The sequence below is a fragment of the Ambystoma mexicanum genome, chromosome 2p, assembly GCF_040938575.1.
Source record: "Ambystoma mexicanum isolate Mex_15411 chromosome 2p, UKY_AmexF1_1, whole genome shotgun sequence".
In the NCBI taxonomy this organism is placed as follows: Eukaryota; Metazoa; Chordata; class Amphibia; order Caudata; family Ambystomatidae; genus Ambystoma; species Ambystoma mexicanum.
In genome coordinates this window covers 1,318,263,572-1,318,335,660 of record NC_090923.1, presented here as the reverse complement: position 1 = coordinate 1,318,335,660, position 72,089 = coordinate 1,318,263,572, and the positions used below count along the sequence as shown (strand labels likewise).

Below are 72,089 nucleotides of genomic sequence, written 5' to 3'. Positions count from 1 at the left end.
TCAAAGCTGTTCTTGCCTGGAGTTATTCACAGTGTGATAATGTTGGAATTTGTAAAAGAAGTATGCAAGCTCCTTGTCTATTTACAAGCAGTGGTCAAAGTGAGCAGAACGGTCGGAAGCGGTGTTCCAGTACTTTTTATTTTTGTACTGTTAACAGTGCCACTACTTTTTTCACACTTCTTCACTTTAACGCCCAAAGCAGCTCCAGTTAGAATTAGATCTGTTTCAACTCAATTGGCTGTCAACTAGCACGGTTGCAACCCTTGAAAAATGTGTTGCACGCTGCTCTCGTCCTGCCTACCCTGTCCCCTGGGTACGACGTCCTTTCATCGCCTGCAATTTCATCCCCTGCCATTTCAACGTGAACATTATAATGAAAACGCTCATCTCATTTTTTCGGGGGGGTGGGAAAGGATAAATAAGGGGTTTTTAGGGTAACCCGCCCACACCCTCCAAAAAAGAGGAAAAAAAACAAGGAACGTTTTCATTAGAATGTTCACATTGAAATGGCTGGGGATGCAATTGCAGGTGATGAAAGAACATGGAACCGTCCCCTACCAGGGCAGAGCTCCACTTCTTTTTTTGATGCGATTTTACCACTGGTTACAAGCAGCTATTTTCAGCTGTCAAAACAAAACCCTTTGGGCACATCAGTGGCATAAATTCAAGCTGCCTGTATCTGTGTGCCTTCTGCGGATATTGTACATTCTCTTCCTATTCAGTATTGCTGCAAATGGAACTTGCTGGTTATACACACACGACACACATGCAGCGATGAAATGAGTAATGCTCTGCAACAGTACAGCGATAAATACAGGGGTGGCCTGGGAATCATTTTCAAAGTGGCCCCATGTTCTACATTTTGAGCAAGCCCAACCTCTTTCCCATAATAACATGTGGAAATGAAGGACTATGATGCAGAGGCCCACTGAGAAATCTCCTGAGTTCCCTGTAAGCCAGTCCTTGGATGAGTAATGGCTAAAGCGCCTACTCAGCCCCATACTATAATTAACACAGCAGTGATCCCGATCATAAAGGAGAAACAGGCACCCTGATGGGCATACTTCCTGTGTCCCTTCTGAAACATGGGGCAAGGGCAAGCTACACTCTTCAAGAGTAGTGTGAGTAGACACAGAAGCAAAACAACAACTGTAGTGTGGTACCAAATTGGAAGACTGACCAACACATTGTCTTTAAAAATAGGATCTTTAATTAGGCTAAGATAAATGTCAGAAGCTAAAAAGTCACTTAGTCCCTCTAAGAGAAAACACAGGCAAAGTAGATCTTAACCTAAAGGGGCACTTCAGGTTGATATGCATGGTGCTTAGTTGTGCACATGCAAATATTTTTAGCAGCAAATGTCAATGTTCAAGGATATGTCTTTCAAAAGGTAAAGTGGGGGGCTTAAAAGTCAAAGGGTCCTTAATGGCAGGAAACCTGGACTCGGAGGGTCTCATATGCGGAGATTGTGGAGCTGCAGTGTCAGCAGCAAGCGGAATTTGGAAATATGGAGGTAGTCAAGCATCAATGTCAGGGTGACTCCGGTGGTTCCCTTGCAGCAACTTGGATGGCGTCAAAGGTGCTGTTAGTCTGAAAAAAAGAAATCCCTAACCATTGCCTTGCCCCCCCCCCCCCCACGGGCAAGCATGCTCCGGTCTCAGACAATCTTTGACAATCCCCTAGGGGGTTATGGATCACTATACCCCCCCTTGCTGCATTTGTATCTCAGGCCCTATGTGCATTGTGTTACTCCTAGATTACTTCTAAAAACAGAATAACATAAGACACAACACAAAGATAACACATGAATCGATTCAATTATAACAACGAAATACATTTATTTATGATCACACAGAATGCAAAGCATAACAATGCAGGCAATCCTAATGCTGTGTCTAATTTGCACCTTTTATGCTTCTGGTGCAAAGCAAATCTACCATGCAATATTTATAAACCTTACAGGTTTCTAATGCAAGCCTGTGCTGCAAGTTGTGGTTCTAATGCAGTCTAATGCAAGCGCTCCTTCATGCAAAATCAATCCATACCAATCCACACCAATCCTTCCCACTCTCACTCTACACAATCCCTGTCTGGTTTCCCCTTCTCCCCTTATGTGAGTGTCTGTTCTAATCAATCAGTCAGTCCATACAAAACCATACTTCCCATTTGCATGTGTTTCTAGCTCTGTCTTGCCAGCACGACTCTGCAATCAGCCAGTCAGTGGCAGGCCTCAATTCTGGTAACTGCCAACTGCCAAGCTTTCTCTCTGCCAGATCGATCTCATCAAGGCCTACGGATTTTGCTGCACCAAGTCATATCTCTCTCATTGCATCTCGTACTCCATCTTACACCATCTCCAGCCAAATCTCTGCAACTCTCCCGAACTCCTTCAGCAACCAACTCCAACCAGAAAACACCAAGAACTCTGACGGGCTCTCCTCTCCTCCCTGGTTATAGTCTCCAATGACGCACAGATCTCTATGGTTACATACATTCTATAAGCTTAAGAATGTCTCTCTGTCAGCGTTTAGCAAAATGCCTGCCAGTCTGTATTTGCGTGTTCCTGTCTCGTGCGTGTGCTTTCACGGCATGTCCTGTGTCAAAGAGTGAAAAGTGACATTGAACATCATATCTCTCTGCCATGGCCATCTGTGTCTGCAGTGCAAAATACCATCTATTTCCCCATTCATTGCCACTGTTGGCTCTCTCTGCATTACAAAATGCTCTTTTAGGCCCCCTTTTCAAAGCAACTCCTCTGTGTGAAAAGGCTTCCCTCTCTCCTCTCTTTACCCACTCTATGTCGCGCTCCCCATGGCCCCAACCCTCGTGTTGTCTCCGTGAAGCTCAGAGCTCAAGCTGATTAGGCTCCTTCTCGGACAAGGGTTCATGTTATCTCTGTCTGCCAAGCAAATGTTTACAAATTCCTGGTACACTGTTCCATAACATCTTCGCGCTGAGCCCAGTGCGAACAATCTTCTGTGTGTCTCCATCAGCAAATGGCTCAGGCCTCGTGCTAAATGCTTCCTAGCGTTTACGATTTCTCTTGCAATGCAAACACTACATAATGCAAACTCATTCTAAGTGCATACTCAACATACATACATACATACATGACAATCTCTAAATGTGTCTCTACAAAGCCTACATGTGTACTAAATGGCTCTTCATGTCATTTCAAATATGCCTGTGTGTGTCATTTCCAGGCCTAATTCATTTGTTCTGCTCTCCTGCAAACAAAACGTTTCTCTCTTAGCCTAAGCGCTATTTCTAATGCAAACATAGATGCATAGCAAATCATGATGCAAATATACTGTGGGCCTCATTTCACGGATGGCGGAGAACCATGGCGCTATTAGCGCCATGGTTCATGCCGGTAAAATACCGGCACCGCCTTGGCGGAAAGGGGAATTACCGCCCCATTCCAAGGTTGGCGGGGCGGTAATTCCCCCTTCCACCATTGCCCTTCCCCATTCCCATTTTTGCCCCATAGGGCTCAATGGGAATGGGGAAGGCGCTAATTACGGTACCGCAAATTGCGGTACCGTAATTAGCTCCCTGGGTTCCTTTGCGGGTTGGTTTTTAACGCCTGCAAAAAGCAGGCGTTAAATCCCCCAACCCGCAAAGGGACCTCGTAGTAAAACGGTAAGGATTTAATGGTACCAGTATTTTACCGGTACTGGTAAATCCTTACCGCCATCCGTGTAATGAGGCCCTGTGTCTCTAAAGCACAATCATGGCACTTCAAAATATGGTGCAAGTGTCATTCTATTTCAAATGGCAAAGTGTCTAGCATGTTTCTCTCCTAATGGCAAGCACTATATGCAAACATATCATTCTATAAGCAAATTGCAAATGCATACAAAGGTGGCAGTCTAATAATGTGGATAGTGTCTACTTCAGCAATGTACCTATCAGATCTAGACAGAATGCAATTATGGAATGATTCCATAGCAATGAGTAATGATTGGGTAATGGTGATTCTAATGATTCTCTAACATAGAGTCTAATAATGGGTAATGGTTCTCTACAGAGAGTACTGATTCTAATAATGGGTCTTATGATTCTTCTAATGATAACAATCCAGGCTCCTCATTTACACTAATTCCACAGTGCACACACTGGTGTTGATGCAGTTTAGAGATGAAATGTGAGCCAGGGGTCACTTTCTTTATTTTGTGATTGCTGAAAGGCACAGTGCAGGGTCTCAAGGTCACGTTGAGGGATTTTGTATGCCCTTCCCACCCAGGAGGATTTGTAGAGGGCACTTGCAGGGGTTCTGTCACATCCAGTGGCAGGGTCCTCGGTACTACTGCCTCTCGGTTGCAGTGGGCCTTGATAACAAATCAGTTTCACCCCAAATGTGCCCTTGGGATGGGTACGAGGAAGGGCTTTCCTCTTCAATCAAGCTTTCTGTTCTCACCTCTAAGGCAGGGGACTTTGGAATAGACTGTCTTCCCAATAGACCTTTAGGTGAATCCTTCATGTCTTGAAGCCCAAAGAAGAATCAACCAAGGGGATGTTTTTCCCCACTTTTAAAGGCAAAATGCTACATTGTATTGGTACACAGCAGTCCTGTTTTTAAAATTCCAGTTCAGGTTGGTGTAACAAAGGTCCTTTGCCAGCTGATGTCCTACCAAGAATGCCTTGCCTGCATAAAGTGGGGAGGGGTAGGAAGTTGGGGAGCAATAGCAGAATCCAACTCTATAATAAACCTCCCTCTGGAGTACTCAAACTCTGCCTCTTCCGTTGTCTGCCTACTTCAAAAGGACTCCATTAATCAGCACCGCAGTGTGAGAACGCCTTTGTCAGGTCCTGAATGTACTGAAAGCACTGGTTCCCAGTAGACCAGCGAATAAGTGTCCCTGTTACCTGGATGAAGGTATTAACCTACCTAAGGGGGATGATAGGAGAAGCATCCTGAGCCAGACCCTCAGGCCTATTGTGGCTACACTCAGGCCCATGCTGAATCCGTAACAGCACCAAGCTGACAATTATATGACATTCAAATGCATGTGGCTGTGTATTTGTGTAACTTCTGTATCCACTATGTCATATCTAGACATGGCTTACATTTCAAGTATAACAGGCCACTGGGCTACACAATTAGTAGGTTTTTGAACCAGAGGTTCTGACCAGTAAAAAGCCAATGTCCTTTGGCGCTTTGTGTTCCAGGAGCTGTTCAGGAATGCACATGTGTCCTTTGAACCTGGCATTAGGGGGCAGGCAATGGCAATTTTAGGAGACATTCACAAACATGGTGCATTATGAAAGGGGAGTCGATTTGTAGACCTCCATTTCAGTAATGGAATTAACTACATTGTATTGTTTCTAAAAATAAAACAAGTTGATACCTCGTAAATAGCATTCAATCACACACACACACCTAGGCTTAGCTGAAGGCACTAAAACCTGCAGATTGCAGACAGATATTGAGCCTCATTACGAGGCTGCCGACCCTGTAACACTGGATCCATTACAAATCCCGGTGGAGCGGGAAGTCAGGCGGCAGGTTTTGTAAGTCCCCATTCCAATAGAGTCGTATAGGACTCCATGGGAATGGGCACTCTGAAGCACAGGCCCCGTTGCTAATGGTGCAGGTGCTTCCATGGCCACTGTACCCGGCCGGGTCAGACCTGCAGCGGCCCCGGCAGACAGACTCATAGTGTGGCGGTCCAGAAACACGGGTGGCGGTAAGCTTATTGGCACCCTTGTTTCCGGACAGCCAGACTCGTAATGAGGCCCATTGTCCTCTGTAAATGATTCTGCCCTGGCCTTACCGAACTTGTACTTGTACTTGTCAGGAAGTTAAGAACTGTACTGACATAAAGTCCCTTTAAAGGCAATTAGAGCTGGATTGCTATCCTCCGCAGCAGGAATGGTTGAGTTGAGAACACCCCTCCCATTACTGACCACTGTACTATAATAATCGTCCTTCGGTTTTTATTCGCCTCATGCATGTTTAGATGCCCTTTGTTTTGTAGTCTTGGTCCGCTTCATGGAGCAACATTCCTGGAGTGGCAGTTGGTTTTCCACTGAAGCTTGCTGGCGGCTGCTGTGCCGGGGTCCAGAATAAAGATATTACTTCACCACTGCCTTACGTGGATTATATCACTTTGCTGATTTCACATTTCTCCCAGGGGATGCCTGTGTCCCTTCCCACTGCCCCATGAGCTACCTATTGCCCCTTTTTTAATTACTAGAAGATGACCCTTGCCCTTTTCATATTGCCCCCAGGATATAGCCCAAATGCCTTCATTTCCACCAGACGATGGCTCTTGACCCTTTCCCATTGTCATCAGAAGCCCCATGCCCTTTTTACCACCCCCAAAAGTTGCTCCAGGACATAATGACCTCTTCAAACTGTCCTGTGTCACTCCATTGCTTCCAGAGGTGACCCCACAGAGACTAATACATAACCACATATAGCAAGACTCGTGAGAATAGCTCAGGGGCAATGCGTTTGCCATGGAAGCAAGACCATGCGGACCAACACAGGTTCGATCCCCGGGTCTTCGCTTTGAAACCTCTGGGTATTAAGCACATTATAAATAACCAATTAAAAAACAAAAAAAGATATGGAGATACTGTTTTAATTTCTTTCCTGTGTTTTTACTTCTTGTTTCCATTACTAACAACTTTCCCCTGAAACCTCCCATGCAGAAACAATGGAGAGGTGCCAATCACTCCTCTTCCTGCTTTCTTCTGTGCCCACTTACCTTACTGCTGTTGACTGTGTTCATTCCATGCTTCACCTCTAGTTAAATGCTGGAATTTCCAATGCCTTCTAGAGCCTGGCCAGGTGCCCACACCTATGAAGAGAAACATGATGCTGCACAGGTTGAATGTCTAAGTGAAAGAATTGCACAGAATCAAATGAGTCTGCAGGGCATATGCATACATATAACACCACTGCCCAACCAAACATGTGCATGCCCAGCACAGAATGAGCAGGGGTGGTAGCACGTCCCTCCACCTCACGCAATGTTACTGCTGGAGGTCAGTGACCTACTTTCATTTTCATGGCTCCCCTGTAATGAGTGGTGGGGCACCAGCCATCTGGGATGAGGTGGTTATGATCAGACCAATCCCAACAAGTAAGATTGGGTAACTTCTACTCTCCCACCTCTCATCTCCATTGTGGCGCTGAGGACCTATCGTTCTCCCTTGTGTCTTCAGTCTGTACTTGGGAGCACGGGCTGCTGTGCTCATAAAGTCATTACAATAATACAGGCGATAACCAGCTGTCTGGTCATAGCAGAGTAGAGCCTGCTGCTCTCTCGCATGAGGATGACTCCATGTGCGACTGCTTGATGGGCATTCATGATTGGATGAGATCATACCAGTTAGCTCTAAGCAAAGCTAAGACCAAGGCATTGATTTTAGTTTGTTTAAAAGCCCCATCCCCACCACCTTACATTTTGCCTCACCTGGATATCAAGAAGAAATACCAAGAATAGTGAAAACAAGTTTTCAATCTGTGTATCCTTTTTGATAACATTGTTTTATTTGCATCTCTGGAAAATGATAGCACAGACCAATGCCTTATTATTCCAGCTTATCAACAACAACAAAAAACAAGTTACCATATCAAGACAGTTCTTGAGGGTGCATAGTCCTTTGTTTCCAGATCTCGTTAGTGCATTTTTTGTGCCATCATTAGGGAAACACCATTAGAATGAGGACTTCCATAGGATTGAAAAGCGAGGCAGTCAGGGCCATTGTTCAGTCAAACCCAAGATGGGTACCCTCATACAGTCTTCAAGCGCATAGACCTGTTATGTGGTAAACTATCTTGTCAAGTTCAAACTCTTCTTCATGGCACATGTAACCTGTTGTGGACAGAGCCCCATACACTGACAGCATAGATTCAGAGGATAATACTTCCTTATGCCTGCAAGCATAAACAGGATGATCATCCTAAATGTCAGAGAGAGCACTCTTCTCTGTGTGATATCCCGCTGAACGTTAAGGTAGCATCGCCATTGGGCAACCCATGAGCTATAAGAGCTGGCATTGCCTGGAATTCCTTGTGTTGCATGCAAGTTCACCGATGGCTGCACTTCCTCAATGGTGTGCCTGTGCATGTCTGCCACATGCACAGAGCATAGGGTTTCTTGTAATTGTGTGAGCACCACTGTGTGCACTGCTGCAAGCCCCTCTCCAGCCTTCACCCAGGCCACTGCTCCAGGTACGGGCCCAGATTTTAGTCTGTATCAGTTCCTCACCACTCCCAAAGTTCAGCCCAGGTAGTTGCTAATAGATGCGATCTGGGGCGTTGACTCCGCCCCCGCTGCTGCTATAATCCTTTATTGGGTCCCACCTGCAACACATTGCCTAGGGTTTACAGTGCAGCAGATCACACTTCTTCAACACCCGGCTTCTTTCCCTCATGTAGATGACTTCTTGCCACACACTGATGATGTTCAGTGTAGCCCACCTCATTTATAGCTATGATATAGGGTGCAGCTCTCCATTAACACAGCAAATTCACTTCAACCACCCAGGCAGATTCCCCTTCCGCGGGCCTATGCATACTGTTGTTATACAATAGCTTTATGAATGCCACCCCTGTGGCATACCTTAAGTTATGGGCCCATATACCTCGTTGAATACCATTTCTGCACTCCTTTATTTAAGTCAGTCATCAGGGCTGTAGGGAAGGCACAGCATCAACGTAAGACAGACACAAATGATCACAGATCAAGTGTGTTTATTAAACTGTAAAATGGGTGAGATAAACGCCTAATCTAAACTTAAATCTAAGATGGGAGCAAGCTACGACCATCAAATAATAACAACACAGTCCTAGTGGAGTCTAGTCAAATAAAAAGGGCCTATACCAAAACACCTTGTTAGGATAAACTCCCAGGTAGGTAGGAGGGATACAAGGAGTTTGTGGACCCCGAAGTCATGGAAGGCCTAACTCCTTCCCGTTCCCAAAAGGAACGCAGGCCCAGATAGACAGCAAGTTCAAACTGTGGTTTATTACAGCCAAAAACCAACAGGGATCAGAACAAGGAAAAGGCTCCTGGATCGTCTCAGCAAATGCTGGCTTGCAGGCCAGTTTTTAGGCAAATCCACGTCACAATGATGTCATAACCTGGGCCTCTCTCCAAACCTAGCGAGCGAATGGATTGGGTGTTGAGTGGTAGTCCACCTATGGTGGACCCTATAGCTGTTACTTTATTGGCTCTCCCGTGTCAGATGGCTGGCCTGGTTCATCGCCGAAAAATGCTACTTCTACAATGTTGCAGTGTGGGTGTTTGATCATTGGTTCCTGCCCCTTGCTACCTGCCCCTAGGGTCGTGTGCTGTGATTGGTTAGGGCTGTCACCCCCAGGCCTGGGACCCAAATCGGTTCCCAGCTCGATCTGTACCTTTTCAAGGTAATAAGAGCAACTATGTGTCTGCATTGTAACATATGTGCACCACCTCAGACTATGAGAGTGCTAGTTCTCAACATGCAACACTCTGCTTCTTCTGTAACAACTTTGTTGCAAGCCATTGTCTGACTTCGTGAGTCTGCTCTGTTTTCCCAGCTGCTAGTTTCGGGTTCATCATCAGCTCAGTAGGTCATGTGTCTACAGACTGTGTTTTGGGCTCCTGGAGCTCTGAATTTCTCTGATTTATTTACATTTATTGTGCTGGTGTTACTGAAGTTCAGGGAATAGAATGTCACTTGTATCTTGATGGCCTTGGCATCAGGCCCTGTCCCACACAGTTCTCTTATTCACGCTGAATTAAGCTCAGCTCACCCTTTACTGAGACGATTGTGGCCTACTGTAATTTTACTAAGCCATGACATGGCTTCTAATTTGTTTGTGCTATTCTATAGTATTCATAGGCCAGTTTGTTATGGCTCTGTTGGGTCCCTCAGGTGCTCCTACAAATCCATGGGGTTATTTGCATATAGTATCAGCAAGCTTCTCTTGCTTCTTGCGGTTTTTGCATTGCTGTGGTCAAGCTAAAGCTAATGGTAAAATAATAAACGGGAAGACATTATGTGAGTGTGTATTTCTTCTACCTTATAGAACTGTACGCATGTGTTCTTCGTGTATTTGGGTGCGTGATTGTGTCCCGATGTGCGGATGGCACATGTGCTTCAAGTCTAACGCTGCTATGTCATGGTGTCTCTACCAACGTTATGCATGGCTTCCTGGTGCTTGAGTCGAGACTGTCAATGAAGGTGTCTTTGGTCGTGTCTTGGAGCTCCTCATCCACCTTGGGCAATGTTTGCACTGCTCCCTGGCTATACGGTTGACTGAGTGGGTATCTCTCCACGTACTTGTTTATTAAGGGAGCACTGGAAACCAGTCCGAAACCGTATGACCGATCATGATTCTTTTTGCTCTTCTTCCGGTTTGTGTGTATGGCAGGAAGGGAAGCAGGGGCAGACTTCTACCTACCCTCTTGAACCTATTGCCAATCCTTACTGCTCACTATGCTACAAAACAGTGTGGGATGATGTTCACAAGAAAAGAAAGAAGTGTTCACAAAATGATAAGTCAGAATGTTATGGCCGGGTCTCCCTTCCCCATGTTTTTAGCACGGCATAAGGCGATACTCTAGAGAACAGCACACTCCTGGGCTTCATCGGCATGAGCCTACAGTTCCTTTTCTCAATGATCAGGGCCTTCTATGCCCACGTCTCTTCTCATGCAAAGCCTCTTGCTTAAGAGGGCCTGATACCCCAAAAGAACAACAACAATAAAAGTTCCTTCTGTTAACCTTTCTGTCGGGCGATTACCCTTCACCCTTGGATCCCCCTTAGCCGGCTCTCATCCTTCACTCAGTCATCAGCCTCCCTCAGTCGGCTCAGACCAACTACTTACTGTGGATATCCCTCAGTCGGGTTCATACTTGTCATCACAATGTTGTTCACGTAACCTCTTCACAATTTTACTCCTGATGTCCCTCAGTCGGGTATACTATCGCCTATTAATCACCATCTCCTTTATAATATTCACAAGTCTCAATGGGGGTCATTCCAAGTTTGGAGGACCCGGTAATTAACCATGCCGAATACCATTCCCAATAGGGCTCAATGGGAATGGGGAAGGTGCTAATAATGGGCCTGCAAATTTGCTCCCTGGTCCCCTGGCCCCCTAACGGGACCCGCTAAGGACATCTGGTCTGATCAGACGTTTTCAGCGGGTCCCACTAGGGAACCTCAGAATAGGGCGGTAAGGGGTTACCGCCACCGGCATCCTTACCTGTGCCGGTAACCCCTTACCGCCCACTTCGGAATGACCCCTAATGTCTTTTTTAAATAACCCCCTCGGTTTTGTGAGCTCCCCCTCATCCAGGCTCAGACCTTCTGAAGCACTTGCCAATTTTAAACAGAGGCTTCCGAAGCCGATCTCATCTCGTTGGGTCATTGTTAACGTACAGCAAATGCAGGCTTCACACAATCACAGTTTGCATTGCGTTCCCCTCAGCTGGCCACAAACGCTTGTTTCACAATATCAAATAAAATCAATAAAATTCTATGTGTCAAGGACTTTCGATTGGACAAGGGATTTGACATGACCCCTGTATGACCACCTTAACACCTTATACCGGCCTTCCCTGTGGCCTCTTGGTACTTGTAGTTTCTTTACTCACAATGTTCAATGTAGTCTCTTAGTTCAGAAGAGGGGTGCCAGCCAGAGACCTTCGACTGAGTGCCCATGTGGCACTGGACCACTCTATCTTTGGTAGCAAGTTTTCTCACAAAGACCTGTTGTCTATTTTTCTTCTTTGTGTTGCTACTGCAATCTTGAGACTAACACAGTCCGGTTGACTATCAGGTTCTTTTCACTCACCGGCCATGCTGAACTCATTGGCGGTTCCTTTTCTGCTCGAGTCAAGGATGGTACCACAATGGCAACCACATCTCCCCTCTCTGGCTATCAGTGTGGGAGGGTGAAATGTACCGCTGAGATCTGCTACACCATTCGCCAGCTGTGATTCCCGGTCTTATGTTTCTTTCATCAGAGGCATCACGGGGTCTGGGTTGAAAAGGGCAAGTGCAACTCCCTCCTTGATGTACTTTCAGCTCTCGCCACCTTTCTCCTTCATTTTAACTGCTGTCCTGGAATGGCTGCTTCCTCGTGTGTTCGGTCTTGTTCGGAGTGTGCTCTTCTGCTCCGCCTTTTAACCCTATGTGGAAGGGAAAGGGTAGTCAGGCATGTGCAGTTGCCAGCAATTGCCTGACTCTGCCTGACCCTTGTGTTGGGACATGTCAGGTAAATGGCTTGGGTAATAGTCTGTTGTTCATGCTGTGAGAACGTTTTTGTGTTGGAAAAGGAAGGAGGGGTAGAGTTTTTAAGTATCCTACTGGGCTGGATGGGGAAATGGTGTCACAAGGAAGGAGATACCACGTCACAATCCTCAGTGTCCCACTTCCACTCCCTAAAGACCCCCGTTCAGGCGATCCTCCTGCACTGGTCCATCTCCAGGAACTGGATCCAGTAGCAATGGCTGTGTCCTGGCCACCTGAATGACAGATCCCCGGGGACTAGTAAGTGAGACAGATTCAAGTTTCGCACAGGGCCCTTCACTCCTGCTAACGCTCTCAGGCAGGGTCTTTAAAGCTTAATTAGATCATCCTACAAGAAGGTCCTTACAGATTCCTTAGCCACCATCAAAAATCTTTAACTTGAGGAAAAAGTAGTAAGCCTTTTTAGTTCAGATTGACATGGCATGGTACGTGTATTGCTCTTACCCTGCCTTCTCAGGGGACAATGTAAAACTAACAGGCACCTATGTTTTGAAGTATATTTCATTGGCAATAAGGTTGAAAATAAGGATCTGCATGAAATGACCGAATGCAAAAGTCTGTCTACCAAAAGTCCAACTATTCTTTTTCTTTTTTTACCCATTTGTTCACAAATATATATGTGGAGGGAGACCCTCCGCATACCTCCCACCTTAACCCTATACATTTTTATTAACTTTACCCCCCTATCTGTGAAGAAGTAGGGGTCAGATTTTAGGGCCTCTGACTTTTTGCCCCTGGTCATTTTGTCCTATTCTGAAAATAACATAACCCCATACAAAGAACATACCATAGTTGGCATCCCTCTCACTGATGCATAGCAGAAGGTCCATTTGAAGTCTTTGAAGGGTACCCCATTGTGATTCTGTTGATGAAGGAGGAACAGGAACGAAGCACATTTCCAGATATGCTCTGGACTTCTCTGGGCATTACATTAAGGTGGCACCAGAATACAGCAGTGATCGGAGGAGTTTGTGGGAGCAAGGGTACTTTGCAATAGTGTCCTTCACAATTGCACCATTGCTCACACTCCACCAAGCGAAGGGTGAGCTTTTCATCTGACATTATCTGACTTGGTTAGCTGCAGGACAACTCAGTTCTGAAAACCCTTTTTCCCCAGAGATATGGTCACATCCTAGACTGAGGCTGGTGAGCAGTAAAGGACAGTCCAGGTGAGAGATGGTCATGGTTTGGCCTCCTGAGAGTGGAGAATGGAGCACCAGTCCTGTCTCACTCGTGAAAGTAATTTGTCTTCCCATAGCCAGGGACAGCTTTGCCATGTTCATGGGGATCATGGCGTGAGCCCTGCTACTGGGGTCTTGTGTTCCCCCATCAATCACTGAATCCCTGTTGTGTCTAGAGGATAAGAGCTCACCTGAGAAAATACAAAGAAATACAATAGGCACTCAGGCTTGAGGAGATCTTTGCAAGGAAGTTATTATACAGCTCGTCACCAGCTAATGAGTTTGAGGTTCTCTCTTTTCGCTATTATAAGCCCATTTAAGGGCTGTGTTATGTCTGAAATGTGAGGATAGACCCTAAGAGATAAGGTCAAACCACCATAAAGTTCAAACTTTCAGATTCCATGTTTCCAACAACAGCTCCCTTCTGCTTTCTAGACTGCAACTGGTGACTTATAAATGCTACTGGTGTTCTGGATCCTTCACATTTAGTTGTGCCAGAATAACACGTGATACCCTTTTGGAGGGGTTTGACTGAACAATTAACGTTTTGCTGAAATCCAGTGCCTATAAGACTAGAGGTTCACAGATGGCTACTTTCGACCCTTAGAAAGCCTACCAACGCTCATCTTTCCATTGAACCACCTTAGGTTGTCTGGACCAGGTTTAGGTTACCGCCATTGGAGCAGTAATGAGAGAACTGCATGCCACAACTGTCCGCAGATCCTGGTGGTACTCTTAGATCCTACCTACTGGGGCTTAACTCTCACCCCTATTAGGTGTCCAAGGTCCACCATAAGCTTGGTGTTACCTGGCACCTAGAAGTCTTAATGGTCAGAGTAGCTCACTGAGTGACCTGCAATACCTATGAGAGAGTTGAAGAGCTCTTTGCACTTGGAACACAAGAATAGGAAGTTATCAAGACCGTCATCCAGTCCAGTGAGGGCACACTTTGCTACCCTCATACATATCTCAGATGCATTGCTGAAATGGAAGGCCATGGCATTGAATGGGAACATGTCCCCTAGTGTTGAAAATTGTGTTTCCTCCAATTTGGGTCCCAGTGAGTTGAAAGTATGCCATGACATGAACACAGATATAGAATGCTATTAAAGAGGGACCATGTCCACCGCTATCCATCCACTTTCATGTGCATCAAGGTGACCTGCAAGGTGTGCACAGGAACTGTACCTCCACTTTCCCTGTATTAACAGCTCATCATGAGGTGTGTGTTGGTCGGCAGAACCCTGTCTGTAGGGGACAGGGCAGCTCCGTGCTATCAATGACAGCACTGTAATACTTGGGTTATCTTGCATTGCCCGAAGGACCATCTCCGTTTCCATTGTTACAGTTTCCCTTTTTTGATCATGCATGAACAACAGACAGTTTGAATATCTCCTTCGTTGATACAAGCGGTGCAGAGCTCGCTAAACTGTCTGATTGTCTAGATGCAGTTTTACAAATGATGGTGGACAGAGGATGATATTGAGAATGTGGAAGTCAAGCAGCTCCTTTAACATTGACGAGTGGGTGGAAGAACTACTCACTATTTCCACTTACGAGAAGGCCTTTTACAAGAATCCAGGAGGCGTTCAGAAATTTTGGGACATTTGGGGAAGTTTCCTTGAGGTCTATGGTTGATGTATACCTATTAACTGGACTTTACGGTCTCTGGAATGTTAGTATATTGGCAACATGGTTCATTTTTTCAATTCTTTGATTTATTAGATGATGCTTTATCAACTGATAGAAATTGATAGTGATCTAGTTATGTTTCGGTTCTTTGATCTTTAATCTATTTTCATTTTCTTTCTCTTCTTCCTTTATTTCTTACTTTTTTTAATTATTATTAATGACCTTGGTCTTGATGTAGCTTAATATGTTTTTGTGCTTGTTAACATGTATTAGATGCTTTTAGGTTATTACTTGTTGATGTCATCTGTTCAACTGTTGATATATTTTGACTATGTGGAAAACAAAAATGTAAGAAACTAAAAAAAAAAATTTTTTTTTTAAATGGTGGTGGACAATCGTCCAGAAGTTAATACTGAAACGAGACATTGTGAGGTCCAGGAACTCATCTATGTCAACATGTCACTTACCTCATACTTCCTGTACAACTGCTTGTTGAATGCCAATATTTACACGCCAACTTGTCCTCCTTTGCCCACTTAATTCCTCCTCCAAACATGAACCCCAAATGCCTAGAACCAACCTTTTTCCTTTAGGTGTTACACCCCCAAACCTCACCTAGTATGCCCCAAACTCCCAGACGGCATCTCCATCCCACCACTCGTAGCACATAGCTGCCTTGCAGGCTTGCTTTCAGTCTCCTATGCAATACGCCAGCTGTGCACGCCCACGTGCAGCCCTCTATGCACTCGAGCGCAACTTTCACATCAGGCAGGGTTAATGTCCTTCGGAGGCAGCAAACATGTAGAGTAGAATTTCCTCAGGGAATTCTTTGAGGGGTGGTATTATCCATGTGATCTTTTTACGTGAAAGGCCGTGAACCACTTGAGGATGAGGTTCTCCTCCCATTTATTAGCGGGCCACGATTCTCTGGAATAATTTCAGACATGAGACTTATCCAGCTTCAGCCAAAGCTTGTAAGCTTGTACTCATTCTTTTCAGCTCAGGATCTAACATCTGGTGGTACAAACCTTCATATACCACGTCTTGACTACGGGAAAGCCCAAAAGCCAGAGTTTCCACTTAGATTAGCGGCTAAACTTTATCTAGTACTGAACATACCTCCTTCAGTGATGAGGCATGGCTCCTTCACCAGGCAAAAACCTTCAATCATTCCTAATCATGCTGCAGTTGGATGAGGATCTCAATTGATTTCAAAATCACCTCCCTGGTCAGTAAAGCGCAGCTGGGCAATACAAGTATTATCTATGGACCAACACGACTCTTCCATGGCGTTTGAATGAGGGAGGTAACACCTGCAGTGTAATCTATGACAAAGCCCTACCTTTCATAGCAGAAACAAAGGGAAGGAAAATTGCTCAAAAGTAAGTCAAATTTCACTTCCTGTGGAAATACCACAGGGATGCAGTGTGTGGTAGAATGTGAGTGAACACATCGAAGTATTTTCTTTTTTTCCCGCAGAAGTAAAACAAATCTGTCAATTTTTCAAGTTTGTGAAAGCCTACTTAAATGCCTGGGGAATGGTCTGACAGTGCTACGTGAGAATGCCCCCCACCCCCGTCATTTTCAATCAAATGAATCCAGCATCCTGGCTCAGTAGGTTGAGCACCTGCAGCGGTTAGCTGTGCTTATTTTTTCCATGACGTATTCAAATCTCGACAGGGCATCTGAATTTGCTTTTAACCCTTGCCTCTATGGAATCTTTTAAAAAATATGAAAAAGTTCTGCTATCGCCACTAAACAGCTCCCGTGTTTTAGTGACCGCGAAAGGAGGAATTTTGTGTGAGCTATGGACTGACCTATTACTCTGTGTATTTCTTTCCATGACAGTTTTTGGCATAATTTTGGTGCTCTGGAGGCGGCTTTACACCGATACTCTTGTTAATGCCTGGTCTATGGATATATACTTAGCCATGCAATCCACCCCAGCCTTGAAAGTTTTTTAAACATAAGCAAGTGTCCTTAACGTAAAAAAGAGCTACTGCAACAGGTGGTTTGAATGACAGGTTGCATAGTTTCTGCATTCATTTTCATTTTCCCCGCAGCAATGAGCCAAACACACTATGTAATACTTTCTTGAATGTATACTATAGTTTCAATGTTATATATAGGATTTTAGATTTTCACAATGCCAGGTGTGAAGAGGGCAAAAAACACAAATTACAGGAATGTGCAGGATAATATATGTAAACATTATTGGCAAGTACTGGTGTATAAGCTCGAGAGATGTAAAAAAAAAAAAGGAATTCCAAGATTTTCCTTTTCAAATTTTCACACATTTTTTAATGAAATGTTGTATCAGATTTAAAACAATCAGCCAACAGTTATGCCTCTGATGCATAAGTATGTCATGCATTTTAACGTCCTCATCACATCTAGGCAATGGATGTACATGTTCGGTGGAGTATGGCATGGTCTGCAAGAAGAAGATTTTTTGTTTCTTCCTGAAGAATTTCATGACCATTCCTTGTATACAATCATTTCAAACCATTCTACTAACAAACAAAATGGATACAGAGCATAAGGTAATAGAATCAGTATGTTGCTTCAATATTTACTTTATTATGTACATGTTGTATGTTACAAATAGTAGATACATGTTTCTAGTAACACTTTTTTTTCTCAGAGCTGGTGCTGTAGGTACTAAGTAAGCATACGGGACCTAAAGTATGCCAGTATCAAAAATATTCTTTTAACAAACACATTTTGATTCAGGATAGAGTTTACAATAAATCCAATTTTTTCTTAAAGGACACACTAAATGATCACGGCCCTAGGAGTGGTAAGATGACATTTGCAACCAAATAAAATGCCTAACTATTCAGTTCAAAAAGAGCATAGAAAATGGTTGTCCTTTGTATTTGATTTCAATACAAGAAGTTCACTCGAATAAGCGGATCCATACCATTTTTGCACGAAACTATTTTGTTTTGTCCTGACAAAAAATGTACTCTCCCACTAGAGTATATTAAACATTCATATAGCAATGGAATATTTATGAAAAATAAAATATGATATTGAAATTTTTACATTTTTTCATCATTTTTCCACAAAATAACGGAAACATTTCTTATGTTGGTACGGAATGTACCTGTCATTCGAGATCAAGAACCAACTATTGATATGGCCATAAAAACGGCAAGACGTGTTCACAAAATGCACTGAAAAAACAATTATATAAATGATTTAGAAATGTTCTAAACAATAAATAAGTATTGAAAAGAGCATTATTGTCAAAGTGTAAAAGATTTTTACAGCACATAAAATGTCTTGAATAGAGACTTTGTCATTGGCAAAAATATATATATAAAGAGAGATTTATTTCACAGCAAGCACAAACTAAACTTTGGCACTGGCTTCATGAAGCCTTTTCAAGCAAGAAACAAACTATACTGAAAATCACTCAAAAATATTTGTATGAAACATAAATCCGAAGGACAAAAGTATTCTGGGTGAGATCATTATAATTCAGGCAGGCATAAGCTTTTGCACCCCAGCTATATATGCAGGTAATAGAGGAGGACAATTACCAGTCACATTTACTTTCTCTGATATAAAGCGCACTTACAGTGTTTTTATCACACAAACAAGATATTTTGGCGATGATCAACAGGTCTTGTTCAGTAACTTAGAACGTTGTTAGGGAGCCTTTGTGGAGTGCTTGGACGCTGTCCAGAAATGATACTATTTAACGGTACTAAACTATCTGTTTATGTTTTTCTAGCAAAGGTTAAAAAACGATTACTTTTAAGTCAACTAGTATTGTGCTCACATCTGTATGAATGAGTGTTGTGCTGAAAAGAGAATGTATGGGTGATCACTGACGTAGAACAACATCTGGTTCCTAGGAAAGTGCAGGTCAACGCCACCTTGGAAAGTGGAGGAACCCTTACAGATGAGCCGGGTATTTGAAACACAAGGTTCATTGAAAACTAGGTGTTTGTTGGGTATAGCGTTCTTTCATCGACAGATGTAATTTCGATGTTTTTTTTTCCCCCAAGTACATTTTACCAGAATAAAATTAATCGAAATATATAGGGGTGGGGTTGGAAAAGTATATAGAAGGGGCGGGGGGGTCGGAAATAGGTAAACAATAGGGGATAGAGGGATTGGGGGAGCCCCACCACAATAAAAGAAAATCAATTTCAATTAGTTTTTTTGGTAACAAATACGCTGGAAAACACCAATTGCAAATACGACCGTCGATAAAATGACAGAGGGTCTCATTACGAGTTTGGAGGCAGCCAAGCCCTTATTAAGGGCTTGGCTGTCTCCAAACTCGGGTCTGGGTCCGTGGTCCCTGAATGGGGAAATACCGGGCCATTCCAACCTCGGAGGTTCCAGTATTTCCCCATTCAGGGAACACATCCCCATTCCCATTTGAGCCCCCATAGGGCTCAATGGGGAGGGAGCAAACAACGGGCCCGTCAATAACGTACCCGTTGTTAGCTCCCTGGTGCCCTCGCGGGACCCGCAAAGGACGTCTGGTCTGACCAGATGTCCAGATCGGGTCACGCAAGGGAACCTCGTAGTAGGGCGGAATGGGTTTAACGGCACTGACACCTTTACTGGCGCTGTTAAACCCATTCCGCCTGGGTCGTAATGAGGCTCATAGAACTGTTTGTTGTACCTAGCAACCCAGAGAAATTGGCTTGGTCTGAGAGCACCAACAAGTCTATGTAATTTTTTCAAATACTGAAGAGCATATGTATTGAGTTTAAATGTGCATGACTATCCTCAGTTGTCTCACACCAAAGACAGAAATTGTTGTATATGCAGTCAGACTCACCAAATATGTGCTATAAACTTGCAGGCCCATATTTCATTTTGTGGGCTTTATCTACCACCCGTCGATAAGCATAGATGGCTCTGGCCGGCAATTCTCCCCCATCACACATATCCCGACAGTCTCAGCCTTTCAAGATCAGTCATTTTCCAGAGGGTGGGCTGGACCTGTGTTTGGGCATGCCAGAGATGAACCTGGACTCGCCATCTATCTCGGTCAGCTCCAAGTTCCACATTGATGTTATAGAGCTGTCATCGATAATTGACATGACGTACAGAGAAAGACTAACATTGTGCCAGCTATTTCTCCTCAATTTTATTCTGGCGCCCCAAAGACGTGCCATGTAGGGAACCCTCAAAACAGTGGGTGCGGGGGAGAGAAAATGAACCTCCTCCTCTGGGGGAGACCACATATCCCCCATCATCCCAGCTCAGACCCTCCTGTCGATGGGTGGGCATGTGGTGAGAGGCTACTGGGCAATTTCTTCCAACCCTTCATGCGGAGTGGGCTTTCCTTCTGTATTCTATACTGTGGGCCTTTAAGCCCATTGGAAATATGATATGCCCACCTTGATGGCCAGTCAATATTCTGCAATATGAGCCCTTGAATCATTAATTGAAGCATGTGAAACATGTTCTGTGCTTTTGGATCCATAGCAACACATGTGCTTTCCCACCTTATGTCGCATCCACTTTTGACTCTAGATTCCCTTTGGGTTTCTGTGGAATTTGGAACATGATGTCTGCATATGAATTGCTGGGGCTTTCCCAGGGCCAGTAGGCTTGCTAATATAGTGTATGTGCTTGCCCGCTGCATTAATGGCAATTATTCCAATCGTGTTATACCATCTAAACAGCACATGCGTGCTTTTCAGAGCAGCACAATAGTTACATAAAGTTTATTTGCCAAGTCGCTAAAACATTTTGAAATGCTTTGCAAAATTGCAATGGCCTTTAAGCAGTGCAGTAGTGCCCAGCATATAGTGTATTTACCATGCACCCAACTAAGGGCCCAATTCAAGGAAAAGTGTGCATTTGTTCTGCAATTGCCACGCGCCGAGAACAACACTGGCCAAGCCTTCATGCAGATAAAAAATGTGCGCCCCGCATATTCATGGAATCTTCAGCGCAAAGTAATCGTATTCACAAGTCACACCCGGAACACCCCTGACACGAACCCCCGCAAAGCATAAACAGGCAGAACAGCTACACCCTTCAAACAGTGCATGGGGTGCCCCAGAAGCAGGCCTGCATCTCGGGGACCCTTCGTAACTGTTGCCGGCACCCTGAGAACATGCGTATGACACTTCATAAATCAGGTAAAACTCAGAAATTCTGCGTGAGAACCCCCATAAACCGTCCCAGCACCCCACTATGCAGCATACGCACACCCCTAAGTCTGATTGAGACCCTGCCTGCACCCCTAAATTTGACATGCAAAATCACCACTGTGCTGCTAATACTATGCGCAACTTTCCTTACGCCTGTCTTTTGGTGGCACAGAGATTGAGGGATTTGAGTGGGCATTTTGCAAGCAAGAGGTTGTGCGGTCACATCCATGAATATGTGCACTTTTTCCCTTGTTCTTCCTCATTTTTTGAGTTCTGCATCCCACTCTGCCCTCTGCGCAGACCTCCCCCATGCTCTGCATGGTGACTCGCGCAAGGCACTTGGCCGCTCGCAGAGCCATACCGGGCATGAGAGAAATCCATGCAAAACCAAGGAATATCCCACGCATTTGATTCCATTAATCGATTAACGGGATTACGCACGAAGTTCGGCGTGCAAATACCCTATTTTCCAGCCAGTATTTCCATAAATCGGGCCCTAAGTGTCAGGCGCCACCAATGATGTTAGTAGCCTTTGTAAAGCACACGTGAACCCAAAGGCATCTTGGTGCTATCGCTCCTAACAAGTACACCTTATATCCTGGTCAGGTCAATTAGAATAACAACGTTTTTACGGAATGCCTGAACAGAAAATTCTCAGTGACCTTCAAAGAAAACGGTAACGCATTCCACAACTTGGCCGCGGCCACAGAGAATGCTCGACCACCAATCCTTAGGCAACTAAAACGCAAAATATTATTAAGACCGGCTTCCTGAGATCAAAGCATGCGTCCAGGAATATAAGGACGGAATTTAGATTGCAAATATTCCGCCCCTTGTCCACCAGTGCAAGGCACACATCCGTGCCCAACAGCGTGGGGCTTCACAGAGATCTAAACATCCCTTCAGGACCCTAGTAACACCAGCTGGTCCCCCACAAACCCCAGTGCAACTCACTGCTGGTTTACTAGCAGACCAGAGAATGCGGCAGTCACTACTGTGGCATTCAGACGCCCATCATGTGTGAGGTTGTACTCCCTCCAACACCACTAGCATGGAGGTCCCATATCATATTATTATGCAGTCATGGGAGTGCTGGCTGCTGGGGAATCTTACCAGGATTCCTGACTCTGCTTTGCATATGTGATGAGTCCATTAACCCAAATGTGCTCTAGGCTAATAGCCCCATCAATTTCCACCCTTTTTGGGGAAAATTTGTGAAATTCATAACTGACCCAAAAATAGAGGGTTGAACAAATGTTAGCATGATATGTAATAGACCCTTTGATTTTAAACAAAAAATGCAGGTATTAGACAGAAGAATAAAGTCAAAGCTACTTTAGAAAAGTAACGCAGGTGTCTCATTTCCTCAGTTGTTAGCAACAAAGCACAATGTACTTTTTTTTAGCAATCCTCAGATAAAGAAAACATGCGCTAGGGAAATAATGGCATCTATGGACATTGTGGCTCACAAGAGATTGTCTCGACAGAATGTGGCACTTGAGTGGAAGTCAATGGTAGTTATAAATTGAGCAACCGCTGTTCGCAGGATTCCCAAGGCCATTTTGTCGCTCCTCCGAACACATCAACATTGTTATCAACCCAGGGAATTATGTTGCCCGGCATGTTGGTAGAACAGTTCGCAATGTTCATGATCTCCTCAGCTTTCAAGATTCTGTCCCAAATGTTAAATTGGCTGATGTCTCCAACAAAGGCTTGGGTGGCATCAAATCGTCCACCAACGGTGTCCTTAAAAGAACACAAGAACAGGTCAACAAGACAGTTCTTACAGAAAGACACACGACATTGTCAAACCAAAGCTGAAACCTCACCAATGGCTTGGTCCCTCTGGAAGGACCACAGCAGCCTAGTTTATTAAAGCAGTAACTTCATGAATGTACACTTGTTATCAAAGCTAACGCCACAAAGATCAGTACTTCTAAAACATATTAATATTGTATTTGTCAAGAACACGTTTCAGGTTATGGGCAACATTTTGGACAATATTGGACATAAAGACATGGAAAGAACACATATGCTTGTTTATGTCAGCATTATCAATATCGGCCTCTATGTAATGCACGTTTTACAACAGGCCACCAGCCAACCCCACCCTCTCCTTTTTTTCACTGGAATTAAAGTTTTTCTGCTACTCTTTCAAGAAAAGGATAACTACATAACTTTGTTAAAAGTGCAGCCATCTTTGACTAGTAAATTATTCTGCTTTTTAAATTGCTCTCCCTAGTCGCCTTTGTGTGGCCAACAGGTAATGTGCACTTTCAAATGTCAATGTAATAACTTTAGCTGCATCATAATGGTACATGTATTACGTTTAGTTGCACAGTCTTACTATTTATTAGTGAGTATATTTCATATATTTCCCAGATACTCTAAAATATATCAATCATTTTTTCCAGCGACACCAGTATAAACAACTCAGTCAAGGTGACACAGCTCTACACGCTGTTGCATAATTATAATTAACAATATGTCCTCATGCAAATCAGTAGTTGTGTTGAATTATTCAGGACAGAGGTTGCAGCTCTTACGCTTTGCCAGTTTTCTGTCGTTGCATGTGCACAGACAATATTAATGAAGCTAAGTGACTGCCTCTGCTGTTTTATGAAGGATCCTGGGGGCCATCTTTGTGAGGTCAAAGTGGTGTTTTGCACCACCCATAGACAAATGATTGGTTGGGAAATACTGTTTCACTGAGAATGAAGAGCATGTAAAAATGGTGGTAGTGACCAGAGCTTGAGTCAGTTAATGCAATTCACAAATATTATGAACTATTCATTCTACAGAATTAGAATGCTCCCAATGTCTACCTTTGACAAATACTGGGGGTTAACACATTTGATTTCAGTCTCTGTTGAGACACGCATGCCTGGGATGTTTTGTGATAGTGCTGCAGTACTGCGTAGTTTACAAAAGTGTAACTCACTACCTCTCCATAAATATTGCGAGGATGTATAGGGAGCTGATCTATAAACACAATTAATAAGTGTTACTTCTTCTTTGGCCAACCTACCATTTTGAACAGAAAATATTTATTCCCTAAAAACATGATTTGAAGTAACAGAGGTGGAAATGGACCTTAAAAGAGAACGTGTACTTGAGATATTGCACAATGCATTCAAAACCTTTTGGAATTTTAATAGCAAACACTGTGCTGAATTAATATGTTTTTGCAGATAATAGTTGAAGAAAAAAGTAGATGAAAGTTCAGGAACCAATCGCTCCACCATAGCATGCCTCCAATTAATGGAGAGATGGAAGCTTATTGAATGGTAACCTACGTGGAAAATCTGAACTCGCTTAAATTGGATCGACAGTCAGTCAGTGAAGACGCCAATCAGTCAAAGGGGTCCAACCTAGACACGTAGATGACGCACCTGGCAATTCAAATCAATAATTGATTATTTGATTTGCCACGAATCCCCTTGACTATGCCTAGAAGCAAATCACCTAGGGCGGAGGTGTAGTCTAATGGCTCAATTTTCAGCCCCTGGATTGAAGAAAACCTTGCTTCATATCTCAGTTTCTATACTTGGACATATAATCCTAGGAAATAACTGTATTTGTTTGCGTGACGTTTCCATAGTTTGGGACCTCCTGGGTGCTGTATAAACAGAGGACCAGCTATGGTAGCTTTGCAGAGGGATCATTACAAGACATCAGTGCTCAGTACAATAAGATGGATACCTTAGACGTCACCTCTGAAAACCACAGTGATGTGTAAAGAAAGCACATTCATAAAAAGCTATCTTGAGAGAAAAAACGGTTGGGCATAAAGCTATCTTGAGAGAAAAAACGGTTGGGCATCCGCTCACCTGCTCCTGACCCAGGATGATGATTCCACCCGGCTTGATTGGGTGCCACGGTGCGAGGTTGTCTCCAGTGCCAAGCTTTTCTCCATCTTGGAATGCCTCCCACATTCCATCCCTGGTTGTCCACGTGATACAAATGTGATGCCACTTCCCATCACCGATGAACAGAGGGAGTTGGGCCACCTGTATAACAAAAGAGCAAGATCAACCTTTTAAAAATGACATATAGATTGGTTTCAGACGAATTCAAACAAAAATTCTCTGGAATGTGTTTTTTTTAAATACTTTCACGTGCAATGTGCACACACAAACAACAATGTGCAATATCTGTATGAACTGTTCAGAAAGGGGAGTTGTAATTGTGTAACGTCATTACCCAAATGCAAAACTTGCATACTGGGACAGGTATGTGGAAGGTGACGGGTGATGGCATGTTTGTGATTGGAACTGTGGTCACACAGTCCTGCCCGAATCAGTGCTGAAGGCACCCAGCATACTACTCAAGTACTTCTGTGGCGGGCTGGCTCACGGGCACACTGGCCAGCCCGGGGGTTGCTGGGGGCACCCAGCAGACACGTCCAGTTGTCGTGATCACATGGCGTTGGCCTGCTGGCCCAATAATGAGATACAGAGACAGAAGTGCCTATCATGGAGTCTGCCTTCGTTCTGGCCCACGTGCGGGCTGAGGCTCCTTTTAGTGACAGGCAGTCATGACGAAGTCCTGACACACATTCTTAATGGGGCAACACCACACTCATCTTTGAATCTGAGGGATGACAGCACATGTGTGATCTCCTTGGCCTTGCCTTCTCCACTGCCTGATGTATCTGGACATAGATCAGGCACGCAAAGTATGGTCCCTACTAGCCATGCAGAGCCCTGCACAAAGCACACATAGATCACATATGAGCTGTGATGCCGTTTTCAATTTCCACACATTTCTGATATGTGGAAATTGAAAACAAGCCGTTCAGAGCATGTACCCAAAGACCCCCTGAATGCCCCCCCTCCCCGACGCCCTGATGGGTGCTGGAGTGCAAATGCATAAATATGCATTGAATGCACACACAATACATCTTCAGGCATGCTGGATCCTGAAGCTCTGCCCCTCCCTCAATGCTTAGATCTTGTCTGTATTCCCGGCCTTTGTGTTGGCCGATGGGTGCCTTGCAGAAAGGATATTAACCGTGGCATATCAAGGTCAAAGATTGCCCATTGTAGGCCCTAAAATGTGCCAAAGGAATATACTGCTTCCCGCCCTTTCAAAGTGGCCGAATGACGTCAGTTGACGCAGGCTGTGGTGAACCTCAGATCCCCGGTACTCCACATCATGCACAGCCCTGAGCTTGTCTGTGGCCCCTAGTCACATGGGCCAACACCATTTCACAGTATAAATAGGGTAACCAGACGTCCCGGTTTTGCAGACTGTCCGGGTATTTGCACCTCCGTCCCAGGGGGCCGAGACTTTTTAAAGTTTAAAAACCCCATCCCGGGATTTGGGGATCGGGTGGATACCATCCCAGTTTTTGGCTGGATATCATGATTTTTCAATCGGTATGCCAAAAACCTGAATGGTATCCACCCGAGACGCAAAACCCGGACGGGTTTTTAAAACTCAAAATAGAATCGGGACCCCGGGCGCTGCAACATGACACGGGACAGGTCACCCACACAGAAGTAAGACTACAGTTTCATAGCTGAAGCTGTAGTCCTACTTCTATGTCAGTGGCCTGTCCCGGTTTTTTATTTTCAAAATCTGGTCACCCCAAGTATAAACAAGAAGCATAATTATGTTCCAAAATGTTTAGGTCTCTACTTGATACTTGTCTGTTGTGCGATTACAGGCACTACCAGTCAGCGACTAATCATCCAACATGTGTGCCGCATTGTGCGGGTGGGCGCAAATGTTCAATCCGCTCTCAGAATCCTCTTTATAACGAACTGCTCATTTGCCAGCTCTAGCTCCCCGCTTCCATTAGCAACAGCAAGATTACAACGCGAGCACGGGGGTCACCTGGCAACGCCTTGACAAAACTCCCTGGAGTTCCGTGTTTGCAAGGCCACTCGACACAGAGAAAAACGATAAGCAAGAGCTGACTCCCGCTAAAAAAGAAGTGTGCATGTGTTAGCACAGCTGTGAGGCCTATGCATTGCAAATCGAAGTTCTAAATTATCCTTTGGTGTAGGAAGTCTGGACACGTAAAATGTCTCATTAATAGTAGCCATTTCCTAATTCTATTATCGAGCGAGGAAATGTGGGTAAAAAGCAAGATGGAAATTGGAACCCACTGGCGTGACTTATCAAAGTTATAGGGGTAGAGCATATGACATCACGAGTACTTTCACCCCTTGGAGGATGTGACATGGCTCGCCCTTTCACCCTGAGGTCTTCACTAGAATTCGCCCCACGCAGCCTTTGACTCACAAGGAAGGATCCTACAATAAGTCTGCCAGCACATAAAGGTAGGCCTGCGTGCTGAAATGGGGTGCATTGGGGTTTTAACCCATTAAATGCCAAGGACGAGTATGCTCTTCCTTTTTGCATAGACTTGCATAATAGCCTGGCTCTTTTAGACCCCTTCCATGGACAGCCAAGCCAGCGGCTCCTAGTTGAGTCCCGCAGTGCACAAGAGCCCTTGTATCTGCACTCACATAGACGCTGGGGATTGAGAGGGCGTCACAGGGATATAGCGGTCGCAAGGGAAGCCACAACCATCACCCATGTGTAAACCCTAGCCATCGTTAAATCGCTCACGAAGCTGAGTTCCTAAGTGTTGCAGAGTAGGACAAAGGTGTGCACCTGTCTTATCCACATGTAATTAATTATAATTGGTTATTTATAAAGCGGTTAAAAACCCCAGAAGTTTCTAAGCGCGCAGAAACGGGGATCAAACCTGTGTTGCTCTTAAGGCCTCTTGCTTCCAAGGCGAACGTGTTGGCCCTGAGCTATCCTCCCAGGATGATAAACCCGCTAGCAAGACCAGCACGTTCAAGGAAAGGAGACATTCCATGAGCTCCAGGGTGAAAGCTAATGTACAGAATGTAGGACTCTGGGAGGTGCCACTGCACTGGAAAACAATGACCCTTAGAAAAAGAAGACAGGAAACTCTACAATGAATACTGCAGCATAATTCACATAAGGTATTGCAACCTTTTGGATAAAGTGTATACTGCAGATATGATGGTGAACACTATACGTATGCTACTATATATTGCAGCAAATATACTGCAGATACTGATTTGTAAAACACCCCATAGAAAGCATTCACACCCAGGGAAGGGCGCTGAGCCAATCAGGTGGGTGCAACAGTGGTCGAGAAAACAGATTCTCCGCCCCCTGTTTCCAGCCACCTGAGGCCCTCACCCAGGTGGTGCTATTTTGTGATAAGTGCGGTGGCCACAGGGAGCCTGTCGCAATTTAACGTCTACTCTCTTATTATGCAGCTCCCACAGTTTCTTTTTCCCCCTCATATTGTAGCACATTTTTTTAAACAGTGGCCCCATAGTGTATTTTAAAACACACCACTCTCCACCATTTGCTTAGCGGCGGCACACAAAAACACCATCCACAAATGAAGCCACACAAATATAAACTTATATTTGTGACAACATGTGCATGAAAAATCAAAGGTTTTTCTCATATTTTCAAAAGGCTTCACATAGAGTAATTGTGGAAAGAGTTAAACAAAAGACAGTGATGGATTCAGCAGACTTGCGTGTTCTCAGTAGATAATGGGGCATTTTACTAACCTTGTCGTTGATCAACAACTCGATTGGATTATTTCCCCATTCGATCAGCACAATCTCGTTAGGTTGCCCGGACACGGCGTAGGAAAATGGCGTTCCGATCCCAGGCGATGCGCTCGACTTCAACCACAAGCAGATGGTGAATGCGTAGAGCTCCGGGAGGGTCTTCTTGATTCTCCCATACAAGTAGTTTGTGCGAAGGGGAAGTGACACCTTAAAGTCATCCGGTGACTTAAATGCACTGTGACCTATAGCGATGGGAAGAACACAAGGCTTATTAGGCACCTCTGCAAACTGTTGCATAGGGCGTGCTCTAGTCATTTGCCAGTTATGTACACTGTTATCGCACGCTCTGAACAAGTATGGAGGTGTACTACTGGTAGTAGTGTCCGTCATGCAGTGATTGTGTATTGCCTTTTGTGAAGAATTATGACTTTATCTTTACAGGTATATATTTGTATTGATTTCATGTTTGCTGCCCACACTATCCTAGTGTTCTTAATCCAGTGGTAGACGTATACCAAAAAGAGTAGTGGAACTGTGGTCCCACAGGGAAGAGGATAGGCGGAAGCATAGTGCAACATGTGACACAGTGTTGCAGCCAGCCCATTGCAACAGTCTGATTCATGGAATTATTTGCGTATAAAACGGGGATTTGCCAGCGATGTCATTTCACCAAAATGCCTGGGGGTTGCAGAAGTGACATCACACGACCCTTGACCTCTGAGGACATCTTGGAAGGATAGCTCAGGGGCAACGTGCTCGCCTTGGAAGCAAGACGACACAAAACATCACAGGTTGGATCCCCGGGTCTGCGCTTAGAGACCCTCTGGGTATTAAGCGTGTTATAAATAACCTATCATATCATATTACAGGAATTGATGTCATTTTAACCGACCCCGAAGTGATATCACAGGAAGCGATGGAACACAACCTTTCACCACTTGACAAAACAGGAAGTGGCATCACATAGCATTGTTCCTAAGTACACTACGAAAAATATGATTACGATATCACTATAATGTGATAGACGTTTCAAACAAGAATGGATTGCCATATATATCATTAAAATCAGTGTAAATAGGCCTATATTACCAAATTACTGTGAATGCAAGCAGACGTCCATGGTCAAATGATAATAATGTGTTCTTAAATAACACTTACACTAATGTAGTAGATATATTGACTATATAACAAATAAACATGTTTGTATGTGAATGAGAGGGTGCGCTAACGTATCGCATCACTGTGCGGATACACGTTTTGAGAATCAGGGCCGTTATGTCAGCAACCCTTCCTTCAAAGCATCTTGTACTCTTGAACCATTTATGTGTTCTGAGGCTACTACATCCATTAGTAGCCCGCAATCCATTCCAGGCCTATCAGGATGCAGGGACCACGGGCTAAATCCTCCAGCAATTGCCCTTGTTCCCTGCTCTCCCTGCTCTCCTTGCTCCTATTGCGGCTCTGGTGAGTGCCTCTACTCATTCAGGTTTTGTTGTGTGGTGTCTTCCTCCTTTTGCCAAGATAGCCCTACTCTTTGCATGGCCGTCCAATGTGCCCGAGTGCTGGTGCATCCCTACTTCCCATGTTGCCAGCAGCAATCCAATACCCTGAAGCCTTTCCTAGGCAAGGCACCCAGCTGCACCCAGGTGCTAATGGCATTGATTGCCAATGTGGTGGGCTGACACAGGCCGTAATGGCCATAAGCCCGCGCTAAACACTGTCGCTTGTCTCGGGCACACCAATTTAGGCTAACAAGCACTTACTGACTGGCTCAGCCTGCCACCGGAGGCATAGCCAGGATTGTCAAACGCTTGGGGCCTGAAGCGAATATAGTTGGGCCCACTGCAGTGACGTTAACATATGTAAATGCCCACACAGTGCTGTTGAGTGGGGATTTACAGATTTTGGACGGGCCTTCCCCGATCAGACCGGCCCTACCATGTCTACGTTTCTGCTGCCACCACAGCCATTAACAGCCCATTATTCTTAGAAGTACATGTGAATAAGGAGCTTGATTTTATTTGTACTGAGCTGGTACTATGTAGAATCCTGCACTGCAATGCAATATGTATGGTGGCTCGGTAGCTTTATTTCCTTCATCAAGCTACAGTGCCAGGCCCAATGTAATCATCTGTAGCATAGTCAGGCCTGATTTCAGGAAATGTGTTGAACCAGCTGAGTTCCTACAGGACTATTAGTCTGCCTTTCCACTGTGGAGATAACTATGGAGTCTAAGCTGAATGTGCTAAACAGAAGGGCAATGTTGTGACTATGGAGTCTAAGCTGAATGTGCTAAACAGAAGGGCAATGTTATGACTATGGAGTCTAAGATGAATCTGCTAAACAGAAGGGCAATGTTATGACTATGGAGTCTAAGCTGAATGTGCTAAACAGAAGGGCAATGTTGTGACTATGGAGTCTAAGCTGAATGTGCTAAACAGAAGGGCAATGTTGTGACTATGGAGTCTAAGCTGAATGTGCTAAACAGAAGGGCAATGTTGTGACTATGGAGTCTAAGCTGAATGTGCTAAACAGAAGGGCAATGTTGTGACTATGGAGTCTAAGCTGAATGTGCTAAACAGAAGGGCAATGTTGTGACTATGGAGTCTAAGCTGAATCTGCTAAACAGAAGGGCAATGTTGTGACTATGGAGTCTAAGCTGAATGTGCTAAACAGAAGGGCAATGTTGTGACTATGGAGTCTAAGCTGAATCTGCTAAACAGAAGGGCAATGTTGTGACTATGGAGTCTAAGCTGAATCTGCTAAACAGAAGGGCAATGTTGTGACTATGGAGTCTAAGCTGAATGTGCTAAACAGAAGGGCAATGTTGTGACTATGGAGTCTAAGCTGAATGTGCTAAACAGAAGGGCAATGTTATGACTATGGAGTCTAAGCTGAATCTGCTAAACAGAAGGGCAATGTTGTGACCCGAAATTAGGAGCCTCCTCACAAAGACGGGGCACAACCTGTTTCTTGCTGCATAGTCACTCGGACAGACTACGCAACTCTGGCGCTGTGTGGAGACAGTACGCTGGGAATGAGGCTCGCAGTGAAGTCCTTGCGGGGGTATCGCAGCACACTTTCTCCGACATGGAAGCGATAGCCAGGAGGCAGTGATGTGATCGTTTCATTAAGATTCTGTCACTTTGTAAATGCTCATTGAAGGGGACAGGTTGAGAGGAAAGAAGGTCATGGGGGCTCTTCTTCTCAGTAAGACCCACTTGCACCTTTCTTCTGATACCGCTTAGGTGAGGGCCACTGGGAGTGACACTGGGGGGAACCAACACGTGATTCCAAAGATCCTACTAAGTTAAGGACCATAATAGCCGTCCATTGAGCGGGCCACGAACAAACCACTATTTACGATTCTTCAATTTACTGAATCAACCACTTTGCTGTGGCCACAGCGATATTTGAAAAGAAGTACGTGGTCATTACGACGTTGAATGTGAGTCCCCTCTACTCATTGCTGAGTGAAGGTGAGCACAGCAGAAAGGAAGGTGCTTGCACTCGGGATGCGAGTCACCACACTGATTTCTATGCTCGAAGTTATAGGCAAACTAAAATGTGCTATTTGCAAGGATTCTTCATTTTGTGGGCATGGGGTGCAGTGTGGATTTTTGTCAAATCACTACTGAAAAAGAGATTGAAAGCAATACATTAAAAGATCAAGGCCTCAATATTTTTTTTAAACACTTTATCCTGTGAATTCATGTATATTGATGATGTTTCTATTATGAATAGTTCTAAAGACCGCAGGCCGAAGTAAACAAAAATTGATCGGGAGATCAGAAGCATTGGGGACTTTGGGTAATGCATGTATTGCAGGAGGTTAGTTAGCAGCGAGGGTGAGCTTAAATTCTTGCGAGGTGTGATCTACCGCTAGCAGACAAAATGATGCTTAATATACTCAAATGTTTTGAAAAGATTGATGACGCTGATGTAACATCCCCCAAACTAGGCTAGAAATTACTGCCAGAATAATTCTGGCTTTCTTCCTGTGGATTAAGAGTTAGTTAAGGCTGACCCAAGAATCTAAAATCTTATCGTTTGTTGATTTGCATTGCAAAAGAAGCCCTCTGTGGTATACACAAGTCCACATAATGACTACAACCTTTTGCTTAGCTTTGCAGGAGAGACTTCACCCGCTTCTAAGTGCTGTAATAAGAGGTGTTTTGTTACTACCTAATTTAATAGGAGTCCAATACTTGGTGATAGCCTGATGAAGGGCTGAGTAGGCCCTGTCAGCACCAGAGACAGTGACTTCAGGTTGCACGCAGACTTGCGAAGAGGGTTCTCAAAACCGAAAGCCACAGACTAGGAAGTATGCTTCCAAGCTTCCCATCCACTCTGAAATCATGATACGACGAGGACATGGATCAGCGCTGGAAGGTCAGCAAAGCAGCCTGAACACCTGGCAGTGATTAAGATGGGGCAGGTGTCTGCAACTCAGTGATTAAAGCATCAGCCCAGGACAAGTCCCTTGCATCAGTGCAGGACAAGTCCCTTGCATCAGCCCAGGATAAGTCCCTTTCATCAGCCCAGGACAAGTCCATTGCATCAGCCCAGGACACGTTCCTTGCATCAGTGCAGGACAAGTGCCTTGCATCAGTGCAGGACAAGTGCCTTGCATCAGTGCAGGGCAAGTTCCTCGCATTAGTGCAGGACACGTCCCTTGCACCAGTGCAGGACACGTCCCTTGCACCAGTGCAGGACACGTCCTTTGCACCAGTGCAGGACAAGTCCCTTGCATCAGCCCAGGACACGTTCCTTTCATCAGTGGAGGGCAAGTTCCTCGCATTAGTGCAGGACAGCTCCCTTGCACCAGTGCAGGACACGTCCCTTGCATCAGTGCAGGACAAGCCCATTGCATCAGCCCAGGCCACGTCCCTTGCATCAGTGCAGGACAAGTCCATTGCACCAGTGCAGGACACGTCCCTTGCATCAGTGCAGGACAAGTCCATTGCATCAGCCCAGGACACGTCCCATGCAGCAGTGCAGGACAAGTCCCTTTCATCAGCCCAGGATAAGTCCCTTTCATCAACCCAGGACAGGTCCATTGCATCAGCCCAGGACACGTTCCTTGCATCAGTGCAGGACAAGTGCCTTGCATCAGTGCAGGACAAGTGCCTTGCATCAGTGCAGGGCAAGTTCCTCGCATTAGTGCAGGACGAGTCCCTTGCACCAGTGCAGGACACGTCCCTTGCACCAGTGCAGGACACGTCCCTTGCACCAGTGCAGGACACGTCCCTTGCACCAGTGCAGGACAAGTCCCTTGCATCAGTGCAGGACAGGTCCATTGCATCAGCCCAGGACACGTTCCTTTCATCAGTGGAGGGCAAGTTCCTCGCATTAGTGCAGGACAGGTCCCTTGCACCAGTGCAGGACAAGTCCCATGCATCAGTGCAGGACAGGTCTCTTGCACCAGTGCAGGACACGTCCCTTGCATCAGTGCAGGACAAGTCCATTGCATCAGCCCAGGCCACGTCCCTTGCATCAGTGCAGGACAAGTCCATTGCACCAGTGCAGGACAAGTCCCATGCATCAGTGCAGGACAAGTCTCTTGCACCAGTGCAGGACACGTCCCTTGCATCAGTGCAGGACAAGTCCATTGCATCAGCCCAGGACAAGTACCATGCAGCAGTGCAGGACAAGTCCCTTGCACCAGTGCAGGACAAGTCCCTTGCACCAGTGCAGGACAAGTCCCATGCATCAGTGCATGATCACCAGACATTGCATCCATCATCCGGCTTCACAGATCTCAGACCGCTAATCTGAGCAGCGGGGAGAGTCATGCGTGTACCACCGTCTTTATCTAGCCATGCAGGTGGTATGTATTTAAAGTGGTAATGGTACACACATGTGGAGCCTCAGAAGTAATATGTTCGATACGTGACAAACATGTGGCTAAATACCCCCTAAGATAACACCACTTAATAATGAGTTGGGGTTGCCTGAGAATTTACAGCACTGGACTAAATGTAAGTACTGCACAGGGAAATGTATTTTTTTTACAGCCTGTAATACTTTCTATGTTGACCATGCAGTAAATATTCCATACGACCCCGACTCAAAATTGGTGGAATTATGCAAACACGCAATCAGTAAAGTATTACATGTTTGTACTGTTCCCTCCATACTCAAAATAAGGCATGTACCTGCAGCCATTAGTCGCACAGTGATATCAAGTCTAAGATGTCCGATGAGCACTGCACCTGAGAAAGTTAGGGACAGCTTTGGATTGGCTCTCAGCTTGTCAACCAACATACTAAGGAAGGTCAAACGGATGCCTGGGGTCCGCTTGTTTCAAGCAGCTGATTCTCAGAACCAAACTTTCCTGCTTCCCATAACACTTAGCAGACAGTTTATGGCAATCAATGGCGTTTCCAGACTGCCCCCTTCCCTCATCTGCCTGTGCACAGATTAATTTCATCAATATAGAAAGAAGGAGGGAGAGTAGACCATGGCAATGTGAGAAAGTTAAATGGAAACTGTCTGCAAGAGGCCAACTGTAGGAGTACAGGGAGGCCATTTCCTTCTCCGGTCTACTTTCTTCTCCCCGGCTAACAACTTCTGTTTAACATCTCCTACCACGCGCCGGGCTGATAGGTCATCAACGCTTATCGAGCTATGAGTAGGCTGTACTCATTAGCCCTACCACACTCCATACATCAACAGCTAACCAGAACCAAAGCACTGTAATCTGTCAGATGTTGGGCTTTTCTCGCCAGTTAACAAACTCCCAAATGTTTCCTGATAAAACCCACGAAAGCAAAGCAAATCGACGCTACTTTCAACCTGCACCCACAAACACCCTGGCTTTTGCATCTGCCTCTCTGACTATGGACCCTCTTGTCTCATTTGATGGGGAGCCATGCCCACTGAGGCCAACAAAATGCCAGAAAGGTGCTATTATATATCTAAGAATTACACATTACTTTGAAGGCAGGTGGGAGCCCAACATGAATAATTGTATGAGTTATTTTGAGGGTTTGCTGCTAATATCTATCTGAAACCTGCAAGTCACAAGTTCAAATCCAGACTGGGCTCTTGAAGATTAAGGTTGATGAAATGAGTAACTGATGAAATGAGTAACTTGCAGTGCTGATAAATGGTGACATAGTAGCAGGAAGATTTAAATAGGAGGGAAAGGATGTCTCAGGGGCAACAAGACTACACTGAGCAGCACGGGTAGGGTGACCAGACGTCCTGTTTGTCCCGGGACAGTCCCGGGAAATCACCCTGCGTCCCGGGTTCCCAGGAGTTTTTCATTTTTATAAACCTCATCCTGGGATTGGAAGGGTGGGTGGGTAAGGTCCAGGTTTTCGTCCTGAGACCTGATTTCGAAATCCCAAAATCAGGCCCGGTGTGAATCTACCTGCGCGTGAATGGGGGCGTGAATGGTTTTCATGCCCCCATTTCCACCGCCTCCCCCTCCCTGGCTGCTCTCCTCCAATGAGAGGAGTGTGCCTGTGAGCACCTCCCCTCCCCCATCCCCAGCAACAGGCCAGCGACATAGAAGAAGAACTGCCATTTTATTTGTGTTTACTTTAGTCCCACTTCTATGTCTATGCCTGTCCCTTTTTTTTTTATCTGGTCACCCTAAGCACGGGTTCAGTACCCAATCCCGGTATTGCGCTTAGAGGCTAGAGTCTGGCATGAAGCTCAATATATGCAGATTTTCATTTTGTTTAACATTAACGTTTTCCCACGGTCACCTTTTTCTAGCTCATTCACGCGCTCCAGCAGTGCGTTCAAGGCGGTTTCTGTGTGGTGGCGGTGCGCCGCTGTCTCGTTGTGCAGCAGCGATTTCTCGTCCTCCAGCTCAGCCACTTTGCTCAGGAGTTGGCGCTCCAAGTCGCCCAGCCTTTTATGGAGCATTTCTCTAAGGTCATTGGGCAGCGCCGCGAATGACACGTTGGATCGCAACTGGAGCTGCAAGACAAGATGTGGACAAGTCACAACAGTGTAAGCGGGTGAACGCTGACAAACACATCAAGGAATGTTATGTCTTGGCTCGATGGAGTCAGCTCAGCACGAGATCCACTGGAGTGAAACTGCCAATCAAAAGATAACATTTTACAATGAAAATATGTGCACGACCAAATGGCATGTACCTGCAATAACTCAGTTTATTAGGTGTTTCTACAAGTACATGTAACACTGTGCACACACAAGACCAACATAAGTCAGGAGTTTAGCAAGTGGCCTTTCCACAGCAAAATCCTCACACTCATTATGCAACAGACTGATCCAGAGGATTCAACCCTTGCTTCTCCGGGTGTTTGTTTTTTTTTTAAATACGACTCCAAATATCCCATAGCATTAAGTATGCTGGCTAGGGATGATGGGTATTGTAGTCCCAGTGCAGCTGACAAGCCCATCAGCGCAGAGCCCTTGTATGTATGGCTGGCATCCAACAGGATAAGTAAGACAGTTCTTTCAAGGGCACACACACTCAGCAGTGCTCATGCAATCCAGATCCAAATGGTGCGGCCATCTCATTTAGAGCTGTATTGCCCTCTTTGCGCATCAGAGCAGTGGTTGAAGCGGGAAGTGGGAACTAAAGGGTAAAACCTCCCACTCAGTGCAGGAAATGGAAAAAATGTACTAGGAAAACTGTCACCTCTTTGATTGGGCTGGGTTATGGGAAGGAGAGGGTAGGGTCAAAAGGCGTGTCCCCTAGTCAGGTTGTGCCACAGAGTATCTCTTCATAGAACCAAATCCTGGTGATTTGCATAAAAGCAAGGAGCATTATGGGAACATCAAAATGTCCACAATTTTAAACGTTAAACATGTTTTATAGTGATTTAGTAAGAAACCCTTTTAATCGAATAATGGGAGTTGGACTCTACTGTTTTGATTGGTCCAAATATGCACGCTAATAAAGAGAGATGTCTGTAAATTGCAGGATATATATACCAGTTTGGACAGCAGCAGCACTTTAAGTGAGGTTTCGGCAGTTTCCAGTTCTGAGTGTTCCAAAAGCTGAATGGGTTACTTGTGTGTGCAATACGTTCTGTGGAGTTATAGCACAAGTGGGCAACCTGCACTTTTATGAGCAGACCACTTTCATAAGGCTAGGCAGCACCCTGTGCTGAATCTTCTGAAAGTGCTCTGCCCATTGTTGTGCAGCATTTGGGAGAGTCTTGTGTTAGCCTATGGGTCTGGGTACAGATCAGCGCTCCAGCAAGATGTAATTTGATGGAGCACTGCCCTGTCTCTTTCCGGGCCATATCCTACGCTGATCACACTATTTTTCTCAAAAAGCAACCATCCTGGCTTCACTCTGTTACCTGCACTTCTCCATCCCCCCCCGTCCCTTTTGCACTTCTCCATCCTCCACCTCTTTTTTGCACTTCTCCCCTCCACCTCCCTGCACTTGCCCGATCTGCATAACACAAGGCCTAGTAATATCGTTGTTTTGTCCTCCCTTTGTTTTCCCCTAGTAGTCTTGTCGCGCCTAGAAACACTTGTGTACAGACACGTTATGAATGCCATATCATATCCTTACTTGTTTCCACTCAGAGCAGGGTTCCTAGGCAGGGGTCGAAATGCACTTTTGCTGTGGGAAAAGGGCACTTCCGTTTCTTGCCAGGGATTCAGCTCTGTGCCCTGCAGGGAATGCACTGGTGTCATAGCTCGCTGGGGTACCTTGCCAAGACAGGTTTGATTCAGTTTATTTCAGATGCTTGCCTGGGACCCAAGGCTCATTGCCGGGGCATCACCCAGCACTGCACCCGCAGTGATCCACTGTTACCAGTGCTGGAACTCTAACGTCATCATTGTATCATGCAGTTATGCAACTGAAATCAATCCCAAGCAGTTATTAGAACAAATGCTCGTGTCATTTGTTTGGTCGTGCTATAGGTACAGGCAAGTCGTCGAAAACGCCTTTGGCGCATGAACTCCTGTTTGTGTTCTAATGTCAGCGTTAGCACTGAAATCAACAAAGGGAAAGGGACCTTTTTGTTGACGTGCTCTGGCTGCTCTTCTGCATTACAGCATTATCAACAATAGCTCAAGGCACAGATGTGTGTGGGTAATTGGGAAGGCTGTGGCCCCCACGAGGGGGGAATGGAACACGTGCAGAAGGCTGTGGGCTGTGGGTAACCATGACTCAAAGTCATGGTGACCGTAAAATGCATTTTCTTTCAGGTTTGATAGTACAGTTGCAAAACACAGTGTTGGGGCAGGAGAGGAAGGTCAGCAGGTGAGCAGTGGGGGTGTGGGGGGGTTGTATTTCTGGAGAGATGGCAGGTAGGTAAGGGAGGTATGGGGGCAGTGGGTAGGAGTAAGGGTAGAGCATACTTCCACGACTTTTATTGTATGCTTTGACGACAACACCAGAATCATATTGTATAGCGCACAAAAACCCTAGGTCATCTAGGCTCAGGGAAGTCAGTTAGTGGTTACCAGGGGTCGCAACTGCATCCCCTGATGTCTCGCTTGCTACCCCTGTGGTCTCCCATGCTACCCCTAAAAAAAGAACATTTTTTTTAATGCAAGGTTCTGGGCTGTGGCCAACGCCATGTGGCTCTTTGCTTCTGAAGTGACTGGCTATCTGTTCAGGCCTCCTAAAAATAAAAATACATATTTTTAAAAAACAGGGGTTTCACAAGTCTAACACATTCAGCAGTGAATTTAAATAAGAATGAATGGGAATACCAAATAATTTGTCTTTCTGGAATTCTATACTCTAATTGCTAGACTCGTTAAAGGTTTATTTCAGGCACATTTCAGGGGGTGAGTCACTGATTCAGTCTGTTCTTAAACACCTCAACTCAGCCTTTCATAAATAAATGAGTACCAACACAGGTTGGGTGATATTGTATGCATATTTGTTCTAAAGCGCTCAAGCGTAAGTACTATATAATAGCACATCATTATCATTTGGGCATGGACGTCTGGTTGCATTTACAGTAATTTAGTAATATAAGCCTCTTAACACTGATTTTAACGACACATATGGTAATCCATTCTTGTATGAAATGCATATTACATAATAGTGATATCATAACCATATTTTTCGTATTGTGGTTAGGAACAATGCTATGTGATGCCACTTCCTGTTTATCAAGGACTGAACGGTCGTGTTCCATCGCTTCCTGTGATATCACTTCGGGGTGGGTTAACCATATAATGACCCTGACCCTTGACCTCATCATAGGTCAGGGGTCATGTCATGTCACTTCCACTACCCCTGGCATTTTGGTGAAATGACATACCTGTCTAGGCTAAGAGCAACACAAAGCCCTCATTTCTTTTCAAAATTGCATCCTCAAAATTATCCGCACATGAACCAATAACTGGACACCTCGCACCTCGGAAAACTGTTGGTGCCCAAATGAACGTCCACATAATCTGTCAACACCTAGAGTAAAACACATGGGCCCTCGTTGTGGGAGAAGAATACCTTTACCACCACTCATTTTGGCTAGAAATATTCCAAATTGCGAGTTTATTTATTAAACACGCAAAACCCAAAGACATCAAAGCGCTGGTAACAGAGAAGGGTATAGAAAATGAGGGAAGGAAGGGGAAGTGGAGGGAGAAGGAGAGCAACGGATACAGAGGATAGAGGAATGGAGACCGTTTCAGTTGAACTGTCTGGCTTTGAGTTGTTTCCTGAAAGGCCAGTATGACGTTTCCTTTGGTCAGAAGGACATTTCATCTTGTTCTTGGGATATTTTTCAACCTGGAAAACTCTCTGATAGCCATTTTCTAAGATCTGTCAGCGATCTTCCCTTGCCTGTGTCACGCATTGGACACAGCCTTCATCGTCTTTATGATATGAACAATTCATCAGATGGCACAATCAAACTCTGTTTTAGATTCTACTATTAATCCCATCATAATCATTAATTCCCAGCCATGCTATTTTACTGTTTAGGTTGGATTATTTTGTGGCACTTTAGTGTCACCTACATGCCAAATGTATTGCATCACAGTAAAATTTGGGAGAAATGGCATGTGAGAGGGCACAAAGCTTTTAGGTGTTATTTGCCCACCCATCGACTGCCCATGGCCATGCTAATCCCTACGGCCATTCTCACCCAGTCCTTGCCCCTCCCCACCCAAAACACCTCCTCATGAAAACGGTTTGAGCTCGCTTTAATCACGCTTTACCATCAAAATGTGCACCCAAAGTGCCTGCTAGTGTTTTCTCCAAGGAGTTTTCTGAGAGTTCATGAATTAATTGGAGTTGTAAACGCACTATTGGTGTAATACAAATGTCTTAACCCGGCTTGTCTTAAGCCACTCAATGTATAAGCACTATAAGTGCCCTTCACTGAAGTCCTGTTAAAAACATGCACTGGCAAAGCCAATCGTTTTTACATGTGTATATGTATTAGTCATTTGCCAAGCACTGCTTTAGATGGCCAGGTACTCGCACCATTTTGTACCTGCTATCATCAATAGCAATTCCTGAAGGATTTAAGGGTCTTGTTCCTGGGCATCTGGCAGTTCAAATAGAATTACCATTATTTTGGGGGGCTCTGGTGTCCTAAATCTCAGCCTGCATTTTGGCAGCTCAGGACCTCTGCATGCCTCCCATGAGTGTAGCCTACATACTGGGCCGCAGCCCTAGTCCCATTTGGCTTCTCCAATTCCTGCCTAGTTGCACAAAGTTCTAGCTGGATACATTTGTATGTGTGTGTACGTGGGAGTACCCTGCCATGCCTGGGAATTGAATGTACTAATCAAGCAAGAGAAGGGGTCTCATTGTTCTGTGTTTCCAACACAGCCGACGAGCTTTCAGGCCTACTCTCAAATACAGTGTTAGTTCATGTTATAGATATCACGCGCATACTGTCTCAAGGCAAATGGTTAGTTTCCCTTATACACATTTCCACAATACATGTGTCTCCCGCCAGTCACCTCAACCCACGGGTTTTCCTCCTCCCCCACCCTTAACACGTTCCACGCATGTTAGTATATTTTCCGCAGTCTAAATCGTTTGGAGAGGCTGGGATCTGAAGGTGCATCCCAACACCCTCTATGCAACCCGCGCATAGGGAATTCAACCAAAAGCGCGTCGGGACCATAATTATGGTGAACAAATGACAAAATAAATGCAAATGATGAAAATTATGTTTTTTTCAAGGTAGGGGGCTGCAAGGAACCAATATCATAGGCCACATTGGTTGTCATGTTGTCATTGCCAGAGGCATTAATGGCTGCATCGTGGATGCTTGAGAGGTGACTTACCCTGCCTCGGCCCTTCTGACTGTTCTGAGGTTACTCACTGTCAGCCAGGAACACTCCCTGTTTCAAAATAACTAACCTCAGTGATACTCTGGAAGCAAAGAGCAAGTCACTCTTTATCACACACTCTTAACACACAACTTTCAGAGGTCCATGTCTGCCTTGAACATTGTAGATTATAAAATTATATGCCCCATGGGTGCCCACCTTACAGACCTGTAACGAAAGCAGATCCGGGCATGTATGGCACGTCATTGACCTCGCAGCTATACCATGAATTCTCACTGATCTGGGCTTCATTTATCAACTGAGGAAAGGTGAAGGGCCGTGTCCTTCCTAGCAAGTGTCAGACATGTGACCCGCTGAATGCACACAGATCTTTTTGGCAGGTGCTTTGCTCTATTCAGGTATCTTACAGCTGCCTTAGCCGTATAAAATTAAGGATGCGCTTGATTCAATGTACCTTTTCTAATCCACCTATCCAGTCTTACACCTACCATGCCCTCCCCTCACTTCTTCTTCCCATTCTTACAACGTTTATGTTAATTTATTTAATGTTTCCTTATTCTAAGAATCATCCTGAACCCACCCACACCTCCTCATGATCTCTGATCTCTGACTCCCCCGGAAATGTACAGTTCTTAAAGGGCATTTGGAGTTGTGAACGGAGGATAGCACAGGGACAACTTGCTGTTTTTGGAAACAAGACCACGGAGAGCAACATAGGTGAGGTTCAAATCCTGGTTCTGTGTTTATAAAGCAAATTTAGGTACGGTATTAGGCGTGTTATAAAAAAACAACAACATGAATGAATACAAATCCAGCAAAATATGTTTTTAAAGTTTGCCTGGGCCTAACTCAGAACGTCAACGGTCAACCCAAACATACAGGTTTTGGATGGATTCCCTCCATATATTTACAGCACCTTAAGAGGGGGTGTTCAGTGTTAGAGTGCGCACCCCAAACAACACATACTCTTTTGGATAAAAATGCATTCCGCAGAAAATGAAGCCAAAAGCTAGCTAATAGAAGCTGTACATCCTTTTCCATTACCTCTCTTTTCAACTAAACCCTTTACCATCTAAAAAAATGCATTAGGTGTTTTTTTTTTTAGATGCTTTTTTAAAAATGGTATGGCTGTCAATGCTTTGGTTGTCGATGCTATGACCGGATACCATTGCTACTATATGTTTGTATGCTGATGTTATTTGGCCAGAAAATAAAACCGAATATCAAGTTAAATTTCCAGAGATATTTTTGCACCGATACAGCTCACCAATACCTTGCACATTTCCATGTCAGTGTAACAATTTGCCGGGAACATTGTAGCTGTTAGGCAAATTTAACAAGAATCCACACAACGCACTTTCACAAACATGCATGGAATAGTGGGATTAGACATGGGTAGAAGGCTACAATAGTTATCTAGCTTGTGGTCTACACTCTGGAAGAGTATTTCATGCATATATCTTGGCTATCTTGAAAACCTGGCTCACTAATTGGTGAGTCGACGAGACTTGCGTAGTCAATTATGTTATGTTATAGGTATTTTATATAGCGCACCATCACCAACGGAATTGGTCCCCAGGCACACAATTATAAAATAAACAATTCAGTGTGCATGTCACATTTTTGTTAGTGGTTTTGCGGGTGTCAGCATGTGGCTTGTTATCAAGGTAAATGCAATGCCACTGCAGTGAGGCACCCCATTCTTGATAGAGGCAACTTGCCATGCTTGGGGTACACTGCCCTAAATTCAGCTTGTCTTAAGTGTAATCACAAGACCGATTCAAGGGGAGCCTACCTAGGGAGCAGGCCACCCTGTTTACTTGCCTGCTGCATTAGCGGCCTGTATGCTAGCACATCCTTTTCAGGACACAGTTACTGCTGCACAGGACTACAGATTTGATCACCAATGCATAATTTGAAATCGTCCACGTACACAAACACAATCAATCGCCCCTTGCTTACTGAGCAGAAAAAAATCAAACTAAATATAATCATTCTGGGGCCACATGAGAAGACCTATACACCGGTGTAAGCACAATTGCAAAGCATACTAGCTGCAACAAAGTCACATGTAATAGAAGGTATTTTGGGCTCAGAGGTTCTGTAGGGACCATGGGTGTCCACCAGCTCTGTGAAAAACGACCAAGAGGTGGTATCTGGAGGAATCCACAGAGCCCCATAAATATCCTCCACAGTCCTTCTGTCACGCGGCGCGCGCCACTCGCCTGTTCTGGGGGTCCTCAGCCACGGCGATCTCCCTCCTGGAGATTGTATCTGCGTTGGCGCCTTTCTCTTCGGCGTACCGCGGTCCGGGCTCCCGGCTCCCTGGGCGCGGCCATCTTGAATGTCCTGCGCATGCGCGGAACGTCAGTATCCGACGTTTCGCGCATGCGCAGTGACAGCGGCTTGCGTTCCAAGCCTCACTTTGATCCCGGGCTATAAATAGCCGTTGCAGACCCGGAAACAACGCGTCTCTACGCGGTTTGTTCCGTGGTTGCGCTCCAGGAGCCCTACTTACCTGAATCTCTGTTCTGCTCCTGTCCTGTTCCTATTTCTACCACGTGCTAGCCCAGTGCTCCTTATCCTTGCCTTGTTCCTTTTGCCCTGCCCTGCCTTATTACTTGCCCTTTTGGGTTCCAGTCTGGTACTTGGTCTTTGGGGTAGGTAGGTCCCTGCCTGGGTTCCTCTCTAGCCCTGCACCGTTCCTTGGTTGGGAAGGGGTCCAGTCCTGGGGTGTTCGTTCTCTTCCCCTACTCTTCCTTTCCTACTTGAATGGTCTGCCTCCCCATTTCCTTCTGCTGGTCTTGTGCCCTGCCGGTATCTGTGCCATTACTACCACCGAGGAATTACCGAAGATCTGTCCCTCGAACTGCTGGTACCGAAGTGGACTTCACCTGGCCTTCTCTGTCAGTGTTTACACTGTCCTGACGTCACGCAAATACAGAGAAGTGCTACCCGTGACGTTGGGAGCTGGTTCAGCTCGATCCTGTCATTTACTGTCAGGAGGGTGTTGGGTCGGTTCCCCGCGTTGCTCTTTCATCTTTGCGAAGATCCATCGACAGACTGGCAGCCTCATCCCCTCGCTCCCCAGGAAGAAAAGGTAACCAGCGATCTCGTGACGCCTCTTATAACAGATTGAGACGCCTTTCCTCCAGCTCCGACATGGCAGACATGCAATAATTACGTGAGGAAGTACGAGCCCTGCGTCTCGAGATGACCACCCTTCGCCAGGAGAATGACACTCTTCGGCAAGCAATGGGTCGAGGATTGAATATTGCTCCACTACCTGAGAATTCTATGGCCCACACAACTCCTATGAAGTTCGATGGTGATCCACGTCGAGTGGCTGAGTTTTGTACCCATTGCCGGATTCATTTTCAGTTTCGATCTAGCCATTTCAATCAAGACAAAGCCAAGATAGGGTACATCCTTGGTAACTTGACCGGCAACGCTCTAGCTTGGGCGGCTCCCCTGGTTTCCGCCGATAGTCCCTTGTTGAGTGATTTTGCTGCTTTTGAAAAAGCCTTTCTGGATATCTTCAAACCACCCAACCTGGCTGCCGTGGCCCAGAACCAGCTGATGGAAATCAAACAGGGATCTGGTGACATCATTAACTACATTAGTCGGTTTCGGCAGCTTGCAACTGATTCCCAATGGCCCGAAATCACTCAGAAGACTTTATTCCGTCGTGGGTTATGAGACGAATACAAGGATGAATTGCTGCATATTCCTGAACCAGAAACCCTACCCGCATTGTTGGATCAGGTCCTCCGTATCGACCACCGACTGGCTGAAAGGAGAAGTGAACGTCGTCGAACGGAAAGATACCATCCGGGACTCTCAGTACACCCTTCGGGATCTACAACCCCAACTGACGCGGGTCCTGAGCCCATGCAACTGGGAGCTATTCGCGGACCATTATCTGAGGCTGAGAAGAAGAGAAGACGTCAACAAAACCTATGTCTGTATTGTGGAGGGACTGGACATTATCTAGGTACCTGTCCTCTACGTCCCTTGAAGAAATCGGAAAACTAACGGGCCCGCTGTGTGGTGAGAAGGCAGCGGTGGGCCGTTTTTCTGTTTCAGTCCTTCCTCCCATGCACTCGGTGCCCTTGTTGGTCTTGGAAGTCGGTATTGCATGGCAAGGAAAATGCATTACGACCTGGACTGTGGAGCATCGGGCAATTACATTGATGCCTCGTTTGCGGTTTCCAATGGGATCCACCTGTATCGCAAGGAACATTCAGCAGTGGTTGAGGTAATCGATGGTACACCTTTGTCTTCGGGTCCTGTGTGCCAACATTCCGGTCAGTTATGGCTATCAGTGGAAGAACATCTTGAACGGATTTCGTTGGATGTGATCAAGTCTCCCTCCTTCCCGGTAGTGCTCGGCTTGCCTTGGCTGCTTTACCATAATCCACAGGTCAATTGGACTTCCCGAACCATGGTCTTTTCTTCTGTACGTTGTTCTCAGGAATGTCGTCTTCGTGATACCCTTCCGGCAAAGTCTGGTTTGGGGCTACCCACTCCTGGAAACACCTCTGTCCGCCTATGTGTTACTCAGTCCATACCTCAGGAATATGCTGAATTTCTCAAGGTATTTTCCAAACCAGAAGACATTCCATTGCCTCCTCAGAGACAGTTCGACTGCTCCATTGATATCCTGCCTGATGCAGTCATTCCTCATGGCAAGGTTTATTCTTTGACGCAATTAGAAAAGGGTGTCCTGCAAGAGTACATCGAGGATTGCCTTGATAAGGGCTACATTGTACCATCTAAATCCCCCGCGGGATTTCCGCTTTTCTTCGTCAAAAAGAAGGAGGGTACTTTGCGCCCATGTATTGATTATCGCCGGTTGAATGAAATCACGTGCAAGGACCGATACCCCCTGCCACTCATCCGGGACATCATTGAATCCTTGAAATCTGCTCGGATCTTCACCAAGTTGGATTTAAGAGGAGCCTACCACTTAGTGCGGATTAAGGATGGTGATGAGTGGAAAACGGCCTTCAAAACACCTTTTGGGCATTACGAGTATAGGGTAATGCCGTTTGGACTTTGCAATGCCCCGGCCGTCTTCCAACGGTTCATGGATGTTGTCTTTTCAGATCTTGTAGGAGTGTCAGTATGGGTATATCTGGACGACATCTTGATTTTTTCTTCTACTCGCATGGCTCATGTTGAACATGTTCAGGAAGTCCTCCGTAGATTATCTGCCAATCATTTGTATGCCAAAGCTGAGAAATGCCAATTTCATCTGGAAAGTGTGGAATTCCTAGGCTATGTAATCAGCAGCACAGGAGTGCGGATGGACCCCATGAAACTGCAAGCCATACGGGAATGGAAACAGCCCCATGATGTTAAGTCACTGCAACGGTTCTTGGGCTTCGCTAATTTCTACCGACGTTTCATTCCACAATTTTCTCACTTAACTGCCATGTTGACTCGTCTGACCAGCAACAAGATTCTTTTCTTTTGGGATTCTCAGGCCGAAGTGGCATTTCAGGAATTAAAAAAAGCCTTTATGTCAGCTCCTATTTTGAATCATCCGGATGACAAAGAACCATTCTTAGTTGAAACGGATGCCTCGGACTATGCAGTTGGTGCAGTCCTGTTGCAGCGTGATCCAGTTACAGAAATAGAACATCCTGTGGCCTACTATTCGCGGAAGCTGTCACCCAGCGAAAGAAACTACGCTGTGATCGAGAAGGAACTTTTGGCCATAAAAGCAGCCTTCGAAGAATGGCGACATCACTTGCTGGGTGGTAAATATCCAGTGGAAGTGCGCACAGACCACCGTAACCTTCAATTTTTACGTTCCTTGCAATGCAGAACCTCACGGCATGCACGTTGGGCCTTTTTCTTTTCTCAGTTCGATTTTGTGGTGACTTACATACCTTGCTCTCAGAACATAAAGGCCGATGCCCTGTCCCGATCCTTGGAGGAGGACATAGACAGAGCCAAGACGAACGCGACGGATTGCTTTTCTTCAAGGATCGCCTGTACGTCCCCACTCTGAATCTTCGAAGGACTGTCCTACAGAATTGTCATGATTCCGTTGTCTGTGGTCATCGTGGGGTCAATACCACCCAAGAATTGGTTGCACGACAATTCTGGTGGCCAGGATGGGCCAAACAAGTATAAGCAATATGTGGATTCTTGCCCTGTTTGTGCTCAAGTGAAGGTTCCACGCAAGAAACCCCTTGGTCTACTGCGACCTACGTCCACGCCACCGTACCCATGGCATACTATCGCCACGGACTTCATTGTTGAATTACCACCCTCTGGTGGGAATACGTGTATCATGGTGGTGGTGGATTGTTTTTCCAAGTTGGCTCACTTCATACCTTTTCCGAAGCTGCCCACTGCCTCCCAGATGGCTCGACGTTTCTTACATGAGGTGTATCGTCTTCACAGCCTTCCTGAGAAGATTCTGTCGGATCGTGGTTCGCAGTTTGTTTCTTCTTTCTGGGATCAACTGTGTCGTCATTTGGACATTCAGCGCGCTCTGAGTTCCGGTTACCATCCCCAAACCAATGGGCAAACCGAGCGTACTAACCAATCCCTAGAACAGTACCTGCGATGTTACGCCAATGCCACTCAGGACAATTGGTCAGATTGGTTGGACACCGCGGAGGTGGCTTACAACAATGCTGTTCATTCTGCTACCGGACTCAGTCCCTTCGTTTGTTCTGTTGGTCTGCACCCCAAGCTGCTGCCTCTTCGTCCGATGCCTCCTAGTGCCGTTCCGTCGGCTGATGCCATGGTGGCTCTCATCCGCGATCAACATCGCCTGGCGGCCAGTACCTTGGCAGTGGCACAAGCACGTATGAAGGTTCAGGCCGATAAACGGCGGAGTCCTGAGCCCGACCTTCAGGTTGGCGATATGGTTTGGCTATCTTCCAAGAATCTGCCTGCTCGCAATTTGCCCGTGAAATTGGCTCCCCGCTTTTTTGGGCCCTTTCGCGTTCTTCAACGCATTTCCCCTGTTGCCTTTCGTTTGTCTTTGCCTCACTCTTGGCGGATTCATCCTGTTTTTCATGTCTCCCTTTTGAAACCCTGTGTGCCCGATGTTCTTGGCCGTCCATGTTCCCGTCCTGCCCCGGTGTTGGTCCAGGGGGTCCCTGAGTTTGAGGTAGGGGAGATTTGTGATTCACGGATTAGGCGTGGGGTGCTTCAGTATTTGGTCAGTTGGAAAGGCTATCCGGCTTGTGACCGCACTTGGGAGCCATGCTCCTTTGTGCATGCCCCGCGCTTGGTTCGGGACTTCTTCCGTCGCTATCCCTGGAAACCTGGTGCCCCGGGGTTGTCCGGGAGGGGGTATGGTGTCACGCGGCGCGCGCCACTCGCCTGTTCTGGGGGTCGGGGTCCTCAGCCACGGCGATCTCCCTCCTGGAGATTGTATCCGCGTTGGCGCCTTTCTCTTCGGCGTACCGCGGTCCGGGCTCCCGGCTCCCTGGGCGCAGCCATCTTGAATGTCCTGCGCATGCGCGGAACGTCAGTATCCGACGTTTCGCGCATGCGCAGTGACAGCGGCTTGCGTTCCAAGCCTCACTTTGATCCCGGGCTATAAATAGCCGTTGCAGACCCGGAAACAACGCGTCTCTACGCGGTTTGTTCCGTGGTTGCGCTCCAGGAGCCCTACTTACCTGAATCTCTGTTCTGCTCCTGTCCTGTTCCTATTTCTACCATGTGCTAGCCCAGTGCTCCTTATCCTTGCCTTGTTCCTTTTGCCCTGCCCTGCCTTATTACTTGCCCTTTTGGGTTCCAGTCTGGTACTTGGTCTTTGGGGTAGGTAGGTCCCTGCCTGGGTTCCTCTCTAGCCCTGCACCGTTCCTTGGTTGGGAAGGGGTCCAGTCCTGGGGTGTTCGTTCTCTTCCCCTACTCTTCCTTTCCTACTTGAATGGTCTGCCTCCCCATTTCCTTCTGCTGGTCTTGTGCCCTGCCGGTATCTGTGCCATTACTACCACCGAGGAATTACCGAAGATCTGTCCCTCGAACTGCTGGTACCGAAGTGGACTTCACCTGGCCTTCTCTGTCAGTGTTTACACTGTCCTGACGTCACGCAAATACAGAGAAGTGCTACCCGTGACGTTGGGAGCTGGTTCAGCTCGATCCTGTCATTTACTGTCAGGAGGGTGTTGGGTCGGTTCCCCGCGTTGCTCTTTCATCTTTGCGAAGATCCATCGACAGACTGGCAGCCTCATCCCCTCGCTCCCCAGGAAGAAAAGGTAACCAGCGATCTCGTGACGCCTCTTATAACACCTTCTTACGTTTCCTGGACACAAACATGGATGGAGTATAGTCCTCGTGACACATCATCCTACAACACAAAGTCAGGGGGTTAGATCCAGTCAGCAGACAGACACACACGCCCTTCCTTTGCTTTCAATGTTTCTGGGAGGACCCCTCTGTAATGCTTTGAAACCCCAGAAACCCCTACTTGGCAGCTGTTGCCTAATATTTATTTGGGCTAAGACATCTCTAGCTATAAGCGAACTGTGACAAAGGTATATTTAGAAGATCAAAAAGGGTATCCTGACTACTCTGGGGGCAAGAGAGAGACACCCCACTTCATGAGATAGTACAGGGGATATCCAAGACTCAATATCCCCTCCCGAATTTCCTGTTTCATATGATACTACTGCAGACCGCGGAATAAGGACTAGGACACTGTGATGGTGTTAGACACTCCTACCATCTGTTCATGGACCGCAGAGAGGCAAGGAAACATTAATAACATCGGACACACAGCAGATCAAACGAGCGGCTTGTAAGCCTGATCACGGTGTGGCCAAAATGATCATGCGTTACACAGTTAAAAATGCATGCATGCATGTAGAAAGTCTGAAAATAAATGTTGATGACTGTAAAGACTGTAGGGGGGGTATCTGTACTTCTGCCCTCTATATGATAGGCTAAAGGAACAGCACACCCCAGCCAGGGCTCTCAGTTGGGCAGCAATGGACAAGCAGCCAGGGCTAAACATTCAGGAGGTGAGGCAGGCTGGTTCTTAAGTGCAGTGAATCGCCAAGGCCCCCACAAAGAAATGTCAACACCCTATGTTAGGTAATAACACATATTTGTTATATAAAATAAGGTACAGTTATATATATTTAAATAATAACACGTACTTTGGCAATACTTATTCAAAGAATGTCAAATGTATACACTCTATGTGGTACCACACAATACGTACATTCCGTAACAGATGCACTCACTGCAGACAGTTTTAAATAGGCATGTGCATTTTTAAGTGAGGTTTAACAGCATAGATGGGGGGAGAAGGGCAGGTTAGCTATGAACAGTGGCAGAATGCTTTATTTAGACTAGATACACAATTCTGTGTGAGGGTCCCCCCCACCAGGGCAACCAGTAATGGAAAAGTTAGGGAGTATCTCATCTTGTCTTTTACAGCCCTGTCCAATAATGTTCAATAACCATGTACTTTCTTTTAATAGGTTCTACCACCCCGACGCACCTGTGAGGCTACAGGAGTACAGGATCCAAGATGAATCTGGGACCCCTGGATGACTCCTGAGGCTAAAATATGCTCTTACTCATCACAGTTCCTTTGGTGCCTTGGCACGCAAAGTGGCAGAGTCTAAACTCTGTTTAACTCGATGATTCCCTCTGAGGATGCCCCACCCCCCCCACCCACCCTTGGAAGAAGGAGCCACTGGGATGCTGAGTCCAAGAAGAAAAATTGAACCACAGTCTTTCTGAAATGCAGCAGTTTGGTTGTTCGCAATGCTCTCCTTTGGTCGACCATTTTGCAGTCTGTAGAAGTGCTGGGATGATGAAACTTGACATGGGATCCTTAAAGGCTTGGCAGATATAAGACCCCTGGGGCTCCTCCATGACTTCTAGCAGCAACAGGGTTTTGGATTTGCACAGTTGTCCGACTTTGGGTCCTTTGGTGCTGCAGCCACAGCAGAGACTTCTAGGTGGCTTCTGGCAACTTGGACTACACCACTGGATTGGACCTCGGCCCCTATCCAAGTCTGGACCTTCAGGACTTCTTTATTAGCTTTTAGTGGCAGGGACAGCTTCTTCTTGCGTCAGCTTCGACTTCAGCTTCTGAACAAATTGGTGAGTGAGAGGTCCCCTGTTATACACATTGGTTGCATTCACTCAAGCTGAGCCAAGCTCAGTCAACCAATCACGCAGAAGGGCATTCATGCAGGCAGGCATCCAATCAGGCGCACAGGCATTCAGGCCATTCACTCCACCCAGACACCCATAACCAAGAATGTGGATTGGGGTAAGCACATAGCCTTTCAGCAAACTACACTGCATTCATGTCAGTTTCACTCTGGGCTGTCTCAGTCATTGTATCACACACAGAAACCAGACACCCATAACGCAGAATGTGAGTTCACTTCCTACTCCATTCACACAGGTCCCACCCCTAGAGTGTATCCACAACACACAGCCCCTGGGAAGACTCCAGTTAGTCTGACAGGAGGCAGTCACAGAGCCATATTTGGTATTTCCACCCAACAGCCAGTTAGGAGGAAGGGACAGAGTCAGGGCATCCCAGGACTTTGGGTAACAAGGTAAAATGCAATAGAAACCAAGAGGCCACCGTGGCAATCTTGCCTTCCTGCAGGAATCCATTGATTCCTATGGCAGGGCCTGGCTGTCCAGAAAATGGAGGACACTCAGAACCACCGCCAAGTTAGTATGCAGCTGCCACCCGTCGATACCCTGCTCAGTGGGAAACATACAGGTGCCCGAAAACACACATAAGGGGTACAAGGGTGTACCCACAACCATGTGCGCCATAAGGGTATCCCATGGGTGTTCACCAAAAGGAAAACATGAAGAACTGCACTGCCAGAGGTCCAGATTGGACCTCAGTGGCAGAAATCTGAGAGAAGAAACACGCAGAGAAATGGTAGGACAAGGACTAGGAGGCCCTGTCCCTCCATAAGGCATTTCCAGTATGACAACAACAGTGAAGGGGGCTGAGGTGCCAACCCTCGCAGGTGCTATGATGGTTCTGCCTGACCCTAAAATGGTGGCAGGAGTACTGAAGCCCTCTGCCAGTTCTCCTTGATAATCAAGTGAATCTTAAAAATGTGTAAAAACCTGACATAACGGTGTATACCTGGTTTTACACGTGTTTTAACATGCCTGGGCATTTTCATTTTTTTGGCAGGTGTAACGGGATGGAACTAAATTACCATTCCCGTCTACTCCATATGCTGCGCCTGCCAAAAGAAATACATTAATGCCAGCATCACATTTTCACATGGGCGTTAATACGTAGATTACCTATGGACTCTGCCTGTTTTGGTACCTGCTAAAACCAAGCAGACTCCATAGGAATCCACTGTAAACGCCTCCCAGAAGCTGGAAGGTATTTACACTTCTTTGCCGCGCAAATAGCTAAAAAATAGCATGTTAAACCTCGTAATGGGGGTGGGATCACCTTCCCACGAGTTTGGTGGGGGGGTCGAGTGGGTCTGGAGTGAAAATGCCCTCGAGCCCCCAGAATGTGATAATTCTGCATTTTGAAGTCCACACAAAATCGGCCAAAATAAATCTTTTTTTGTGCAGAAATATCACATAGAACCCATTATTGGGGCATCCAAGACAGGTTGGCAGTATAAAGGATGCAGAGGGAACAAGGGCTTCAGAGAGTTAAGACCGAGGTCCAGAAGGGTGGTACAGTAGGAGCGATTGTGAAGGAGAGAGGAAGGAGTTGCAGTTTACTGAGAGCCTTAACTCAGCCCCAGACACATGTCCAACAGCATAAACCACACACAGCAGAATGTCTCCTGGAGTCTTCGGCCCACATCCTGGAAATGGCCAGAAACCAAAAAAGAAGTGTTGCTCTCCTGCTAGGCACTATAACCCAGATCTTGTCAAAGGCCAGTGACTGGACTGCCCGAAAGTGAAGTGTCGCTAGTGAGCTGGGGGATACACCCCAGACTACTAGGAATAAGGATTAAGAAAAAGCCAGAGCCTATTGTTGGCTAAAGCATGAGAAGGCAACGCTTTGCTAGTGCGTTAGAATAACTTCCTGTCCAGGCCGGATGCAGGAATTCCTGCTGGTAAGATATTCCGTGAGGCAAAGGGGGGGGAAATGAATACCTTCTGGGAGACGTGTCTTCCTGCTTCTTTCAGCAGTTGTGATGACAACTCGTGTCCAGATAGTAGCAATTTCAGAACCAAGTAGCATTCCAGAAGGACCCACAGAAGAGAGTTGGAGGCTCTATTCTGGGAAATGTTTTTGATTAGGAAATGCAATACCTGGACACTAGATCCTGTTTGAGAATGTGGGCTTGGACACTAGATCCTGTTTGAGACTGCGGGCTTGGACACTAGATCCTGTTTGGATCAAACCCGTTTTCCATATTTTTTTTTACCTCCAGCCTAACACTATCTCCTTAACATGTCCCTTTACAGTTGCCCCAACCCATTCAACCTCCTGGCAATACAACGTTGAACGTTAACCTGAGTTTTGTTGATCCCACACAGACACAAAACTCGGATCTTGATTTTCTGGCATTGATTCCAAATCTTGACTGTGACACCAAGGATAGGCTGTGGTGAAATTGACCAAGAGCAACTTGATGCCCCCACCCAACAATGATACACCATTCTGGGACTCCAGCAACCAGTCCTTTATGCCTCACTAGCAGAAACGAATGAACCTGGACCAGTAGCCACAAACACGAGTGCAGTGCATAATTGTATGCTTGGTGCTCTGTGAAAGTGTATCTTTCCTGATATGGCTCAGTTCTGGAAAATTGAGTGGACAAACGTTTCTTCACTGGTTGCATATTTAAACAGGGAATAATGTGTCATGGCAGGAGTGGGTGCAGGCCTCCCTGGAAGGGAGCCAAGCAGTGCTGCTCTGGCCATGCCTCCTTGCTCTACACCAGGGAACTGTGGGGCCACATGTGGGAGGGGGTCAGTCCCACCTTGAGGGCTGAAGGGTAGTAGGAATTGGGTGAAGAAACATTAAACATGTGATTTGAAGGTGATATGCATGTAAGCGCTGTGTAAGGGTCAACATATTATAGTAAAATATCAAGAAAACCCGGTGTAGTAGTCACAGAAAATGCACCTCATTGAGAAAGAACGAATCAATTATATTGTACATGGCTGTTACCTGTCAAGCAGAGAAATAAGAACTGTGGCTTTAGTTCCCGCCCATCCCCCAAGAGGCCAGAGGTCTTCTTTGCAATGGCTGAGAATGGACCACACTTGCCTGGGGAATTGTTTTAATGCATCTAAACCGGGTCACACATTCGCATCTGTAAGCGATCAGACTTCACTAAACCTGAAACTCCGGATGCAGAAATAGACACGAGTCTGAGTGATTCCAGGATGTCTCACGATTTACAGCAAACAGTCATTAATTTGCAATCAAATGCAATTATCGTGGTTACTGCATGCACCTGGCAGATATGTGGCACATGGGTACCAATTGCGAGTCTGGTAGTAGATTGATAACAAAACATAACCTCTGTCTGTCTATCTAAGTGTTTTCATAACATAATTCATTGCAACTAGCTCAGCTAGTGGATGGAAAGGACACCACATTGCACATGTTACCAACAGGAAATGTATACAAGATATTTGTGAATGTAAAATCACAATGCATCAAGAATGTTGTTGAACACATATTATTGTGTGTGTTTATGTATTGATATGTATGCATTGTCCAATCTAGCTGGCACGTATTTATACGTTTACATTATTCCTAGTTAGGACAACATTGCTGGCTGCCAGCAACAACTGCTTTACACTTCATAGCCGGTTTATATTAAGCTCAGTTAAACAATTACTCCAAGAACACAAAGTACTACATTAACTGTCTCACATTAAATTTCTTTGTCTCCAACACAGTGTTTCTCACTTGCAGTCACACACTCACGGCCTCACAATCATATTCACAGTCACAAAAAAAAGCCCATTCACAACCACAAACTCAAAGTCTCACCCACTGTCTCAGACTTACGCTCGCAGTCTCCCACTAACTGCCTCGCACTCACCATCTCAAAATCACACTCACGCCAGGATATGTCATGGTATGGCAAGCCATTACATGTCGGGTCATGACCTAGGAGAGTGTGACACTCCAGGTCGGTTTGACAGTTACATTAAGCTGCTAGTTTGAGATTTCAAGTGAGCCCTGAGTTTGACATTTCTGTTAAGTGTGACATTCCCAGTTTGATATTTCAGTTAACCAGTACATTGTCAGTATTTTCAGTTTGACATTCCCAAAAAAGTTGCACTATAAGTAAGCTCCCAGTTTGACAGGTCCAATAAGTTTGACATTAATAATGAGTTTAATATTAAAAATAAGCTCATAGTTTTGACACCCAAGATCAAAAGTCTCTGGAAGCTTGCCATTACCAGTAAGCTCAGAGTTTGACATTCCACTTTGGTATTCCTAGTACGTTTGACATTACCAGTAATTGACCACTTTGACCACTTTGACATTCCATGTAAGCTCCCAGTTTATGCAATTCAAGTTCTCTGCAAAATAATATCTAAATATGTTGATACTATCATGCGCGAGAAATATTGTCCAACTCGCTGTCCAGACAAGTGGTCGACTGTAAATTGGTCGAAAGACAAATGGTCGATGTAATTTGGTTGAAAACCAAATGGTCGAATTTTTTATTTTTATTTATATATGTATTTTTTTGGTTTTCGTTTAGGGAAAAAAAGGGTTTTTTAGAAACAAAAAGGGGCTGGGGGGACTCCCCCCCAAAAAAAGGGGTGAAAATAAAAAATAAAAAAATTCGACTATTTGGCTTTCGACCAAATTGGTTCGACCATTTGTCCAGTCGACCAAATTTTTCGACCAAATGTCTGGCAACCGTCCAACTCAAACTGTGAGGACAATCAAAATATACCCACACCCCATAAAGCATAAATGACAGCCCTGGGATAAGGCTCTGGACTCAACACCCTGAGGCAAGGATTTCCAGGCACTCATAACAAAGTGGGTGCCTTCAGTCACATCAGGTGACGTGTCATGATTTACTAATTGAGACATTGATTGGACTTTTTTATCCGTACAAAGGGAAGGGTTTTAAAATGTAGGTATTCTTAAATATGAAAATTGAAAGACAATGGGGAAAAAACAAAAGTTGAAATAAAAATCACATTAGAGTTTCACTTAAAAACTGTAACTTTTGTGCAAATGAAATGACTTTGACCAGGTTGGACACCAACATATTGGCATAGATCAGGTGATGAGAGTACTGAGGTTTGTGACTAAGAAAAAGTATATTATTTTTGAAACCTAGTCCAATTATTCCATCTCATTTTTTTGGTGACAAAGTCATTTGCCATTTCTAGTTCTGGACAAGCTGCCCTACGAACCTCATTTCACCCAAATTTGAAGTGAATGAAACAGGTTGCGTTCTGGACAAACATTTCCAAAGGTTCATCTGAAGTGTTGCTACATGGCCAGAAGGAGGACTCGTGATTGGAGCTCCGTTTCAGTCTCAGGAGGCTTTCAGGGAGGTAGGAGGTTGGTGCTGGAGACAGGCTTAGGAAATGTAGGGAGGGTCAAGAAACTAGAGCGCAGCTAGAATGAGTAGAAAGAAGAGGAGGGACCAATCAGAGAGTTAGATTTAGGGTCGTTTTTGCTTATGCAGTGCTGTGTGATGCATTCAGGGACAAGAAGTTGGTGAACAACAAAAGTGCCCTCTGGGAAGAGTTTAGGGGGAGTGAATGCCTGGGGAGGGAAGTATCTTGCGTGACCGCTGGAGACGCAACCACATGACGCTTGATTGGTTTCCCTGAGGGCAGCTTGTGGGAGAATGCCTCCTGCCTGATATTGCTGTGAAGGAGCAGCAGAGATTCGCTGATGTGGGTGACCCACATGTCAGAGTCTGTCTTTTGAAGTGAGTGAATGAGACACATGCCATCGGGTGACACATGCAGGGAGATGCAGGGAATTCCTGAGGGCAGCTTGAGAAAGTCACACACGGCACGTTTTGCTGCAAGGGAAGCACCCATCAGTGTTTGTTACCTAAGGTGAGTGGACAAGACACATGCCATCGAGTGACATGGGGTGGACTGGGAACCAAAAGAGGCCCTTGAAATTATTTTCAAAGTGGCCCCATATAGCACATTTTCAGCAAGCCCAAACGTTTTCCTATGAGAGGATTTGGAAATAAAATAGGTTACCAAACAAAAAAGGCTTAGGGTGCAGAGGCCTACTGGGACATTTCCAGAGTTCCCTATGGGCCAGCCCACCCCTGTGAGTGGCACTTGGAGGAGGATGAGAGAAGCCAGGAATTCCTCAGGGAAGCTTGTGGGAGACACTCACTCGCCTGATTTTTGTGTAAGGAGCAACCGAGCTTCCAGGAAGCACACTATACACCAGTCAGATTCTGTCCTGAATTGAGAGGAGACATGTGCTATTGAGTGACACCTGGGAGGGGGAGCGGACAGAGCCAATCATTCATGAGGGCAGATTGTGGGAGGGTCATCACATATTTATGGGGGTTCAGCACATATTTATGGAGGTGGGTGGCATGGAAGTCAGTCAGTGAACAACATGCCAGTGTCGGAATGAGCTAGAGGCAGTGGACGACCTACTGCTCATGGTCTTTTCACTTCTATAGCAGCACATGCTATGGGCACAGGGAATGCAATCATTGCACATGGCCAATGTATCAACCAACATGCATTCCACCCCCTGTCACAAGTTAATCTGGGGAACATGCAGCAGTACAGGTACATTACTGGGAATGAACATCCAGCTAGACAGAGGGCGGAGGCTGAGCATTTAGTTTCATCAACTATTTCAATAACATGAAAGAGAAGTGAGCCGATCTTATCTACCAAAGAAGACGGCAGGAAACCCACAGTCATTGAATGGCGATAGGAGACTGAAAATCCCAGGTCGCTATCTATCTCGGCCACCCCCTCCACAAACAAGTAAGACAATAATGACGATGTCAATCAAGAGAAGGATTATGACCCATCAGAGTCCAGAGAGGAACAATCATTACTGCTGGCAACCGCAGAGGTGGAGGAGAATGACACCACAATGCAGAGGTTGTAGTATTAATAGAACATTGCCGCCCATCTGTGTGCAGTCCCTCCAAGAAAGAGGTCCCAGTCTCAGATCAGAAAACACGTCACAGTATTACGCGGGTGCAGAAAACCACCAACACCCCCAAACACCATTGCAGCTGGAGGAGCCCCGCTCCATCAGCATCACTAACACCAGCACACAGACATGAACGCTGCATGTGTGTTATTAGCCCACAATGAAAGTCAAATGTTTGGCGGGACATGACACAGAATAAAGAGCCATCGAATCTAGCCCCTGCACACTCTTCATCAGGTCAATGGTGTGCTGATGAGGGGCAGGAACCAGCTAGTCGGACATGCTATGTGAGCAAAGCAATGCCATCACAGATCACTGCAAAACTGACAGCAGAGCTGCTCTACATGGGGCATTTTTAACACAGTCAGTGTCAGTTGGTGTCTAATGTCTTCTCCATGCCACGGCCTTTCAAGGAGGCTACCAAGCGCATTGGCCCTAACAATGCATCCCTGAGTTAGGTGCTCCTGCTTTAACGCCTTGAGCTTAACCTGACCAGCATGATCAGGGCCAGTGCCTTGGCGGGTGATGCTGATGCGGCCCTGCTTTTAACCTAAGCAGTGTTTTACAGGAAGCTGGGCTTAGTGATAATATTGAATACATACTAGCTTTTTAAGGAGCCGCGTTTCAAAGTATAACAGGCCGCTTTTTATCATCATGTGTCTGGGAAGGAGGCTTTGCAGCAAGCATCACAAGGAGGAGACAAACTACACATGTGCAAGGATGCTTTGCTGCAGCAAATGCAACATCAACTAGTGAAGAAACACAGGCAGAAGGAAGAACACCAACAAGACAAAGGTATGGCAAGTTCACTAGGAATGTCCAGCTCAAGATTGATGGCATCAACCCATTGAGAGTTGTGTGAGCAGTGAAGACACACAGCCTATGGGGGGGGGGTTCTGTGGAACAGCCTCCTTAGTGTCCTGGTATTTTTAATACAGATGGGAGGTCAAGGAGAACAGACAGTGCTCCACCAGCTGGAAGGATACTTGATGCCTTACTAACAGGCACTTCACCCAGGAGAAGGGGTGTTGACCCATCAAATTACTGGTATAGTAAGTGGTCCTTCTGGCCTGTGGCACTTTTGTGAGTTGCTGTTGAATCCGTACACTACCCCCGCCAGTGTGCACTCCAATAGAACCTTTAGTGTGACTGGGGCTAACGGCAGGAGAAGGCTTGCAGTGCCGTGTGTTGAACAACTGACATTTATAAAAATGAACAGTCATTTTATTGCAGAAATATGTAATGGCATTTACTTCATGTTTCGGGTGGAACGGCTTGATTTGATTTACATCGACAAAATGTTCCACTGTCATTTAACCCTCCTTTTTAACTGTTCGGTACACCATGGGGGAGACCTTGTCTATTATGCTAAATGGACCTTGCCATGCTGCAAGAAAGGTAGAGTTTTTATGCTTACTTTTTCCCAAAATTTAACTTATAGACCTGATCTCTTACCTTGTATTCCCTTGTAGGTGTCTTCCTATCATCATATGTTTTTGCACTATCAGCCGCCCTCTCCAGATACTGCTGCACAGGTTCTGCTAGAGGGTGCAGTGACCCCTTAAGGTTCTAGGGCTCTTCCATGGGTTGCATCTACACACTAAAGTTCTCATGCTCTCCAACTGCGCATTTCCTAAAGTTCTCCTGATTTCCCACAGGTTGCTGCCACACTCACCAGAGGCCTGTCCTCAAAGGCAGGTGGAGCTCTATGTAGCTCTTCTGATTGGCTGCTGCCACTATTCAGTCCAGCACCTACAGAGAATGGACTGCCTGCAATAAAGGCAATATGTCCCTGAACACCTCATGGGGTAGTTGAGGGTACCCTTCCCAAAGACGGAAGCTACTAGATGAGCATTAACTTGAACCGTTTGTTGGGGCTGCGCAAGAAACAGAGATCTTACATTGGCCACAGTTACTGGTGCTACAGGCATTGACTGAGTAGACCGGTGGGTGCAATGGTTTTGGCAGGGCATGCCCAGTGTCGCTGCTGTGCTGCACCATGGCCTTGGTAAGTCCCAGAACCATCTCCCTCCTCAGTACCACTGTTAGAGGGGGCAGCGGTGGGAGCTGAGTCATTATGGAGCTCTGTGGATGCTCCAGATGTATTCAACTGGTATATTTTAATGTGCCACCAGTATATGTGGTTCCTCGTGGTCATCATCCCTATGACACAGCCCTTGCTCTTTCATTCTGCCCTCACTTCCGGCTCTTCCTACAACCCTCTACTGATCATGTTTCCCCACCCATGTCAGTAACCTCCGGTGTCCCGAAAGGATTGTGCATCTCCCCCACTCTGTATAACATTTATACAAAACCACTCTTTGACCACTTGAATGTCCTTGGCAAATCTTACACGAATTACACTGATGACACCTAAATCCTCCTCCCGCTCTAAGGCACCGACCACCAAGACTTTGCGGGCATCATTTCAGTCTACAACATCATCCAAAGCTGGATGGCGGCCCACTGGCTATGTCTAAATGACGACAAAACCAAGATCCTCATTGGAGGTTCGCACACCACACTCCACATGGATCAAGCGTACAAAGCATTTAACACAGACAGAAACCTGATCCAAACCTCACCTGCAGCCAAATCCCTGGGCATCTACCTAGACGCTACCCTCGACCTCTCATGCCAAGTAAATGCTATTGCCTCTCCTGCTGACTACACAGCCAAACTACTCAATACCAGCAAGCCCTTCCTCACCATGACTAACCACCTCGCCATAGCCAGAGCCTTCACCAGAGCTAAACTGGACTTCTTCAATGCCCTCTTTGCAGGTACCTCTGAGCAAAACTTGTGCAAGCTACAAACTATTCAAAACAATGCCCTCCAAGCCGCTCCAGGCTGGTACAAGCACAACCATGTCTCACAAGCCAGAAAAGATGCCCACTGACTTCAGATCCATGAGCAAATTGAATTCAAGACTCTGTCCTTCGCACACAGGTGCCTCACCAACACTGCCCCGGTGTACCTCCCACATCATGAGGAGAATTACAGCCCCCACAACTGCTAAGATTCACAAGCTGCCACTTCCTCAGAGTAGCTAACTTCACTCGAAAGACTGCAGGAGGATCAAGCTTTCTTGTCATTGCCACAAAGCTATGGAACAATCTCCCCATTGCCCTGGGAAAAGAACCTTCCTACTGGACCTTTAGGAAAAACCTGAAAACCTGGATTTCCACCTAAGGCACCTTGCTCTAAGTCTTTCCAATCCTGCAACCTCTCCCAAACGGACAAACAGCCACCTTTATATGTATCCATGTCTGATGGTACCACCTGATAACTGATTCCCCTTCCCCCCCCCACCCACTGTAACTTTGGCTCGTCACCCAATGTAACTAGCACCTAGATACCTAAGGGTTCAGTGTGCTGCAACAAATGCAAACATATATAATTAAAATAACGTGTAGCCATCAGATTCAGGGACAGACAGGCTGAGACCTTTGTTCCCATCTAGTTCTAGGGAAAAAAGATCCAGGGTAATGCAAGGTAGAAAGCTAAGCATCATTGGTTGTGGCCTAGAGAATCAGAACTGGTCACCTTCCAAATGACCAAACCTCAGAAACAAACCACTGACCAATCCCTACCCACCACTAACGCTCATGTAAAAATGTTGCAACGGCCAATGAGATTGCAGTATGATTACATGTTTTTCCCGGTATCATTTTAGCGGGAGGTCTCAGGCGGAGCCACCAGACAGAGCACAGCCAATAAATATACTAACCCCTATAGAACATATATCTTAGTAGAGTCCCCTAGCCAAAATTCCACCTTGTAGGTTTTCAAGGATGAAACGTCGATTGGGATGGAATGCCCGTTTTTAAGCCAATGCCAAGTCTAGAATGATTCGAGAGCTCGGAGATTGTCTTGATGTCCACAGCTGTCCCTGTTTTATATGGGTTTTGTTAAATAAAACCGGTATTGATCAAATTCTTTGGACTCTTCTGTTTTTGGGCGTGGAATTTTCCCCTGGCCTGTCCTCTCTGCTTACCCAGGGAGTTCGCACCCCTCCTTTACGGTGATATTTCATTTATTTTAATACATGGCTGTGCCATTATCCCCTATAGTCTCTCTTTTTTAAACTTAAATATTTGCATTTACAAAAAATAAAAAATAAATCCCCTCTAGTCTCTTGCTTTACAGTATTGCAAGAAACCCTCCAGCTGTCGATACATCTAATCACTGCAGAAAATGTTAGTGAGAAAAGAACACTAATATGCAGGTTGAAATGTGCTGCGCGAAATATTTTAAGCAGTTTAATACAGAATATTGGAAACCTGGTTTCAAGTTTAAATGAAGCGATGGTGTGCGGGCACATGCTGGCTCCAGAGGCAGCAGGGATGCTGCTGTGCGCAGTTTCAAGCAGCAGTAGCTATGACGTCAGAACTCCACTGTGATCATTATTAAAAATGGGCTATGAATTTTGTGAAATTAAGAAAGTGTCCGTGTGTACTTTTCCCCCCACATTTCACACAAGACCAGAAACAGAAGCAGAGAGGTGATTAATTGTACACTTCAAAGGTAGATTGCCATTAATGCCCGCTGGTGCCACGGGGCAGGGTCGCCCACACTGCAGCAGCGCATTTAGTGCGTAAGCCCGACACACTGCGTGTGCCCGCTGTGCAGGTTACGCAGCGTCAGCATCACGTGCCTAATCGCCTGTAATCGCCCTCGCCTGATAAAGATGTACGGGACGCTGAGGGAACACGCTAAGCCTGCTCAGGGGCCAACTGCAAATCCGTGGCCGTGGCTTCCGTGCGAGGAGAGATGGTGCCTGTGGCAAAGGACAATCCCCGCCGCCCTCCACCCACGCAGCCACTAAAGACCCAAACCCACCGAAAAGTGAAATCCAGTCGGGCTTACAGAAGCACCAACACTGTGCTGACCATCTCTCCAGAAATTCATGAAATGCGAAGTGTTCTCATGCACTTTCCTTGGGGGTATTCGGAAACCCTGGCTGGCATGCAAGCTCCCTAATGGTGTAGAATGCCAACTATAAAAAAAATATAGCAGTTAAACAAATGCATTTCAAAATAATTGGTATTTAGATTGCGTCTAAGTTATGGAGTAAATCAAATAATATAAACATGACTAAGGTTCTTGACCAGGAAACGTGCAAATGGTAATTGGTTATTTATATCGCGCTTGAAACCCAGAGATTTCTAAGCGCGAACCGAGGGGCGAACTCGTGTTGCTCTGCATCCTCTTGCTTTCAAGGCGAGCGCCTTGCCCCCTAGCCATCTTTCCGAGACCTGTGGAACTGCATTATACGCAAATGGTTCTAATGCATATTCACAGTGGCTGTCCTGAAAACCTGACTGGCTTCGCTATTGTGTGGGTCGACTAACGCTGCCCTATTTTAGAACAGCAATACCCTTTACCAACAAGCAAGACAGTTCTGCTCATCATCGACACGTGCAAAGCAGCAGCCAGTGCCTCCAATCTTAAAATCATTGAAAGGCTACATTGCTGCGTTGTCGGGAGATCTACTGGGTACTAATCATAGATTCAATGCACCTTGATTATGGAATTGGGGGCCTGCCTGTCTTGTTTCCGCCCCTCCATTTAGTAAACAGTCCCCTACGTCTGCGTTAAAACTGGTGAGTCCTTTCACTCTAGAGTCGGTATCTCGCTGGCTTCCGTGCAGCTGTCCAACCGGAAACCAGCCAGTAGCCAGACTCTGCCAGTGACATGGAAGAAGGCTTTAACGACAGTTCTTTAAAACGATGAAAAAAAGGCATTGACAGTTGCAATTTTTAACAAACAAGAGATTTTCTGGCAATGGCAAAATGCCATGGCAAATCTGGCATCCCTCGCTCCAAACCTCGGGCAGTGAAGGTGCTCGCAAAATCGCAAATGGGTTTGGTTTTATGAATGAAGCCACGTGAGGGGGCGGGGCGTGATCCCTGCCACATTTGATATCGTTATTATCAGCTCAGGGAAGCCGGTGCTTTGGTTTTCGTGCGCTTAAAACACGTTTCTCTGCTGTTTAGGAGCTCCGACTTCTCCCCGGACACCCAGCAGCTGTCTGGAGCTGTCCTGAGTGCTGAAAAATGGTCTTGACGCCCACCCCACTTCAGATCATACCTGGACTGAGAGTTGTTGAATGGAGAGATGGGGTGAATAGGGAGGGGTGACCGAGGAGAGAAAGAGAGGGCGAGAAAGAAAGAGAGGGGTGTGTGTTTGAAAGCAACAGAGACAGACAGGTGGAGTAATGGGAGGGGCGACAGAAATCTCGATTGAGAGGGGCAGGTGGAGCGAAAAAGAGAGAGTAGCGAGAGACATCTCGATTGAGGGGGGGCGCACTGTGCGCCCTTGAAAGGGGGGAGGGGTGAGACGGTGAAATAGAGAGTATTTCAAGGACATCGACCTGGAGAAATATGAAAGCGATGGGTACAAGAAAAAAATAATTATACATATTTTGAAAGAGGGAGAGAAAGAAACCCAGAAAGCTAGAAGGGCGCATGTGCCCATTATACCGCGCCACGCATAACTCACCTGTCCGCAGCTAGTGAAACAAAGCAAAGCATTCACGAGACAGGGCCCTGCTGCCACCAAACAGCAAACCAAGCGCGACTTTGCAGTAATGTTATGCATATCACCACTATATGCTTAGCACAGTAAATAGAGTGTGCACTTGCATTGCTGTAGTGTAACAGAGCATGCTGTGCCATTGCGTGCACTACAGACCATACAGCATGCACGAGAGGACATGCACCGGTGTTACCAAGTGTACCTGGTAAGATAGCTCAGCGGGTTGAGTGCTCGCTGCTGTGATCTGAGCATGATCTCTGGAATCCAGCACGGCCAACTCAGCCTTTCATCCTTCCGAGGTCGACAAATGAGCACCAATTTCGGTTGGGTGATATTGTATGTAAATGTGTGCTCTGTAAAGCGCTTTGGGTTAAGGTGCTATATAAATAACACATCATTATCATTACTTCATTGATGTGGGAGTGTGACTACTTTTTAGCATATCTGTATAGTAATTGTGCACAGAACACCTATACAAGGAACTGTGCCATGATCCTTCAGAACAGGCGCTCTTGCACAGCTCAAAGCTACTCGGCCTATCGTCCTGGGGAGAATGAAGGCCTGCAGAGATTACAACCTGGCTGTGACTTCACAGATGTCCGTGGCGAGCGCTCCACTCGCAGTGCGGTTTTACTGGCTTGTAGATGCCACTCACCAGTGCTTGCACGCCCCTCGGCGGCCAGCGCAGGACATTGCATCTTACTGCCTGCTGGTGCAATATAACTGACACGAGGCGCGTGTAGAAGCATACCTTTATCGCTGTTCAACGGGGAGCGCGCCGTGGTTCACCCCCAGATCACTGGCACCGCCACATGAGCAAACACACACCGATTTAACTGAAATAATGAACTCACCAACTGCATATTTTAAGAATCTATAACTGAACTGTAGTGCTTTTTTTCGATTGCCATCTGTTGCGTAACTTCATTTAGAACACTCCCTGCACTTACCGCCCGTATATTTAAGGAGGCTGGCAAAAAACCCAAGGGAAAATTAGCGCGTGTCACCCGGCAACAAAAGACACCGCTCCAGGGCGCGAGAGTCCCGCTGGGGAGATGCGCGTGCGATGTCTTTCAGCACCGAGGACAGCGCCAGTCCCAACCTGCAGAGGGACGCCCGGGCTGCTGTCCGCGGTCCTGGTCCAGTCCGAACACAGCACCCACACAGCTGCCACACACATACACACATATAAACTCAATTCCTATTCAGCGGGGAAGCGGAGGCTGTTTCACTTGAGCCGCTCCTTCAATAACATGTTAACGCACGGGGCTGCTCGGTTAGTGCCTTTAGAAAACTGGGCTGGTGAACAGAAGGTTCTCCTAAACGGTAGGGATGGAGGGTTGCCGCACAGAATGACCGACATCACGCGCACTTTTCATTCACATGGTGGGCGGGGCGGGGGTAGAGTAAAGGGGAATTTTCAACGGGAAAATGTAAAACATCCTTAAAAGCAATAAGCAAAATAAGGTGGCAGCGTAAACTTGCCAGTTCCGGTCATTAGAATGCGCCAGTCTATGACGAGTGGACCTAACATTCCCATAGGTGATAAACTGGAGCCAATCCAATGTACTGCTGTTCTTCCAGTTTAGGGATGCTACAGAATGGAGCAAAAAGATGTTGTCCCAATCCGTATTCTCTAAAAATGTTTGTACCGAGCATAACACGAATCAGACTGATCTGCCCTTTATGTTGCCTAAAACGAACAGATTTGGGATTTTGGACGTTATTTGGTACACTACAACCAAAATAGGGGTTGGTTTACAACGCGTTTTTCCATGGGATTGTGCCATTGAAGAACGTTTTTGTAAATCAGGCCCATAGTAAACCAACTTTGTGCCAAACCTGTTTGGGCCATTCTGTAATATACAAATATCAAAATGGTGCTAAATGTCTTTTTCACGAGGGCAACGTGTAGAAAATCTGTCCAGGAGGACTTCTCTCTCCATCAGCCATCTACCCATGCACCCGACACCTCCGCAACAGGAAACAGCTCACATCTGCCACCCCTCTCCCCACCGTTCATGGAGTGGGCCAGCGAGCCGGCCTGTTAGTGCTTGGATGACAGAGGCTTGGACAGGGTAGGGCCTGAGCGGAAAAGGCGCGCTCACACTCTGTAAATGCCCACTCAGCAGCACTGCGAGGGCACTTGCAGATGTTAATGTCACTTAGGGGTCCCCACTACATTAGCTCCAGGCCCCACTTGTTGCACAGCCCTAGCTACGCCTCTGGCATCATGCGTGAGCATGTCAATGGCCACCGAGAGACTGGCCCCTGGCTCTACCCTCCCTCCTGCACCCCCCTCCCCACATGAATTTTGAAACTCATTAACAAAATGCGTTGAACCAAACCTAGTCCCTCCTCATTTCGGGGCACCTTTACGCATGGATCTCCATGTTACCTATAACCACCAATACGCATATATTTAACCCGTCCCTGACAATCCGCACCCTCTCGCTGATGCCTCCCGACCGTGGGCATCTGTTCAAGTAGGACCACAGATGTGTTTCAATTTGGGGCGCAGCACGCGGCGTGAAGGCGCGCCCCTACCTCGAGGTTCTCCAGCCGGTCCTTGAGGCTCTGCATGGTGCGGCTCAGGTGGTCGATGACCTGGCCCGGGTCGCGCGGCAGGTCGCCCATGGTGTCCTTAGCCGCCGCGCCCTTGCCGTACTCCTTGCGCCAGGTGCCCGGGCCGTGGCGGTCGGCGCTCTCGGACACGCTCTCGCAGCGGGACAGCTTGCTGGTCAGCTCCCGGATGGTCTCCTTCTGGTGCTCGATGGTCTCCTTCTGGTGCAGGATGGTCTCCCGCAGCTGCAGCACGGTGGCGCGCAGGTCCTCCTCCTGGGCGCCCTGCAGGTACACGGGCGGGCACTTGGGGTCGGCATCCGCGGGGATGGTCGTGCACAGGAAGCGGCCCTCCGTGCTGCCCTGGGCGCGAGCGCCGGGGCTTCCACCCAGGGCGAAAAAGCAAAGTATTCCGGTCAGGACCAGGAGCATGCTGGCCGCCAGGACGAGGGCACAGAGCTGGCGGCGCCGCAGGTTAGTGCAACTTCCTGTGGTAGCGAAGGGCTCTTCTTTCCCCCCTATATTGGTGGCGGGTGTACTAGAATTTGGGTGGGAAACTGGAAGACAGAAATCTTACCAACTGCGCAAAAATCTTAAGTCAACTGCTCCAATTCTGCAGGAAAAGCTGCACCACCACAGGAGAAAATTAAACAAACAACTATTAGTTCGAAAAGCGGTGTGCTTCTGAAACTAGCAAGGACCCGGGAGAAGTTGGGAACAGGATGGCTCGGTCAGAGCTCCCTGGGCAGAGCTGGCGCCTGGGTGGTCGAGGAGTCACTGACGCTGCCCCCTCTGACTGCTGTGGTTAGAGCAGGTGGGCTCTCGCGCCTTCCGCTGGACTTGGTGTGGCAGCTTGCGTGCGAGCTGTGCAGCCTCACCCGGAGATCCACCCACTGACGACGCTCCGCCGAGAGGCACCGGCTCTTAAAGGGCCAGGCGGAAGCCGAGCCCCCTCGTGCCTCCTTACGTCAGTGCCCGTCCCGGATGAATGTATGGCGTGCCAGGAAGCCTGGATCGATTCTCCTGGTGGTGGGTGTGAGGGCAGGGAGACATGGCATTGGCTGGCAACTGGGAAAGAAGGACTAGTGGATTTTATGTGTAGTTTGCACTAAATGATCCGGCGCTGTCCCGCTGGGAATCGTGATTCAGAGGGATCCGTCGACTGTCTGTCATAATGAAATACTGTGAATGAGAACTTAGATGCATTCATAAAAAAAACAGCGTAAAATTGTTTTCCATATCAACCTGTCCAAGCCCCCTGCCGAAACTCGTCGCTCTCAAAGCCAACACCCCTTCCGATAGTAAAACGAAATGAACTTGTGACCATGACGCAGAATCTCACCTGGTCTGTAGGTTGTCCTAAATGTGGACAATTTCAGATTATATTTTCAGCGCCATTTTGACAGGAATGTAGGAACATTTCTTGAGAGGCCCGGATGGCATGAAGTCGGGGGAGTTTACAGCGTTGCCAGAGTGAGAGGTGGTTTATTTATTTAAAAAAATGTTTTTGCATTTTGAAAGTGCTGACACATTCCACTGGCATCGAGGCACTGTTACAAGAATTGTTTTTGTTTTTTAGTTGAGTAATTGATTTTTTCTTCTTAGTTGCGTGTTTATAACACGCTTAAATACCCAGCGGTTTCTAAGCGCGGACCCAGGGATCAAACCTGTGTTGCTTCATGTCGTCTTGCTTCATGGCGACCGCGTTGCCGCTGAGCTATCCTCCCGGGACCATGGTGGGGGGGAGTCAGGTACTCCCAATGTGTGGTGAAAGAAGGCACCAAGATGTACCTAGCCATCTTTATGCTCTTCCATGCCTGGGGGGTGGGGCTAAAGGGGCTATAGCTGCGGGTCATTTAGTCGTAGCCCCGGATAGAAGCTCAGGGGCTACAACTAAAAGGTGGGCTAGCCCAGAGTCCCGACAGTCCCAATATTAGCGTAGCCCCATATCTTTTCTAGACCTAGCAACACCCCTGCCCACTCCCACAATACCATTACAGGCAGGCGCAGTCACAGCTGGTGAATTTATATTACAGGGCACACATAACAACCTCCAATAGGTGCCAGGTCACCAACAGTGCAGAGGAGCGTTTTGTACCAGAAATTGTTGCTGGCTGTCCCCAAAGAAAAACAAGCATTGGCACTGCCAACAGTTGGCAATGCCGCCAGTTTGGGCTTTTGTGTAGACATGGGAACAGCACTTGCCAGAACCAGCCGCAGTGGTACTAACTGGCCATTGATGGCAGCAGCTGAAAAATGGTGCAAGTACCTGGGAATCTATTAGCAGTGCCTGGCAAATGACTAATACTTATTCAAAAGACAAATCTGTTGCCTAACAGGCTTTCAGTGTAGGGCATGCAGATTGTTTATACATCGAGCGGCTGAAGGCAGACCTGGTAAACACATATTTATTATACCAGTAGCAAAAATACATCTCCAATTATATCATTAAGGGCTTACTTCATAGAAAAAAATGCTGAGTCCCAGCAAACTACTTAATGCTTTAACAAACATTGTGCTTACTTTGCAGTTGCGAAAAGTTTGCCCAATCCATGGATTCATGGATTCTAAAGTGTAAAGTAACCCGCTGCACACAGAACAATGAGTTGTGCCTGGAACGCCTACTGCATGCTCCCACGCAAACAAAAACCAGCAGCAACAACCTTGTGGGGTGCAATAGCCCTGAACCCCAAAACTAAAGGCCGTAGTCAGAATGAGGGTGTCCCAAAATGAAAGGCCTGCACTGGAGTAATGTGCAAATTGAGGCCCTCCAATTGCAAAGTGAAAAGGAGCAAAATTAGGTGACCAAATTTTGAGATGCCCAAACACGTTCATTGCCTCCTCGAATGGAAAGACCAACAGCATAATTTGCCAAAGTATCAGAAAGCTGAAATAATTTCTGCCAGAACTATCATTGAGAGAACCCTAAATGGGACAGCAGCAGTGTGAGCTACAGTTATTGTGAAGCAGAATGCTTTTCGGCAGAAAGATTAAAGAAAATGTGTGAATCCGTGTTTCCTTTTCAGTTAAAGACATGCTCCTCAAAATGTGTGCAAAACTGTCAACATAAGAGTTTGGTTCCTGTCATGTTGGGAGCCTGATCTGGGTTAAAATGCTGCAGTCAAACGAAGGCCTTTTCCACAGCTGAAGCACAAAAGACATTTCAATTTTGCCTTAAGTAACACTTTGTAAAACCAGATGTGCCGCAAAGTCTTGAAAAGTGTAATTATGTTGCCCACATGTAACCACTGTATGCAGGGAACAACCTTGCAGTGATATTTCAACATATTATTAATAGGTTGCATTTCAGAGTTCATGTCAAATTAAAATGCAAGCTAAAAAGACAATTTCAACTGAAGGAAGGTTAAGGGGAATTCATTGCCAGTAAGTTTCAATTCCTGGCTGTGAATCCCCCCACGAGTGAAACTGGATTTCAAAGCTTTTTTGCCAAGGGAATGAGCTGAGGAATTCTCTGGGTCCCCAAGTTTTATGGCCAAAAGAACTTAGGCCATCATAAACATGGCCATTAGTCTTTGAAGCTGTAGGCTAACCTAAACAAAAGGGACCCTCTTGACGTCAGAGCTAAAAAACAGATCTCTGCTATGAGAGGGGGTAGAGTGAATGCAGAGCTTCACATCCATTGCACACAATAGGAGATATGCTATTTTAGGTATAACTTGGGAAGTATTAAATCGTACACTATTCACGTACACTATTCATGTTCAGATTTATGAAAAGCTGTTAGTGAGCTGCTGTTGTTGGGCCAAAAATGATTTTGGTGACACCAACCTATCGAAAGTTATAAGAAAAAAAATGATTATGTGCTCTACATAAATATGACAATCATAAAAATGTGAGAACATGAGTAACAAGTGATAGGTAT

The 72,089-nt window shown here is 46.2% G+C and overlaps 1 protein-coding gene across 1 annotated transcript; it reads right to left on the bottom strand.

The window, feature by feature from the left end:
- Window positions 1–17,618: 17,618 nt before the first annotated feature.
- Window positions 17,619–69,122, bottom strand: NPTX2 (neuronal pentraxin 2). The gene is made up of 5 exons (XM_069645655.1): window positions 68,192–69,122; window positions 36,507–36,723; window positions 28,786–29,030; window positions 25,039–25,218; window positions 17,619–22,954 (listed from the first exon to the last, which is right to left on the bottom strand). The coding sequence occupies exons 1-5, from the start codon at window positions 68,636–68,638 to the stop codon at window positions 22,727–22,729; spliced, it is 1,317 nt and encodes a 438-aa protein (XP_069501756.1). The 5' UTR covers window positions 68,639–69,122; the 3' UTR covers window positions 17,619–22,726.
- Between the last annotated feature and the right edge of the window lie 2,967 nt (window positions 69,123–72,089).

Coding starts and splice junctions, on each gene's coding strand:
- NPTX2 (XM_069645655.1), bottom strand. CDS start 68,638: ATGCTCCTGGTCCTGACCGGAATACTTTGCTTTTTCGCCCTGGGTGGA. Junction 29,031..36,506: donor CGTGAATGAGCTAGAAAAAG/GTGACCGTGGGA, acceptor CCATCGCTATAG/GTCACAGTGCATTTAAGTCA. Junction 25,219..28,785: donor AGTTGTTGATCAACGACAAG/GTTAGTAAAATG, acceptor TTTGTTATACAG/GTGGCCCAACTCCCTCTGTT.